At 40.7% G+C, this 72,089-nt stretch overlaps 2 protein-coding genes across 2 annotated transcripts; both read right to left on the bottom strand.

Annotated features, from left to right (window-relative positions):
- Positions 1 to 14,707: 14,707 nt before the first annotated feature.
- LOC136679108 (phosphatidylinositol 4-phosphate 5-kinase type-1 gamma-like) lies at positions 14,708 to 62,731 on the bottom strand. Its single transcript, XM_066657410.1, has 17 exons — positions 62,536 to 62,731; positions 37,579 to 37,610; positions 36,637 to 36,729; positions 35,848 to 35,978; positions 35,535 to 35,652; positions 31,967 to 32,119; positions 30,500 to 30,799; positions 30,198 to 30,400; positions 29,899 to 29,982; positions 29,300 to 29,348; positions 27,518 to 27,602; positions 26,982 to 27,143; positions 26,607 to 26,739; positions 26,458 to 26,493; positions 26,194 to 26,346; positions 25,143 to 25,458; positions 14,708 to 17,523 (listed from the first exon to the last, which is right to left on the bottom strand). Exons 1-17 carry the CDS (start codon positions 62,618 to 62,620, stop codon positions 17,521 to 17,523), a joined length of 2,136 nt encoding a protein of 711 aa, XP_066513507.1. The 5' UTR covers positions 62,621 to 62,731; the 3' UTR covers positions 14,708 to 17,520.
- A 3,152-nt stretch (positions 62,732 to 65,883) lies between these two features.
- On the bottom strand, positions 65,884 to 71,888 carry LOC136678360 (phospholipid hydroperoxide glutathione peroxidase-like). The gene is made up of 7 exons (XM_066656395.1): positions 71,761 to 71,888; positions 69,650 to 69,744; positions 69,048 to 69,192; positions 67,565 to 67,716; positions 66,654 to 66,678; positions 66,511 to 66,570; positions 65,884 to 66,224 (listed from the first exon to the last, which is right to left on the bottom strand). The coding sequence occupies exons 1-7, from the start codon at positions 71,824 to 71,826 to the stop codon at positions 66,192 to 66,194; spliced, it is 576 nt and encodes a 191-aa protein (XP_066512492.1). The 5' UTR covers positions 71,827 to 71,888; the 3' UTR covers positions 65,884 to 66,191.
- Positions 71,889 to 72,089: the final 201 nt, after the last annotated feature.

Genomic DNA, 72,089 nt, shown 5'->3' with positions numbered 1-72,089 from the left:
ATTAGTGGTTGATTACATCACTAAATGTCAGATTTGTAACACTCAGAATGTAGCAAAAGCATTTAAACTAGCTCCAGGAAGGTTTCCATTGCCAGATTCTCATGGACATGAGATTCAAATGGATTACACAGATATGATTGACCCCATTAGGAGATATAGATATCTCCTGGTAGTTGTAGATAGATTCTCGGGGTGGGTAGAGGCACTCCCCACTCTGAGGGAAGATGCAAAATCAGTCTGTAAGTTTCTGATTAATTGTTGGATTCCGAACCATGGGTTTCCTAGAAATTTTTTTTTTCAGATAACGGGAGTCATTTCACGAGAACAACACTGCAGTGGGTGGAGCAGTCGTTGGGGCTGCGCCATAGCTATGGTTGTGTGTATCATCCTGCCTCACAAGGTCAGGTGGAGAGGATGAATCAAACTTTGAAAACCAAATTAGCAAAAATCAAACTGGCCACGGGCATGAATTGGTTTGAGGCCCTTCCAATTGCTTTAATTAGTGTCTGTAGTTCAGTAAATAGAACTATAGGATTTACTCCTTTTGAGTTAGTGAGAGGCATGCCATTTCCGGGCCACAACAATGCGCTTGCGTCCACACAGAAACCACGTCAAGCAGAGTACCGACAGCTATATGAAGAACTAAAAGCTGTTTGTAAAGATTTCTCTATACAGGTGCAGGAAAGGAGAGAAGGAGAAGAAACAGAGGAGAAGGATCCAGAAGTGACAGTCTCACCCTGGGTCCTCCTGAAGGTCATCAAGCGGAAGTGGTACGAACCTCGCTGGACAGGACCCTACCAGGTCACAGAGAGAACCAGTTGTGCAGTCCGGCTGAAGGGTAAAGGCTTATAGTGGTACCACCTCACACAGTGCAGAGCCGCACCGACACCTAACATCAAACATTCACTGAAGGAAAACCACCTCAGAACCTCAGAAGAGGCTGATCAAGCAGCCTCAACCAACATAGGGGCAGAATAATCCCCTGAGGCAGGGGCACGACAAGGAAAGTCTATCCTTGCCCCCAGCGCAGATCCTTACCAACGGATGAAGAATACACTTTAACACATACACATATAGGGCTCATTGTAATCTCTTAGTCCAGAGGGTGAGTGGTAGGACAGAGGTGTCCACTCCCAACAGGAGTGGTGTAATTGCCCGCTACCACCACAATCTGCCATCACGCTCTACCTAAGTCACTCGCCAAGCCGGGGGTGACCTAGGCAGACCAATCTAATATTAATTGCTTACCATTTATATAAATGTATTGACCTGTCAGTTGGACAGGTCAAAAGGGGGAATTGTTGGAAAAAACAATTTTATTACTTTGTATTAGTGGACAAATATCCTTAAATGATTAGTTAAAATTAAGCATTTACAATTGTGTGAAATCTTGTATCTTATATGTACTCATATGAATGATTAACCAGTATTTAACCATGTATTGAAACAGTTTAGAATCTGCACACTAACTGGCATGTTGACTCAGTATTAGCACCTTTCTAAATTCTTAGACCTCTAACATTGAACAGATCTGCACTTAGGCTCACATAAATTACAACTGTTAGCCAAAAGGGGGAGTTGAACTGTAGGGCATCTCAGTGACCTTAAGTCCATTAGTGACTCCTCTGAATCTTGGTGACAGAAAAGGAGTGTGGGAAACAAAACCTACAGTGTCAGAAGGGCATGATGAGTGTTTTGGGGTCACAGGTGCATGGGAAACCTGCACGCGAGAAACATGAGTACTAACATGTCTAATTATGCATATTAATATATGTTAATCAGCCAGAAACGCCTTGCCAGCAGGGTATACGTCATATCAGGTATAAAACTGTGGAGTCAGATGCGAAGAGTCAGAACTTTGCGTGGAAAGGGCACTTTGCATTTCTTATGTGTTAGTTCTCCTGGATCCAGTATTGTAATAAATACTTTGATTTGCTTTGAACTTCACTCGACTGGTCTTTGTAATGCTTCCGGAACGAGCACCCCTCCCTGAGGAGGAAGGTTCTATTTTGGAACTTTTTGATATTTTCTAAATTTTAATTACTTTGGGAACGGTCCAAAAAGAACATTTATATATTCACGCTACCTAAGGTGTAGGCTAGGTGGGCCTGGAGATCAGTAACTACTTCTCGAGTTGCTGTAGACAAAATCTCCTGTACTAAGGATAGAGGCACCAGATAAATAGGAATTCTCCCCATGGCTAGGCTATCCACAGAGGAGCTGATTTCTTGTAGCATATCAGACAATAGCATATTCACAAGCTGGATGTGGGCAAGGTCAAGTTGCACTACTAAAAGCATAGAGTTAACCGTCTGGAGCGTTTTGTTCAAAGGGACACTGAGCATTGAGTACTACGACGGTGCCACGTAGGGTTTGCCCAATTGTTTGCAGGTGTTGCTGCTGCTTGTTTAATTGGGGTTTAATGTTTGGAATTTCAGCCTGCAATTCTCCTACTTGACGTTTGACAGTGGCTACATTGACGGCGGACGTTCCGAGACTCAGTAGCGATCCCACAGTTGCAGCTGCCATTAGCAATTCGCCTATGAAATGTTTAGACAGTTTGTTAAAACCACTTAGTTCTGATTGCATTACGGTAAACTTTTGTAGCTGGTGGAGCATATGAGTTACGTCAGCTTCGGCATGGCTGATAGCTTCCTCAGTCCATCTAATTCCGGCCAGTTTGCAAGTTGGTTATCGGTAGGTTTTTACTACATGCTTTGGCGGGATTCAACCGTACGAATACTCTCTGGGTTTGGAGGCGACAATTAGTCATTAGCAGTCCTGGCTGGTCTTTCAGTATTATTCCGGAGTCAGGACCCGGTTCAATCACTTCAGGGAGCACGGCGGTTCCTATGGAGCCGACAATCAGGAGAATGAGCAGCGGGGCCATCCTACCGGGAGAGATGCTCATGGTTAGATTTAGGGTATTTACGGCGAGTCGTTTTAGACGAGTTATAAAATTTTTCACTATACCCCCCTTTTGATAAAAGTTTTTCTAGGATAAACACTCTACAATAATTGACGATGAGGACTAGGATCTTGCACCCTGAGTGTCCTCTGTCTGGTTAGAAGTTTGTTGCCTGCTGAAGAGTGAGAGGAAAAGGGGAAAAAGGGATAGAAGAACTAAGGTGTGAGTAGAAGGCTGTAGTTGATTGTTAACCAACACCCTTCTTGCCTTTGGTTCTATTGTTTATGACCTAACACAAGCGTTAGTATTCCCTACAAGTCCCATGGGGGTTGTGTGTGGTCTGATTTGGTTGCGGTGGACCCACTTGAGCTCAGTACTGCCCCGAACTTTGTTTATCTTGATCCTGTAAACAACGGGGGACAGTTTCTCTGTGATCTTATAGGGACCGGACCATCGGGGTAGGAACTTGCGGGCCAGATTCCCCCGTTTTTTGCGACCTTCCAACAGGTTGGACAAAGATGTAGTACCATACCTTGTCCCCTATTTGGAGTTCGTCGTGGGATGCCTTGTGATCATAGTACGCTTTGCGACCTTCTGCACTTTTTTCCAGTTTCTGCTGGGGAAAGGCGAAAGTGGCTTTGATGTGTTTCTGCAGATCCTCCATATACTGATGAGTGGTGTAGGCTACTGCTATGCTAGCTTCACCTGGCTGATATAACAGATGTAGGGGCAGAGTTATTTGTCTCCATGTCATCAACTCAAAGGGTGAGACCCCGACCGCATCATGTGGGGTCGCACGTATGGCCATCAGTACAAGGGGTAACTTGACATCCCAGTCTCACTGGTTTGCTGCTACATACTTTTTCAGTATGCTAACAACAGTTCGGTTGGCTCGCTCTACCTGACCTGAGCTTTGAGGATGGTAGCTAATGTCAAGGCTGGCTTTTACTCCTAAGAGTTGCCAGAGCTGCTGCATGACCTCAGCTGTGAAATGTGTCCCTCTGTCAGAGTCGACACGGCTGGGTAGGCCAAACCGTGAGAAGACATGGTTCATCAGTAAGTATGCAGTGGTTAGCACTGTGTCATTTGGTGCGGGGAGGCATTCTACCCATTTAGTGAATGCACACGTGACTGTGAGGAAGTACTTGTTACCTCTTACTGTTCGAGTGAGTGGTCCAACCCAGTCTATCTGGAGGTTTGACCAAGGGAAGGATAACCCTTTCTTTTGCAAGGGGGCTCTATGAAGAGGATTTGAGGTTTGAAATTGGCAACATACCAGACAGCCTTTAATGTAATCGGCCACATCTTTTACCATGTGGGGCCAATATGCCACCTGCCGGAGCGCATGGTGTGTTGCTTTGACCCCTTTGTGTCCCGCAGATGGGGAGTTATGGGCATGCATCAGCATGACCCCCTTGTGGCACTGAGGAACCACGAACGCAGGTGAAGTGTGCGAGTCAGTGGCATGAACAAGCAAGCCTTTGATGACTTGGAGGGACGCTCCGGCGCCATATAGGTCTTTAAAGCCTGGTATGGTGTCAAGATCTTGGGCTGAGATGGGACATGTAGCTGGGTCAGAGACATGGCTAAGCATTTTAGAAATAGATGGGTCCCGAGCTTGGATAGTAAGTCTGCGTCAGAAAAAGCAGGGTTAATAGAGACAGTGGTAGTTTTAGCATTGTCAGGAGACGCCGTCGCTACAGTTTGAGACCATGTAATAGCTAGGACTTCGATGTCGGGCGGGTTTGGATAAAGGGAGGGATCGGGTGTTCATGATGTGCCTTCGTGGGCCCCTTGTTTGGCTAAGCTATCTGCCTGGTCATTGAATTCTTTGTCATCTCCTGGAACTCGGGAGTGACCCCTCACTTTCTTCCAGTAGATCTGCAGGTCATGTGTGTCTACCAAGTGTTCACACGCCGCGAAAAGCTCTTTGTGTTTGACTGGCTTTTTGTTTGATGTGGTGTAGTTGTTGGTTTTCCACAGTTTCAAGAGGCATGTGAAGCTTAGGCGCGCATAGTTGGAGTCTGTGCAGATCACCAACGTTTTTACGCTTTTCTGGACCTCAGACTGAATTGTGATGAGAATTCCTGCTTTTTCAGCATATTGGGAGGACTGAGCACCCAATTTGAACATTAGGGGTTCGTGAGGCCACCCGTTTATTCCGACAATACCCACCCCTGCTATTAATCAAAGCTTTGGAGAGCCATTAGCCAGGAGGCTACTCGAGCGTTAGTTACTACACCCTCTCGAATTCGTTGGCTGTTCAGGAAAGTGACTGGCTGATGATGAGTTTCAACAATCACCTTCTGACCACCTAGGTAGTTGGAGAAATGTTTGACTGCCCACACTGTTGCTAGTAGTGCTTTTTCGCAGTCACTGTATTTGTGTTCAGCAGCCAGCATAGTTTTACTAGCGTAGGCTATGACACGTTTGTCTCTGTCATGTAATTGATACAGACCGGAGCTGAGACAGTGTCAGAGAACCCTACTTCTAGGTAGAATTCTTTGCTACTGTCAGGGTAGGCAAGGCATGGGGCTGTGCACAGTTTCCATTTCAGTGCCTGCAGTGCTTGTTCCTGGGCTTCGTCCCAGGTGAATTTAGTATCCTTTTTTAGTAGGTCATAAAGTGGACGAGCTAGATCCCCATAGTTTTCTATGAACTGGCGTGAGTAGTTGCATACTCCTGAGAAACTACGGAGTTCCTTAAGATTGGTGGGTGCTGCGAGGTCTGTTACCCCTTGCACTCGACTCACTTGTGGTTCAACACCACCAGTGCTTACGAGCAGACCGACGTAATTCACATTTGTTCTGCACCACTGACATTTGGAGAGTGATATTTTCGCACCTGCTGTTGTGAGCTGGTCAAGAACATGATCAATCTCGTCAATGTGTGCCTGTAGGGAGTGGTTACGCATAAGTATGTCATCCACATATATGAGGGTGCCGCGCTCGCGGGCATCAGGGCATGCTTTGTTCAAGAAAATGTTGAACTCCGCTGGAGAGTTGGCATACCCAAAGGGGCACCGAGTGAATGTGTACTGTCGGTTTGCGAAGGTGAAAGCTAGCTTGTGTTGGTCTTGTGCTTGCACCGGGATGGTCCAGAAGCCAGAGGCTACATCGATGGTGGAAAAGTATTTAGCGTTTCGGACTGAGGGAAGTTCTTGCTCTAATTGTGTCATCGGCCACCGAGACAAGGGAACCTGTTGATTTAGTTTCCGATAGTCGATGGTCAGGCGCCATTTACCATTGGGTTTTATGACGGGCCATAATGGTGCCGAGTACGTGCTGTTGCAGGGTCGAATTATGCCCTTTTCCAGCAAGTCATCAATGATTTCTTGTACCGGTTCATAGGATGCCAATGGAATTTTATATTGGCGGACATATGTGGGTGGTGCTCCTGGACGAGTGGGAATGCGCACTGAATGAATGTCAGTGAGACCACAGTCTGTTGAATCTTTGGCAAAAGATTTTTGGTATTTAAGAAGCACTTCACAGAGTTTCTTGCGTTCTTCTTCGCTTTGGAGGGCATCTGCCTCCTTTAGAACTTGTTCGACTTGAATCCTAAATTCAGAGTCAGATAGTTCTTTTAGGTGGATCTTGCTCGTGTTTCCACCAAAGGTGTGGCTTCGAGGGTGAGCCCTATTTCAAAGAACTGAGGTGACGGTTGGAAAAGCGCATGCGCGTGGCTTAAGTGTTGGCCAGGTCGCATGACCAAGCGGATGGGTACATTTGCGGTGTTCGCAGGTACCACAAGTGAACCTTGGTTAGTAACCTGACATACCTCGGGAATAGTTTGTCTAGGTTGCTGGGATCTGAGGACCAGGTTTCTGTTGAAACATCAGTCAAGGACCACAGCACACTATTGACGTGGACATCAAGGTGCACCAATAAGTCACTTCCAATGTAAGCGTCATGTGGCAAGTTAGGGACGACTAAGAAATAATGGGTGAGTACCCTTTTGTTCCACTGGATGGTTAGAGCGTAAATTCCATCAGTGGGTGACATTACTTTTGATGTCGGGTCGAGAGGAAAGCGGTAAGGACTGCTCACCAAAGGAATATTTGGTTGAGTGAGGCGCAGGGTCTCAGAGTGTTTGGCTTATGGCAGACTTGTCAGTCCACAGAGCCAGAACTACATTGTCAACATGATGGTCCTGCATTGTGAGACCATTCACAATGGGAAGGCCAGGAGTGTCTGTTGTGGAAGGCTTAGTGAAAGTGCACAGAAATGTGCTCCGTTGTTCTAACGTGGCATTAGGGGGCCAGGAAGAGACTGCAGTCTCTGGTGTGGCCACCATGGGCTCGGTTTCCTCTTCCTCAAAGTGAGGGATCTGACTTGGTGGATCTCCTATTGATTCAGGCCAGATTTCAAGGCGGCAACACTGAGCTTCCTGGTGGTGTAGGGTGTAGGGCCTCATGTACTAGCCTTCTGTCCACAATGGTGGACAAATAGAATTTGCATGCAACCCCTTTCTCAGTTAAGTGTCCCATGAATTGTTGGATGGGTGTGTCGCCTTCAATGACCGAAGGGTCGTTTGGCGTTAAACCTTCCTTACCGTCTAACTGAACAACCAAGACAGCACTGGAGGGTGTTTGTGAGTCACCCCCCTGTATCATTTGGTCCTCAGCGCTTGCTTGGGTCACGAGGAGATTGCACGGTACACTAGAAGACGGAGCTTCACTTGTCACCTCTCCTACATAACTCTCTAACATTTCTGGGGTGTTAGAGGATGGCTCTGGGTAGACCGCACAGAGGTGATAGAAAGAACGTCAGGTTTTTTCTTTTTCTCTTTGCAAATCATTGCAAGCATTTGGCGGATGTCCTCTAACTCCTTAGAGCTAAATTCCTTGCCTTTAAACTTGTCTTTGGCATGATTTTCTTTATTTTGATACCAGTATTTTTCTTTCTTTTCTTTATTAGAATCAGAAAGCTGGTTCTGAGCTGTTCGCTAATATCCCTTATGGGAATGTGCTGGTTTTCCACGGCCCGCACCGCGGTTTTCTGCAGGGTAGTAGTCACGACCATACCCAGCCCTGTCCCGAGGGCTCCGGAAATCTTTGCCACGATTTCTGTCTGGCCTGCGAGGAGGGTAGCGTTTGTGGTGGTGTGAGGGTGGAGGAAATTTCGGGGCCCTCACTGGCCCACGGAGTGGGGTAAGAGTCCCGTGCGGATCTTTGAGGATCGGCCTGGGTGGCACCCTCCAAATCTAATTGTGGGGAGTTGGAGTCAACATTAAAGACTTGGGGTGTTTGGGACTGTCTGTTGGGATTTTGTTGTGTTTTTAGGAAACCTCAGAGTGCTAAATCACGCAGCTGTCTGCTAGACAGGGTGCGAGGGCAAGCTGAGACTCCCAGCTGATGACTAGTGTGGGGATGGAGGTTTTGGATAAATAGTGATTTAAAATTTAACTCTTCCTCCATTCCGGAGTCATTTCTAGGTCTGAAATACGCCTGTCTGAGTCGGTTATAATACTGCTGAGGGGAATCCTGGTGTTGCTGTTTTACATAGTCTGTGACAGGTAATTGGAGAATTCTTCCTCCAATGCTTGGCAAAGCACATCATGTCGCGCTTTCACATAGTCTGGCTGACATTCAATGAAGTTACTGACGTCTCGGTTGGAGGTCAGTTTAATCACATATAGTTTGTCATCTACTGTGATTCCAGGGAACCGTTGGAGGTAGAAATCAATATCTTTCAGATAAGAAAAGATATCATTAGAACCATCTAGTTTGGGAAAAAAAAAGCAGGTTATATTATGCGCGATTTTGTCCAGGTCCTTGTATGAGGGACCGGGAGAGTGTAGAGGTTGAGGGGGCCAGGCACTGGGTTGCAGTGCTCTGGGTCTAGCAGGGCGTTGTAAGGGACGGCTGACAGAAGACACGGGGGAAGGCGAAATACCTGTTGATACCAGAGGAGGTGCTGCAGCAGCTCTAAAGGTTATGGTCCCTGAGTCTGGTTCCTGATCCTCACTATCTTCCTGCTGGTTTTGTCTTTCTGTAGCGGCACTAGGTGGCACATCAGGAGTGACCTGGGGCAGTGTGTTCCCTTCAGCCATTTCACTTTGAAGTTGACTTAATTCTGCCTCCACCTTTGCCCGCTGTCGTCGTGATACATCAAGTTCACGTTCGCTGGCCCTGAGCTGTACTACAGCGAAGATGGCTATTTGACCTAATGCCTCAGTTAGGGACTTGCCCTTGAGTATGTCTGTTAAGTGGTTCTCTATCCACTTGGCCACCATGTGGTCACGACTGACCTGTGAGGCTTTCTGCACCGTTTCTGCGAGTCCAGGCATCACATCACTGGTGAGGCTGGTCAGAACAGAGAATGCCTCATCCCACAAGCTATCTACATATACTTCCTGTGTCTAACTGCGAGGTGTACCTTAATTCTATTTAATTAGGATTAGTTCCGTTAATCCTTTTTAAATTAAACTGAACTAAATTCACCTGTACCGAGTGCTCTAAGAGTAACTGCTAGTCTGTATGGTGTTTGAGTTCACTTGTGAATCTCTAAAGGAAGCTTGTTAGTGGTAGAGTGTGGAGGGAAAGTTGCTATACGCAAGTGAGCGGGAAAGAAAAGAAAATATTTTTTTTTCAATAATTAAAGAATTATAAAAAAATTGAATTAAAGAATAAAAATTGAATTAAAGAATTAAAAAAAAAAATCAAATTAAAATTATTAAACTATATATAAATTTCAAATTAAGGAATTATGAAAGCAAAAGAATTTTCCAAATTAAGGAGTTATTAAAAATAACAAAAATTAAAAGACTTTCCCTTTTAACTGTGTTTACGAGCTGGTATCAAGTTAAAGTGCCAATCTTTTTACTGCACACTGTTTACTATAGCTGTATCAGCTTACTGTATTTCCAAGCCTTTAATCGTAGTTATTCAGACATGCAGAGCTTAGAGACAACCACTAGAACTGTAATACCAGATCTTGTTAGTGGGAACTGGTCAAACAATTTCAATTGTGATAGCAAGTTTCTCCACTAGAGGGTACTGAAAGTAAATCTGAATGGCAACAGCAAGCTTCAGTATTAGAGTTTAACTTAATTGTAATACCAGACCGGGGCACCAGAGGGTGACAAGTAAGTTTATAATGCAATAGCAGCAATGAACACCAGTCGGCGCTGGTGGGAATTCTAATAAACACAGCACGAGCAGACACAATGTAACACAAATGGGAATTTCCTTTTCCAAATGGGTCGTTCCTTTCCTGAATTCGCGTTCAGTTCGCCAGGAAGAGCTGAGCAGAGCAGACTGCTCTCTACACAAGCCGTATTTTCGGCTGTGTACTTAATTAACCTCCAATCGCATCGTTATTCGTTATTAACGCTGGTAGCGACCCAGTTTTAAAACGAGCGGAGGAATTCGGTTCGGTGGTCATTCGCACCGGAATCCGCAGCCGAGGGTCGAACCGTGGCAATGACCCACCACAGAATACGCACAATGGGGGTGCAGAGGCCTTAGTTTTATACATGCAAAATGGCGCAGAGCTGCGCACTTCAAAAACAACCAAGTTTATTTTTTTCAACGGTATATACCACAGAACAGATTTTCAACAGTAACACACACAACAAGAAATTGCCCACATCAAGCTTTGAATCTCAATCGTTATTCAGCAACATAAACAGCGGAAAGCATTTCTATAAACCCAAGCTGAGGTTATTTATCAGTGTTTATTTGTTCATTAGAGAGGCTTTCTCCTGCCCCACGTTGGGCGCCAAAAATGTAATGTTACTGGTATATGTAGCGGCTTGACCTTATTCAAACTCGTTCTGATTAATAATGGTTTGACTAATGATAATAATTATTATTATTAGGATTGACTTAAATGGCAAAACCTTAACAATTAGAGAGTGAATACTGTCACCGCTACGTGAGTTCTTCAGGATTTTCAGATTCTTAATGAACAAACTCCACACACTGTTATTTCATATAATGGAAATATTTTATTAAGAGAAAAGAGAATATTTAATTAACATAGCATAATCTCAAAATCTCATGGCATCAATGCAGGTGAAATCGATTTGAATTTAAAGATAGGCTAGGCGATAAGGCTTGTGACTAATGTGTTGCTAAATGAGATTTAATTAATGTATAAATTTATGAAGAGACTTAATTAGGCATCAGCTTCTGAAAATGAGTAATTTATGCTTGCTTACTCTTGTTGCCGTTATAACCAAGCCGATGGGTCCAGCAGATTCAGTCTCCGTTCTCCGGGTCTTGGCTTCCTGTCCTCCCCGTGTCACTGAAGGTAGGCTTGTTAGGGAGGGTATTCCTTCCAGGATAAGTCAGCCACTCTTGGCCTTAGACAGTGTGACGTCAGTCGGGGATTCCCTTCACAGAGAACTGCTGGCCTGGCTGGATTGTCCCCGGAGTGAGGGGGGGGGGGCGTCGAAGAGTAGCTTGCTGTTTCCTCAAATCCACAGAAGTCAGAGTATAACGCTAACATATCAGCTATCAACTAATCTCAGGGGTGGTATCTTATTCTGGCCAAAATAAGTTTCACCTGCTTTGATCAGTCGTAAAATTAAAACTTTGATTGGGCAACAAACGTGAACATAAATAAACAAAGAAATGATTACTGAAAATTTCTTGACGTTAGTCTGTATTTTCTGTATCGCACTGCTAACTAGCACAAGGCATCCCTTGGGCGTTGAGTGAGGTCCTCTATAATGTTTGTTGAAGAGTCTTGTCGGCGTAACGAAGTAGAAGAGCGTCGCACGAAGAGAAGAGTGAAGAGAGAGCGACGTGAAGAGCGTAAGAGAATGTGAAGCGAAAGAAAGCGAAGAGAGAGAGAGCTTAGAGCTGGGCAACCCCTTTTCATATGTGGTGCAGTCACGCCCATTTGGGAGGTCTCCTTTCTTTGATTGGATCCTGGGTCTGAGGCTCACGTGACTTGTTTCACGTTTCAGAGAGGGAAGAGAGTCACGTATACTGGACAACATAGAAAACTGAATAAAGTAAAAAATACTTATACATACTTGTGGTATAGCACAATGAGTGTCCTGGATTATTTTTATCAAATATCTATGTGTATATATATCTTGGGTATTTTACGATTACATCCATTACAATATTATGCTAGATGTTAGAAACTAATTCGTTTTCCTAATCAGAGACAGAAATTATCCTTCATGATTGAATCAGTAATACACATCACTTCATTAGTTAGTAGACATTCACTTGAGAATAAGAGGGTGACATTAATACATATTTGCATAAAGCATGTTCATAAACACCCGATGTGTTCGTTATCCATTTAGAAGGCGGCAGGGCAAAACGTGATTTCACAAACGTCCACTTGGGGGTGCTGTTGATCCATGCTATTTGTTTGGTTTGGATCAGGGTTGCAGGAGTTCAGAGGATTCTAGGGGGGGGGGGGGGTGCAGAGTCTTTTAGCACACACGCATTCTGTGGAATGTGGGGTTCTGTTCCTTATTCAGAGTGGAGAGTCTTTTCATTCAGAACTTTTCATTTCTTTGTTTGATCCATACTCCACTACACAGAGGTCCTCCCGCAGTGACTTGACATTGGCCTCAGAGTCACAGAGGCACTCACACAGTGAATTGATATTGCCCGTCGAAACAATAAGGTCCTTCTGCAGTGACTGGATACTGGCATTAGAGATATGAAGATCGTCCTGCAGAGACTTTTGCTTCAGAGAGACATAGTCCTCCTTCAGTGACTGGACGTTGCCATTAGAGGCGCACAGTTCCTGCTGTAGTGACTGAATATTGACCTTGGATGTCTGGAGGTTCTCTCGCAGTGACTGTATCTCAGCCTTGGAGACTCCAAGTTCATACTGTAGGGATTGGACAATGGCCTCAGAGATATGAAGGTCCTCCTGCAGTGACTGGATGTTGCCGTTTGAGACAATGAGGTCTTTCTGCAGTTACTCAACATTGGCCTTAGAGACATGCAGGTCTGTCTGCAGAGACTGAAATTTGGCTTCAGATAGGCATAAGTCCTCCTTCAGTGACTGGACGTTGCCACTAGAGGCGCAGAGATCCTGTTGTAGTGACTGAATATTGACCTTGGATGTCTGGGGGTCCTCTCGAAGTGACTGTATCTCAGCCTTGGAGACTCCAAGTTCTTCCTGTAGGGATTGAACAATAGCCTCAGAGATATGAAGGTCCTCCTGCAGTGACTGGATTTTGCCGTTTGAGACAATGAAGTCCTTCTGCATTGACTCTTTAATGGCTTTAGTGGTATGCAGGTCTGCCTGCAAAAACTGAACTTTTCCTTCTGAAAAATCAATTATAATCAATTATAATCAAATATAAATGGTGTTATTCTTTACGAATGCACTATTTTAGTACAGAAACCATTATTTTATGAACTACACTGTGCACTATATAGTGTGGAGGGAGATATTTCAGCCTTAGCCTTTGAAAAAAATGGCAAACAGCATTGCAGAGTTATCCATAAAAGTCATTATTAAAATTAATTAGCAAATAGGTACATAATAAGGCTGAACAATTAAATGAGATAACAGTTTACAACCCTCCTCCAACGAAAACATATTGTTTAGTCTTATTACCATGTCTGTATGATGATGTATATATTCTAGAAGACATGTCATAAGAAAAATATGCATTCAAGCAGTCTGTGTTTATTATGTCACAAAGCTAAGGAACCAATCCCAAGTGTGCAGGGGAGGGGCAAGTAGAGATAGAGGCAGGGACTAATATTTATAGACCCCCACATACCAAATTAACTCAAATGTGCAGAGCTATATTTAAGCCATTATTGGACTCTTACTCGCAAATAATTTTTAAATTTGTTATTTCGATTAATAAAGTTGACGTTTTAGAGTTTCTTTAATCAATGGACGGGGGGTGATTTTACGTAAATGTAAAAATAACATTATATAACATTAGGTGTGTATGAGCGCACTGGGTGCCACGCCCAAACAAACAATACATATATAACAAACGCCCTCTCGCGCTCCTTTAAACAGAATATGGCGAAGAATGTATTCTGAAAAATAAAGTATGTTTCATTACTGACACACGGCTCTGGTCATATTTCACTTTACCTTCTGACTCTTGACTCTCTGTCCGCTCCATGGTTTATTCGCGCTAGTTCTGGTAGCTAGGGACAAGTATTATTCGAATATACTGACCGTGGAAACTGGAGAGCCAATCAGCGCCGACCTGATGCATAGTCAAGATGTTACGTCACCTGCGTAGAGTGATTTTATGTAGAGTACATTATCGTTATTGACGAGAAGAAAAAAGTTATTGAAGAGAGTTAAAAATCCTTGCTAAAATAATAAATAAATAAATAAAAGCCTGGTACTAAGTTCTCCTCTTTTGAATCCTCCTATTTCTGTAAGCTTCATGGTATTTAAAAATGTCTTCCTCAATTTCTGCTACAACAATAAGACATAAACACTACAGAGGACTCTAAGCTACGTTTAATTTCAGCATTCTTTCTGAAGACTGCTGGTAATGAGTAATTTGGTCCCCTTTCTTGCAATAAAAGCTTATATTCATCTAGATTTTGATTTTGATGATTGTTTTGCATTCATACAAATAATGTGCTCAGCTAGGCTCCTGGTGTTGGATTAGTTCTGTATCACATTCTATTCCAACTCATTCCACATTTGAGTCCACGGTCCTGATACCCTCCTCAGCCCAAAGCTGGGGATTTCACACTTCTCTAGCTCACACTCAGCCTAGGCAAAGTGATCATATTCTGATGTGAAGCTACTCCAGAGTGTTTATTTGGTTTGGTTACTACAGTATGTCAAAATGATGCATGAAAATAAAACAAATCACTTTCTCCAAGAGTAATTTTATTTTGTCTTAATTTTTTTTTTACACCATTACCATCTACTTATCTGTACAAACACAGGGGCCATCAATGTATCCCTTTAAAGAGATGGACACAGATGGTTACAGATAAATATTTCAGCAATGTCTTTCTTGGTACTGAATACATGCAATGTCTTTCAGGATAGAAGACAGCTGAAAATAAAGTCTAATGTAAAGCACATTTTCCTTAACAAATAACAAGATACATGTCCCCACACACACTCATAACACAGTCCCACACACACCCATACACTGACACACACCCACACACACACACTTTGATCACTGAGGATTTTTTTCACTGTATACACAAACAATACAGCTTTGCACCAGACATTTGATACAGTAAAAGCACCTGACAAACTCAGAGGGAAAAGAGGACAGGAATGATCCTCTTTGCCCTCAATCAATCGTACTGTTTTCACATGCAGTCGAAAATAAAAACCTTATTGTTTTAAACATATACTACACTATACCCTTTAAAACATATGTACATTATAGCTACAACACAAACTGTTTATTGAAGTGGAATTCCACAGTTTTATTTTCTTCAAAACATCTGCATAATGTAGTCGTTGAGATATAGACAGTCATTCAGAGTGATTTGATGTAAATTATATATATATTGTACCTAAAAGGGGGACTAGGTATTTCTGCAAATATAGCCATTTTATTTACATGTTAAGATGCAAAGAACCTTGTAACTCACTCACTCTTTCATGTTTAGCAAAGTGCTTTACAAGGGGCACTATACAGTGCTTTACAGCAGTGAAACGATGCATCCCTATTTGACAAAGTCTTATCCAAGAACCATGACTAAACAATGTTTTAAACATATTCCTAACCATTTAATGTAATCATTTTGTGAGGCAGATTCTGGTGGCACTAAACTCTTCATTCTGGTTCCCTACTGGCGTGTCTCATCCAACCACTCTGAATGAATATACATCTTAACCATTTAATCATGCAGAAATTCTGATAAACCTGTAACGTTATTCCATAAAAATACTTGGAAAAAAATAAATGTTGCTTTATCATGACCACATAGGGAAATTTACCATTAGATTTGATTTATCCAAATAAGGCAATCACATACTGTATTATGATGCTATGGACTTTACTGCTACTCCAAATTCAACATCAAAAAGGAATGGACACATATTTGCATTGAGTAACTGGTAATCTCCATTACAAATTTGAATGGCACAGTAGAACACGACATTAGATTCATCCGACATGAACACAAACACAAAACAAACCATATAAAAGACTCCATATTTCCATCCAACAATAATAATAAATGGTAATAAATAAGAAATTTTACATCTTTGCTTTCAACGGAATGTAACAGAACTTTAAAAATATAACAGGATTTGGTTTAACAGTTTTTTAACAAAAAAAAATAAACGAGCGGTTGTAGATAGAGTTATCTGTAGACAGGAATACATTTTAATAACCCTGACCACAGCATTGTTTATTTATACACACAGACACACAGCATAGATAGTTTCATGGCAGTAAGACCATGACTGTCTGAACTGAACTCCAAAGAAAAAGAGTGTAGGATGTCTCTTTACGAATGATTTAACTTAAGTGTCATCTCTATAAGAACACAAACCATTCAACAGGATTCAGTGTACAATATGACTGACTTAAATATGTGGTAAAACATATAAATATTAAAATTGAAAACAAAGTAGAAGACAAGAATGACACACATGGAACAACTTGACCTAAATAATACATAAAGAAAGAAACATTAAAAGAGGACACACCCCTTACTCACTATGTACATTACAGTAGTGTGTTGGAGTATTGATTGTTTTGTGACACAGTACTTGCACCAGTGCCCTTTGTTGATATCTGATATGCTGTAAATGAAATATTGAACCCTGAAAGGTCATTAGAGTCAAGCCTTCTGGCTCTGGCTGGGAGTCGGAGAAAGTAGCCGAGTCACAACCACTGATATGTCAAATAACACTAAAGTGAAATAGCAGTTTGAGACTCTTAGAGCACAGTAATATCATGGAACAATATGCACAACCCAGTGGTAAGGGGTTCAGATTTATCATTGCTGTCATAACAAAACCTCATATCTACCACAATGGGGACTTTTCTAGAGGAGGTATATACTTTCTTAACCTTTATTTGATGGTAATGTGATGAGATTTAGAGATTTTTTGGGGGGCCATTTCCATTGGTCCATTCCATTTTTGATGAAAAGTGCCATGTGCTAATTTTTTTAAATGATAAAAAAGAAATTTTAAAAATGGAGGTTTGGATCTGACAGTAACGTACACTGACAAACAGAATAATACAGTCGACAGTTTGTGGTGAAGCATGAATCTGCAGCGTGATTAACAACAGCACATAAAAAGTCGCTAGCTTTAGACGAGATGAAGGAGCCAGATGTGACTGAGAAAATGGTCCCTTGGAATGATTGAAGCGCAGTCGCAGTGTGTTCAGGATATTTTGCACCATGCATTCTTTAAAGTCACACATGCATGCCCCGGAAATCCTTCAACGGTGACAGTTCTCGCCTGTTTGAGCTTGAGTTTGAACACACAGACAAGGGCAGTTTGGAAAAGATGGACAATGACCTGGCAGGGTTTTTTTTTATTTTTCTGGAAAATTCCATAGTCTCTTTTTCCATGATGCTCATTGGAGCAGGGTCCCTGCAGAGGGGGGGTCTCATGGACCGGCAAGGGCGCTTGATGCACCTCATGAAACATGAAGCACCTCAGGACTAACAGCAACTCCTCAACATCTCTCACACTGCATAGAGTTTACTGAGGAGAGACAAACAGAGAGAAAAAGAAAGAGAGAGGTTAATAAACACTGGCATAGGCTTGAAAAAACAAGATACACACCTGCTCTACGGCATATTATTATATATACAGCATTACAACTTAAGTTCTGACACACACAACTAAGTGCAACTAAGGATCACTAAATAAAAACATTATTAACTGCGCTAGTAGCTCTCATCACAGTTTGATATCAGTTCTCTGATGAGATTTCTTCATTTTCATTCCCCATTCACACCTTAGATTTCATACAAAAACACACACACACATGCAATATGACATAACATTGTGCCTCTGGCCTGAACGCTTGAACAAGAGCATGTCATGCCTTGTGACTACACTTTGTTGCCCTACAGTGCCCTCTCCTCCCCGGTGCCCAAAGTGACCTTGCCCACCAGTCATTCTCACCACCAGCTACTGCCCGCTGCTTCTGCTAATGTAACATATCCAATGAGAGGGCAGTGTGCCAGCAGCCACAGAGAGTAATCAGAGCTGTTAGCTTGCCTGTGGCCTTCATGGCTACAGTGTGTACTTTTACACTATAATAATAATAATTTGCATAGCACCTGTCTAATACCCAAGGGATCACACTTAGGAGTGCAGACGTACTGAGAGCAGAGGTAGGTTTTTAGTTGAGTTTTAAAAAAGGAAATAAAAGAGCAGAGACAGAGGCTTTGTGGTAAAGTGTTCCAGAGTTTGGGTCAGAAAGGCTAATGCCAGACCATGCAGTGACTTGTGTGTGAGCAGGACTTTAAACTGAATACACAGCAGGATGGGTCTTCAATCGCCTTATGAGGCGCTTATGGTGCTTATGAGGAACTGAGGTGATATGAGCTGATTTCTTTTAGAATAAGAGAGAACTCTAACTCTAACTGAGTTCTGAACACACTGAAGGAAGCGTATGGTTAAGAGGGAGTTGCAGTGGTCTAAATAAAATGAGATGAACGCATGAACCAATATTTCAGTACGTTCAGGGCACTAATATGAGGCTGGACGGAAAAGAGAAGTACACCTAGACTGAGAATCACTAGGCTTCATAAGATCCTTAGATGTATGAGGGACTACATGTGTTCACTTTAGAAATTTCACTTCTCACAAGTGAAAAAGTTTATCACTTGTAATTCTTTAAACATTCAGATATAGTGATGCGTGATATATCGGCAATCGACATATTGTTTACCCATATGTGGATTTTTTTTAGTTACTGGTAAGATATTGGAATTTTAGCTGATATTACGACCGATAACTTGCCGCCTTTTTGTGCTCGGGATATTCACTGGCGCCTGTAAATACACAACTGTGTCTGCTGTGAGGACGTGCAGTTTCTGGGAAAACTAATTTAAAGTATCAGCGACGCTCAATAACGCACACAGCAGGTGAAATGACAGAAAGATACTCTCAATCACCACAGCATAGAAGCCCTTCTCATAATAAACACTTGAAAATAGATATAGATTCATTCCGCGTCAGAATTTATTACTGGAATGCGATGCTAAACCATTTCAAACACCCGGTCTCTCACTTTATATCGCTCTCTCCCTCGCTCTCAAACACAAACCCGGGGCTGCACTAATTAGCTTCCTTCTAGAAACCATTCATGTGGAAAAAGCAGTAATCTTTTATAAAATTATAAATGAACTAAAAGTAATGAACTTAAAAGATAAAATTTAAAAGTATAGAAATGTGCAAATACTGAAGAAAAGGATTGTCTCTGACAAAAATAATTAGTTTTTAACTCAGTGTGACTCTGCTTTAATTACAGTCACACAGCTCCGGGGCCTGGAGGTTGTGGGTTCAAGTCCCACTCCGGGTGACTGTCTGTGAGGACTGTGGTGTGTTCTCCCTGTGTCTGCGTGGGTTACCTCCGGGTGGCTCTGGTTTCCTCCCACAGTCCAAAAACACACGTTGGTAGGTGGATTGGTGACTCAAAAGTGTCCGTAGGTGTGAGTGAATGTATGAGTGAGTGTGTGTGTTGCCCTGTGAAGGAGTGGCGCCCCCTCCAGGGTGTATTCCTGCCTTGCGCCCAATGATTCCAGGTAGGCTCTGGACCCACCGTGACCCTGAACTGGATAAGGGTTACAGATAATGAATGAATGAATAATTATTGGTTATAATATCAACCTAAAAAACTGTTAATACTGTTAACTGTTAATAGCTGCTTTTAAAGTCCAGCAAACATCCACTGATTTTAGATTCACTTTTAAATGTCTTTAAAAGGTCTCTCCATGTTCAAAGAGGAGCAGAAATAACCAAGTCAATACCTAAGTTAACTTAAAAACAACTCCAGATTTCGAAGAGTTAAAGAATGATGAATGTAATTATAAATGATAAATGAACATATATAAAAGACTGAGTGAATAAACACAGAAAACCCGCTCGGGAATTCATAGTCCACAGTTGCGGCATCTCACAGGGTTGTCAGGAGGGTGGAGTGGGCAGAGTTTGCTTTTCGAAACCTACATTTACTGTCTCAGGCTGAGACTCAGTGTCATACTACAGAGCAGAGGAGAAAACACCCAGCTCTGCTCCTCTCTAGGCTGCTGTCTCAACATCAACACAACAGCAGGGGGCGCCAGAGAGACGCACAGACAGACACCAAATAGCACTGACAGCATGAGAGAGAGAAAGCATGAGGTGATTTTAATGAACATTTATTCTGTAACCCTTACTGTATGTGTTTAGGTAGTACTTGAATTCACTGTTCCTTGGCTTGGATCAGAGGCAAGAATCATTTTACCCATCGTGTCCTGCAAGAACTTCCCTACATTCCCGCCTGAAGTATACTTTCATTACATTGTAAAAATAGTCATATTACATTCAGTAAATCCGCTAAAGGGTTCAGCTAACAATTGTGGTGAATTAGGGGACTGCAAGAATGCTCTGGATAGTCTCTTTTGTTTTTGGACATTCATTCATTGTCTGTAACCCTTATCCAGTTCAGGGACACGGTGAGTCCAGAGCCTACCTGGAATCACGGGGTGTAAGGCGAGATCACACCCTGGAGGGGGCGCCAGTCCTTCACAAGGCAACACACACTCAAACACACTCACACCTTTTTTGAGTCACCAATCCACCTACCAACCTGTGTTTTTGGACCGTGGGAGGAAACCGAAGCACTCGGAGGAAACCCACGCAGACACAAGGAGAACACACCACACTCCTCACAGACAGTCATCCGGAGGAAACCCACGCAGACACAGAGAGAACACACCACACTCCTCACAGACAGTCACCCGGAGGAAACCCACGCAGACACAGAGAGAACACACCACACTCCTCACAGACAGTCACCCGGAGGAAACCCACGCAGACACGGGGAGAACACACCACACTCCTCACAAACAGTCACCCGGAGGAAACCCACGCAGACACAGGGAGAACACACCAAACTCGTCTCAGACGGTCACTTGGAGCAGGGCTTAAACCCACAAACCCAGCACCCTGGAGTGACAGCGCCACCATGCCTCCATTTTTTTGGACACTACAACAAAATGGCAGACTCTAACGCACAAAAGGGGTTAAACTATGGTACACAAACTGGTGCTAGCTCATCCTCATTAACCTTCTATCATCAATGACTACACAAAGGGGACTGAGCTCTATCTACTGTGGCTGCATCTACACCAAACACCTTTTTTGTTAAAGCCCCAGGGAACATAAATCCAGTATTTTTTTCCTAGTTAATTGCTAATTAAATAGATTCTGGGTTGAAAATATGAACAGAAGTTCATCAAATAATTACATGTAAATTTATTATTATTATTGTTATTTATTCATTTGTACTCTTCCATACTTTCTCTCTATTTCGATGTAAAATGAATGATGCCAACATAAGGTTTATGTTGCTTATTCCTCCCTGAGATCTTTGATTCAAACTACAGATTCTTACTTGAATAATCTTAATTATTATCAGCCAAAATAACCAGAGACTAACAAGGCAAATTGGACAAGGGGTTGTGTGTCAAATAATCGCCTTCCAAACGGTAGGCCACAATCCTGTTTCTGAGGAGTATTTTATCATATTTCTATCTGTGATCAACGCTGCTGGATGTATAAAACGGTACTGTGGTATCAGAAACACTTGTAACATTTTACACTATGTTCCCCGGGGCTTCAAGGTTCTGTTCACTTACAGAGATGTCATAGTTTGAGCTGAGTTTGCGTCGATGAGAAACAGGGGAGTACACCCAGTATCTCCCTTCAGCGTACTGTCAGCACACACACATCGACACAGCAGGTGGTTGGGAAAAAGAAGAGAGGGAGTGTCAGTGGAAAAGAAAAGGCGTGGGTTATTTCAACAAAAAAGACTGAACAAAGAGGAAAGAAGAGCGGGAGAGAGACATTAATAGATTGTGAAGTTGAAAGATACAGACTAAAACTTTGATAAAAGGACAGGAAGACAAAATGGATTCCCAAGGGACGATGAAAAATAAAAGAACCAGATGTTTCCCAAACGCAAGAAGATGAAAAACAAGAGGAGAGAAGTGCTGAAATAATGTATTAACTCAATAAAAAGAGGAGATTAACCTGCTGAGAGCTAAATAAGGGTTAGTTGTGAGCCTGAACAACAGGGCGTGTGCACACACACACACACACACAAACACACACAGATCTTTTGCTCTATCATTCTTACAATCAAAGTTAGCCTGGAAAGCTTTAGTGATGTTGTGGTCTGGCTCCTGGGGCGATCAGCCCATTATTATGAGAACACCAGCAGTTTCTTTTTTGTTTTGATTTGGAAATATTTGTACTTTTTGTCTATTTTCTTTTTCACAAAAACTAGCAACAAGCTCTGTGTAGATAAAACATTAAAATATAAAAAAGAAAAAGTTAAAATAAACTTCTAAGTCGTAAGGGCACCTCAAGGACAAAGACAAAATACAGGAACGATGTAAGTTCTGAGCCATTTTAAGGAAAAGTGCATGAAAAATTAAAGCCACACTAAGTAGTATTTTCAAAAGAGAAAAAAGCTCCCTGTTCACATTCTAAATTTCTGAATTGCCATTTCCAACCCTCCTCCAAAAGTTACACAGTGCAGTGTCTGCAGTGCTGCCCCCTGGAGCTTATTACAGCTCAGTGAAGCATGACAATGATTTTGAAGATGTAATTTTAAAGTAAAAATACTACCTAGCGTTCCTTTAAGGGGTGTACAGCTTGTTGAGAAGGTGGCACCTTTTATGAACACTTACTGTGGCTTTCGTTGACTACCACAGCAGCAGTCTCCACAGTTTCTTGAGGCACAAGTGAAAACTAATCAGAGTGGACCATTGTGTTCAGAGATGTCTGACCCAAAAGAGGGAGTCATTAGCTTATTTATGTATTCTCTCTCTCTCTCTCTCTCTCTCTCGTTTGTTTTCTTGGTGCTTATTCCACTCCCCCCTCCCAATCCCAGGCTGTAGAAGAGAGTCTGCACATTCTGTTTTCGGTTTGTCATTAACACAAAAAAATGACAGGGATTTGCAGATAAAGGCAAGACCAGCCCCATCCACGCTGTGTCATCTTATACATGCCTCTGTCAAATTTAAATGATGATATTTCTGTTTCTACATGGTCTACTGACATTAAACAAAAGCGTCATGGTGTACAAAGCTCAGACTTTCCACGTGCTCCATGTGACACTGCAAGTCTAAGCTCACTGCGATGGCGATGCTGAAGCAATCAATTCCATAGCCCTAATGTTTTATCTCTGACTACTTTGTAAATTAGGTGCATGTCATTAACAAAATCAGAACAGAGATCATTTAGTTGTGTTAGTTTTAAAGGCAACACAGCAGCAAAATCCTGTTTATTTGTAAACGACAGAAGTTGTAAATGATTTCTTTTCTGACACTTCAAAGAGCACTAACATCATGACTGCATCAGACAAAAAAATACGACAAAATGTATGTAAATAGATCTGCTGATGTCTGCCACTGGCTGTATGAGTGTGTGCACTAAAAAAGAGTAAAAATACTTGAAGCTAAAAGGATAAAAGCCAAAAAAGATTATCTATAAATAAGTAAAAATATTCAGGAATAGGCTGAGTAATATTCTAAGGGAAGCGCTACAGGCTCCGAGATAATTACTCTCCTGAGGGAGGACTAGCTTTAGCTTTACTGCCTTGATTGAAGATATTTACACATATACTTTTGCAGAACCGAGGTGTGATAAACAAATCGGAAGAGTGTGCCAACACAATTACAGGAGCAAAACACTGTAAACAGCAAAAGCACAGCAAATCACCACCCAACACATGTCCTGCTTTTTCTTATAGACACAGAGACAGAGAGAGGCAGAGTAAGAGAGGAAAGAGACCACAACAGAAGTAGAGTAGTAGAATAGAAATGGAAAATGAGAGCAAGAGAAACAGAGGGATGAAAAGAGGGACAGAGAAGAAAGGGAAAGGAACGAGAAACAGTGAGAGAGGAACCGAGATAGACGAAGAAGAAAAAGAAATAGACAAAATAGGCAATAGGCAAGAGACAAAAGAGAAAAGAATGAGAAAAATGAGACACTAAGAGGAAAAAATGAAAACAACTGTAAGTAAGGGAGAAGGCACAGACAGAAAGGCAGAGAGAGAGAGAGAGAGACATGAGGAGGGAGAGGCAGAGAACAATGAATATAACAAAGAAACAGAAAGAATGAGAGAGGTAGTGAAAAGAGGAAGAGAGATAAGTGAAAAGAGGGAGAGCTAATCCCTGCAGCATCACAGTACTGTGTGAAATGAGTGTTAGAAGCATGCTCTGTACTCCTCTGTCAAATCACACAATCCATTTCATAATCTCTGATAGTGTTGCACGAATATTGGCAGAAAAAACGTTTTTTAATATTATGCTGGTAAAGAAATACTTGCAATACTTTTGATTCTGAACACTGTTGATTTCGTATTCTGCTGAAGGCAAATCAGAACTGCACATGCTCATTTGAATCGGATGGGAATCAAATAAGTTTAATTCTGTAATACATCTGTTTTGTTTTGTTTTTTACTCCTAAATATGATTCTCATTATAAAAATCTTGCATTCTGTGTGATTTGAGTCCCTACAAGCTGCTCCTACGCAGAAGGGCAGCCCTATAGAGGGGGAGATGGACAGAAACAGAGAACTAGAACAGGCTCGGCATTGATTCACTCAGCTCAAGTTGTGAATCAGGAAAGAGTCACATACACTCTCTTTTGGTTTTTGTTTATATTGGAAATACATGCATTCATGCGAACACACGGCTTTACCTTTACAGTTCCACAACATCATCCACCAGACTCCCTCTCTGTGGAGCATGCAATGCAGCATTAATCTCTGTCTTCACAAAGCCTCACTGCTAAACTGTTGTGTTGTGTGTGTGTAAGATTATGACCACCTCCATGTTTTGATGCTCACTGTGTATTCTCTCAGCTCCACTGACCAAACAGGAGCACTTTGTAGTGTTGCAATTACAGGCTATTCCATGTGTTTCTTGGCTGTTGGCTGGATGTTTATTGTTTGTGGACTATTCTCCATCCAGCAGTGACACGGAGGGCTTTCAAAACTCTAGTAGCACTGCTGTGTCTGATCCACTCATACCTGCACAACAGACACTAACACACCACCACCATGTCATGTTTTTTCAGATTTTAACTCGACTTACAAAGTAGATATCGTTGATAGGCACCACCTCCTCCTTCAAAGAGCCCTGGCTGTGGGACTGTGAGAGATGTCTCCCTGGCTCTGTATGGCCCCCACTGGGTCTGGTACTGGAGGGTGCAGGGGCGGGGGCTTCAGCATCTGGAGCTTCTGGTTTGGGGACCACTGCTGCCACCTGGGCCTCTGTTTCCACAGAAACCTTCTCCAGTGGGACAGTTGTCAGTGGCGATGCAGACTGTTGGACAGATGCTGTGTGTGTAGGGGGTGGAGTTTCTGGTACGATGTCATCCAGTATCTCGGTCTCACGGATTTCAGCCTCGCTGCAATAAACATTCAGATACAGACCACCAATGTAGCACAAATGTATTGTTTTCTACTCTTTTACCTAGGGCAAAGAATACGACGGAGGCATCAAGATCGCTTCTAGCTTGTTCTCCTTGTCTCATTTTTTACAGATGCTCAGAAAACATCACCAAAGCCTCTGCAGAACTGAATTACAGCAACATGAGGTATCTAGTATGCAAATTAAGGAAATGAAAGGGTACATATCTCCCAGGCCAGTGCGTTACAAGCAGGTGAGATGATTTTACCAAGATAATTCAGGCAGATGGCAGATCAAGCTTTGGGCAGTGGAGTCTGCAGCAAAGCCCTCAGGAACATATGTTTGCATCTCAATCCCACCTACTGAAGCCTGATCCTAATGTCCCACTGCAGACATTGCTTAATTTCAATGGCTTAAGAAACACCTATTTTTAATGTTACACTGATATCTAGGGAGAAAGGACCAGTACGGACAACCATTTTGAGGCCATAAATCCTCAAAGCAATATTCAAACACTTCATTTAAAGCTTTCTTAATTTAAAGAGTAGTATTACTGCAGCAACAATACTGGGGACAAATATTAAGACTTGATTTTAGGAGACATTTTATATGTGTCTTGACACTTTTGGCTATGTAAGTGTATAAGGGTTATTTGAAAATAAATGCAATGGAACATATGTTATATTTGGCTAGTGGAACTGAGAGAAGGGGCAGTGAATTATGGGAGACTTACCTGCTTTGTGTAAGAAGTGGGCTAATGGAGAATGCAGGGTCTTTCTTGCCATCTATCACACTTTCTCTCTCCACCTCCTCTTCCTCTCTCCCTCTCTTCACTTCCACCTGGACTGTGATAGTCTGCTGGTCCTCTTCGTGGATATCAACAACCCTGAACGACCATCAAACACACACACAGACACACATATTTTAGACCAGTCCTAGAAACTACAAATGGACAATTTCATCCAGAACTCCAGTAAAACTCCAGAAATCCACTTACCTCCCGTCACTGTCTTTCAGACTTGAGGTTTGCCTCCTGAGAGGTCAGAGAGAACACAATGCAAGAGTGAGGGAAACGTGTTCTTCTTGCAAGTGCTAACAAATCAGCTGCAGAGCTTTTGGAAGGAAAATGCATGCGTGTGTGAATACCTGTATCTGGGATGCTCTGTGGTGTCAGAAGGAGATCTCTCAGGGATGGATATGGATGTGTTGGATGAAAGTGTGGTGGCAATGGAGGCAGTAGTGGCCTCCTCGAATGAGGGAGGGGTGCAGGGCTGAAGGCCTGAGATGGAGGACAGTGAGAGAGAGTAAAACACCAGTCTAATCAAGGCTCAATGATTTGTGTTAAATAACTCATTGTGTTTAATTGGAGCACTGTCACAATATTGATATGAATTATTATACTCTACAAACTCTATATTTGTTTTTGTTTTTACTTGAGGCTGAGACACTGACCATAGTGTAATAGTGGGTTTCATAATTCTGTCTCTAACATACATTTGTGTGGCTGAAAAACGCACTGACCCTCATTCTCCAGCACAGGGAAGCTGCGAGCTCCTCTCAGGTCATAGATGTTCTGGTCTCTCTCTGAGGGCAGCTGGCTTGCTGACCACGCTGCCCCAGGCCCGGTGTGTTTAGCCACAGTCAGGGCTACGCGACCTTTCTTTGAGGGGGAGGACTTCAGAGCTGAAAAGAGAAAGAATCAAGGTCAGAGGAACAACAGCTCCAAACTGGTAACAAATTATATCCAGTCATTTTCCAGTTTGTCTTGAATTTACAGAATATGTTTATGATTACTGTCCCTTTAAGATGAATATAAGTTTTAGTAAGTAATATTCTTGGTTCTGATTGGTTGCCTCGTGTTCATATAACGTGTGTGTGTGTGTGGATTGAGTGTTGAATGGAATGGTGTTCTGAGCAGTGTTGATTGTAGAGTGTCCTTGGATATCAATAAATTCTTGTCCAAATAAAAGCAGTCCTGGCAGAAATGTGAAATTTTAGGTTGCACAAAGTCCTTAGAGATGTCAGATCAAGAGATTGCAGTGTTTTCTGGTTCTTACAGGAGCTTTTCTTGAACACTGTGGCGCTCATGAACTTGAAGAATCTGTCGGCGTAGAAGTTTGGCCTGTGCACTGATACTGTGTCCTAGAAAAGAGAAGATGAGAAAGGAGGACAAGAAAAGAGGAACGAGATAAAAGATGAGTCTCAGTGGCACAGATTCGAGTCATGTTCATAATATTTTCAGTATTCTGGCATTATTCTCAGAAATATTCTCTCTGGTTTATGGAACTGTGTTAGTAACCATGTCTCATCCTGTTCAATTTGTTTAAATGACATTTCAGATTTTACTGATCATAATCAGTCTGAAGTTACAGTGCAATGGAAAGAAGGCCTCACTCTGCCTCTAATAAGGCCTCACAGTGATTAAATCTCCAGGCCTTCAGGCTTCGAAGGAAACCAGAGCCAGTAGATCTGTATCTGAAGTCCACTCATGCTCCTGATCATCCGCTGCAGTGCGGCATTACACACACAATCCCTCTTCTTAAACTCATTCATACATACATGAGAGCAGAGTGGGATTACTCTGCAGGGCACAGTGCCATACAGATGGTGCCCTGCTTTTAGTAATTCACCCTGTGACAGGAGACTGACAGGAAGTGGTCAATGAGTCCAACCCAGTGACATCTAGTGTACAGTAACTACTGTACTGTAAAGGATTACAGCTACAAATCTGAATAACAACTGTTATACTGTTTTGTAGCCACAGTTTGGTGCCTGATCTTTGCGTTATTGTAATTTTTTTTTTAAACTTGAGTGATAGCAATGTTTGTCAGCTTTAGCTGAAAACTGGAGCACAATTACATTATGTAACATTATTGATTATCATATAATATATAGACATTTCCACATTTTCCTAAATATTACCCACTGCATTTACGTGCGTGTTTATTTACTTAAACATACACCTGTGATTTATCCACTTTCTTTGTTCTGGTCTCTGGTTTGCTCTGGTGTCTCTATTCTGGGATCGTTATGGTGCTTTGTTTGAACAATGGTTTTACGTAATTTTTTAGAATATTTAAACATTGTTATGTTCAAGTTACAAAGTCTGAATAATTTTAATAACACATTTTTTGTTGATTGTTCATTGCTCTTTAAAGAGTTGAAATTGCACACTTACACCGTTATATAATCATTATATCAGTGGCATGAAATGTCAATCGCAATTGCAATCATTTTTGGAACAGTATATCAACCACAAAAATGATTATCGTGACAGGACTTTCACAGATTATGTAAGAGTACCTCTTATGTATGTAGCATCCGGTCAGGATTTTTTATCTGCTATCTGCTGACTGGTTAACGGATACATAACGAAGGGTACCAGTTCATTTTGAGCTCAATTTAAATGAATCTGCAGCAGAAAAACACTAACTGCTTTTTTTACACTAACCTGCTGTTAGAAATGCTGTTTTTGGTCCACTGTCTAAATACAGACATAAAATACGTATCAACTCATGTTTGTGGCCCCACACCGCTACAGAACCATGTATTCAAATGTAGCAGATTTAGTTGTGCATGGCGAATGCCAAGCAGTTCAGTGCCCAAAATGGTGACCCCCTGATGCTAGGCCTGATACAGTACTATAAAGCTTAAAACTGCTTTAAGTGCAATACCTCGGACAGTGCTGGATTCCTACACAGTACATAAAAATTCACCGAAGCATGTGGTTGTTCAAAATGTTCTGGAATTAGAGCCATCAGGGCATTTAACAGTGTATAGCAGTGTGTGGCATTGCGGATGTTTTGGCCTCAAAATGGGCTTTTTCTTTTCACACTTACGCCATCGTGAACCAGTGCCTTCCATGTGTGCTCCAGCTTCTTAATGAGTCTGAAAGAAAAACAGACACAAGTGCACTGAGCTCACTGAGCCACACAGAAATGCAGAGTCAGGATGGGGTGGTGTGATTTCTCACTTGAAGCTTTCTTTCACAGATTATGTAAGAGTGCCTCTTACACATGACATAACTCCAAACACCACAGGGCAGCTTACCAACGCCAAACCCACTCAGGCTAGATTAGGTCATATACGCACAAGGGAAAACCTGCAGCCTGGATAGAATTATATACACACACTGGTGTCATGGATTTCAGGGCTATCTAGATGATAGCTGAGACTAATTATGAGCTATGATATGTTTTATTATACAATATCAAATACAGTTTTATTTAGTATCATTGGCGGTCTAGATTAATTAGGGATTGTACTGTATTTTAACCACATATTTACAGGCTTTATATTTACATACAAAAATGCCATGTACTTGTTCAATTAATTCCAAATGTATATAATTCATACTTTCATAGGATTAATCTAAAATGTCAACACGCCTTTGTTATCATGAATATTCTGACAGATTAGTAAATGAGGGGTACTCTACCTGTAGGACTGTAGGATGTCTATGATACCGATAAAGAGCAAAAGTCTCTCTCCTTTCCCACTGACAGCTGGGATTCCCCCCATTCTAGCGAGACAGAGAGGGAGAGAGAGAGAGAGAGAGAGAGAGAGAGAGAGAGAGAGAGAGAGAGGAAGGGGTGAGCCCCGGCCCAAAAGGATTAGATATACACCCTTAAATACGCATTAATATGGGACATATTAATGGGTGTGTATGCTTTATTCTTCTCCCTTTTCAAATACACTTACACATGAGAGTGTGTGTCTGTGTAGGAGCGCACTCACGTGTCCTCAGTGTCAATGGAGTCTCCACAAGCCGCTCCTCCCTGGATGGACTCCATGGCTGTAGAGTAAAGTGCTCTCTGAGCGGGGGGCTTCTTCTCATCACTACTCTGACAGCCCTCCGTGTGCTGTTCTCGCTCTGCCTGATCCAGGTTATGGACCCCCAGCAACAAGCTGTAGTCCATGATCTTAAAGCTTTCCAATACCTATTTAGACACAAGACACACACAAAAAAGTCATTTAAAGGCCCCTGACAACATGCTATATACTTTGGGTATCGGACAGTAACACACGAGCACACTAACCAGGCAATCTCTCTGCAGCGTCTTGACCAGGGCGTTGTAAGTGTCCGTGTCGAGCAGCAGTCCGTCAGGCACGTCCTGCAGGAAGTCCAGGTCTTTAAAGGTGGGCTTGGTCTTCTCACGCTCTTTCTTAGATGCCCGGCGCTTGTAGGTGGAGCCCTTCAGGTCAAATTTCAGGTGCATGCGGACAACACGAGGCAGAATATTATTCATTACCAGAATCCGAATATTCTTCCCTCCCGACTGGATACAGTACAGACCGAAGAACTTGGGCAGCAATGTCCGAGGATTCTGATTCAGGTTCTGAGAGAAAAGAACAGAAGACATATTACTTAGACAATTAATGTAGAATGCAGAACTTCTTAACAATAAACAAATTTGAGGACACATTTAGATAAAAAACAATAATGAAAAAAAAAGAAATATAAATAACATAAAATACATGGAATGCATTATAAATTCTGCTTTAAATATTCACAATCCTCAACAAGAGACAGTCATCATTCCACTTGGAAATAAAGCTGAGGTGAGCTTCTTTGAATATTCTATGCCACATTAAATAGTGCAGCAGCTACATTCAGGCCTAGGTACTTAGACTCTCGAAGGGAACTGCTACTTGGCAAAAATGTATCACGTCCCTATTTAGCATTTGTCTTTTTCTTCTCCCTCTCTCTCTCTCTCTCCTGTGTTGATACACACATCACACACTCTGTGGCCTTGTTAACATTTCTGGTTTAGGAGGCACCGTGTAATCATGGCCACATTGACATTTATCATAATGAAATGCTGGAAAACTTCCAGAATGGAAGTGTCTGGTGAATGCTAAAGTAGACTCTTAACTCTGATTCATTTACACCACCACCCACTCCACGGTGTTCACTTCACAACACTCTACACCCACTTAATTAGACCCTGTCTGGCCACTGTCTGATGAGCCCTGACCAGAAGACAAACAGCTGACTGTGGCCCAGTTAAAGGGCTTATAACACTGGCATTACTGTACAGCATGTTCTAATGCCCTGCGGCTCACACACATTAAATGATGGATTGTTCATGCTGCACCATTTTAATGTATGTGAAATATGGAAAGTAAATTCCTCGCATAAGAAACACTCAAGATGAACACTCTTTAACAGTCGGAAAGTGTATTTTCAGTCTGGTCATGTGAGTTTGATGCCACTAATACTCTGATTATATAAAGTATATTACTGACTACTGTTGATGTACGTTTTACAATGGCTGCATGGATGTAAACAATGGGAACACAAAGGTACATTTTTAATAAGCCAAAAATATTAAAGACAACATGCTATATTACATAACAATATGTCCTAACTAAAATCATGATAATCCCATTTGATATACCCACTATTACAGTTTGAAAAGACTGGTTGTAAGCGAAGTGTTATGATATTATATAGCCACCTTAATTTCACTATGTAACATGACGTTCAATAACACTGCATTTACCATGTAGTATCCAGGGAGCAGTTTCTGCAGAAACTCCGCTTCTTTGTGCTGGACGGTTTTGATGATGAACTCGTCATCTCTCGTGACATAGAAGATGGAACCACTCGCCCCAGGGTTTGAAAGCTCTATCAGGGGCTCATTACACAAAGAGTACTGCAGAGAGGAATACACACAGATTATGTCTTATTATTTTCCCTTCATGGCTTTGCTCATCATTATATCCTTCATTCTCCCAAATTAAACTCAACCTTGTGCTCAACCTTACAACAGGTTAAAATACAGACATAAGGCTTCTATTGGCTACAGTTTGAGAGGCTAAGGCCCCTTGAGTCCCTTTGGGGTTTGCTCCTCCTCCTGCAGCTAACTTTCCCAGTTAACTGCACCAAGGCTCCACCAACAGATTGATAACAATTATATACAGCTCTGAACATTACAGCTATAAATCTGTCCAGTGGAATAAAATGAGGAACAGGGTTCCTGATGGTTTCAGAGTTTAACACTGAAAGTATTTGTGTGGTAAATCCCCATCTGGCCCAGGTGCAGTGTGTGTAGGATTATAGCACAGGCGTGTGCTTACAGCCTAAGCACAGACCACACAGTCCCCTATCATAACAAACCCTTAAGTTAATCAAAACATTTCTAGAACAGTTCCATCCCCCCCTTACAGTGCTTTATCCCTATTTATATCTTACAGCTTCTAAAGTCATTACTATAGATCCATCCATTAAGAACACTTTCACTTCCATCAGCATGGCTCTGCGCTGTAAAAGCAATGGAAAAATCTGGCTATAAAGGCCTTGATCACTATTTATGGAGAACAGAATTGATTCTGAAGCAGTATTTATAAAACAATATCCCTGAGTGTTTGAATTCGATCCCTATTGTTGCATAATTGCCCTTCTTTGGCCCTCCCTTTCTCCCAAACACTCGTACTGCAAGCCAAATTGGGCTTTTGTTAATAATATAACAGAACCAGGCATCACCTGCAAGTGTGTTGAACTGTCTAGTGCAGTTTTAGAAAAACCATTAGCTGACTTCATAGTGGTTTACTAAATAATAAGCCAGTGGCACAGGGGGAAAAGTGTTTCACCAGTGTACCACCATATGCATCGCTGCACAGTATTACATTATGCTTTTGTACACTTGATTTGACCTTGCGACTAATTACTCAAGACATCCCTCCATATTTCATCTTCAGTTAACCTCAATTTACCTCTGTCAGTGCTGTAATTCATCTATATATGTATATATGTATATATATATATATATATATATATATATATAAATAATGCTTGTTAATTATTGAACCCTGAACACTCAAAGAACCCTTTGCATGGTTCTGAAATGGTCCTCTGCACAGTGAAAGTGTTCTTTAGATTGATGAAGAATGTGCTAGATTGTTCTATTTAGCACGTTTTAAAAGGGTTCTGTATGGCACCAAAAATGGTTCTTCTGCTGCTTGACATTGTAACAATAGAAGAACCTTTGTTGGTGCAAAATAGAACCCTTTAGAACATTTCCATGAAGTCTGTCACAGTGCAAGGGACCTTTTAATCATGCAAAGTTGCAAAGAGCTCTTTAAGTGTTCATGGTTCCATATAGAACCATTTTCTTTACTAAAGAACCCTTAAAGAAGCATTGCTTTTAAGAGTATATTTAAGAATTAAGAGTAACTTTTAAGAATATATATATATATATACTCTTAAACCACACACACACTCCACTGTAAAGATGGACTGTAATAATTATTAGCTTACATTAATGCTCGTTTTTAATAAGCTATTTTTATCAGATTATATACCTCTGGTGCTGCTGTTCTGGCAGTGGGGATTTCAGTTAAATTGATCTGGGATTTTAAATCTCTGGCCAAGATGAACTTTAGCCTAGAAAATCTAGATAATGAGACTAAAGTCTTTGTATTGTGGTCAGTGCATTTTATTTTTTAATTTTAAAGAAGCTGCAAGTCTGTTAAATGTTGGCACAGATGTTTAAGTAAAGAGGTTTTAAGTTCTCACTTTGTGCTTTCACTAGTCATTGCTCGCTAGCAGCTCAACAAAGAGAGTTAAGCTGATATGATTTATAAGAGAAAATGTTTTTACTTCATAATGTTTCTTAAATGTATTGAGTTCTATTTTTTCTGCTAGCAAAAAAGATAATAATATGAGGAGGAAATATACAAAGTCTTACTCCCTCACTAGGGCTGTAGAGCAATACCCGTACTACAGCAAAACAGAATGAGAATGTACTGAGAATGAGTTTTATATCAGGACTTAACTGAATTTCATCAGCCTACATTAACTAAAAAAGTTAAAAGATAATATCCCATGAAAGCAGACAGGAGCTTGTGGCTGTGACAGAATGTTTTCAACCAGTTATATTTTTCTCCCCACAGCAGAGCTGCCAGTTCTGTCTCTGACCCACTGTCATCTGTACTTACTCTCAAAAGTTAATAAACATTAAAATAATGCACATACACACATGCAAATAAAGGTCTGGCCTTAGTCTTGAATTTTTAAATGATGCATTCCTAACACACACAGACACATACTGAGGCTGACTCATTCTCTGAGTTTCTCTACACACGATACACCTTTTGCCAAATGAGCGACTCAGGCACCCTCTCTATGCCCAGATGGTGGGGCATAGAGAGGGTGGCCATCTTCCATCATTTCTTACACACACACACCAATCTGCTGTGCCTAAAGCAAATAGATTAGATTCCTTCAGAGTGCTAGTTTGGTATTCATTGGACACACCGTGTTATCAATGTGAAGTACAATGCCCCCTAGGGTGGCACAGTGGCACAACAGGTAGTGTCGCTGTCACACAGTTCCTGGAACCTGGGATTGTGGGTTTGAGCCCCACTCCGAGTGACTATCTGTGAGGAGTGTGGTGTGTTCTCTCTGTGTCTGCGTGGGTTTCCTCCGGGTGACTGTCTGTGAGGAGTTGGTGTGTTCTCCCCGTGTCTGCGTGGGTTTCCTCCGGGTGCTCCGGTTTCCTCCCACGGTGCAAAAACACATGTTGGTAGGAGGATAGGCGACTCAGAAGTGTCCATAGTGTGAGTGAATGTGTGAGTTGGTGTCACCCTGGTGAACAATGAACAATGCCCCCTGTGGATAATCTTGCTAAATGTGAATTAGCTACTGTGTGATTTCATTTATTCATTCAATGTCTGGAACCGCTTATCCTTATGGGTCTGGAGCCTACCTGGAATCACTGGGTGCAAGGCGGGAACACACACTGGAGGGGGCGCCAGTGCTTCAACGGGTGACACACACTCACACATTCACTCACACACTCACATCTAGGGACACTTTTGATTTGCCAATCCACCTACCAACGTGTGTTTTGGACTGTGGGAGAAAACCCATGCAGACATGGGGAGAACACACCAAACTCCTCATGGACAGTCACCTGGAGCGGGACTTGAACCCACAACCTTTAGGTCCCTGGAGCTGTGTAACTGCGACACTACCTGCTGCGCCACCTTGCCGCCCTGTGCGATTCCATAATGTCTTAAATTTCATAAACTTTATCAAACCACTGTGATGATATATTTATATCTCACCAGATAGTCATCAGGTCTGATTCCAAAGAGTTCTCTGAAGTAGCGGAAAGCCACAGGGGCATAGGTCTTAAATCTGAAGTCTGGGTAGTGGTGCGCTGGAGTCAGATTACTGCCCTCGCTGAGAGAGTGAAAGAGAGAGAGAGCGAGAGAGAGAGAGAGAGAGAGAATGAGTGTATTAGCAATTTAAAATTGGCTGTTCCAGGGGATCACATAAAAACATAGGTAACATTTCACTGGTTACATTTGAAACAACAGCACTCCTGCTCCTAAGTGCCTAACTAACACACACCCACACTCGCCCAAGAGCACACACCTCGGAAAGAAAATGCTCTCCACCACATAGAAGTCCTGCATGAGTACATCTCTCTCAGGCTTGGAGCTCAGGTTGCCCACTGTGTAGCCGATGCCCAGCTGGATGGCACCTTTCAGTGCAGAGGAGGTTGTCTAGGGGTCAAACACAAACAGATGAGTCAAACGTGTGTTGTCTTTAAACACGGCAACAAATTCAGCGACTGTGTTTCACATCAAATACTTGCATTGTGCACTGGACTCTGTTTGTAATGGAACGTCTAAAAAAACATGCACCATTAGTTTATTGTTAATAAATGGATACAAGTTACAACCAATGAAAACCTAATTGTGGGACTGTTTGCCCTGTGGTGAATAAATGCTTCCAAAACCAATAACGTTTTTCCAAAGCTCATTTTTCTCATGAATGATTCTAGCCACAAGGTAATATGTTAACCCCAACCACAAATGTTAATCACACTACTCTAAGTTGTACTGATACTTCCATCATTTTTATTTCTGGGCAAAAATACAATGTTCAGTTTGAGATGCTGCTACTCTATAAACCTCCAGACACTAGATGGTGAAGTACATAATGCACAGTATCAGAAGATAGAGCCACAGTACTGAGGCACAGCACAACATCAGTGCTTCCACTGTCTGCCACATTAATGATAAAGACACATGAAAGCATGCTTTTCTGGAAGTGGTTAAAAAAGAGAGGGGGGACGGGACGGGAAGGGAAAAGAGGGCTAAATATAGAGACATTAGGCCTTATGGGTACCATTCTTTGTGCATGTGTGGGAGGCTGTACCTTTTTGTAGGTGGTCTCCCCTGATGCATCCACTCTCCTGTGGCCGATTTTCTTCTCAGGCCCAAAACCTGGGTGACAGGATGAGGATGGCATCTAGAGAAACAGAAAGAGGGAAAGAGCGAATGAAAGAGACATTTTTCAGATTCCATTTTGCAAAAAGTAAAAAAAAAAAAGTAGAAATATGTAAACGGGAGACAATTATGTATATGTAAATATTAATGAGGTTATTGTGCATATATATATACACACACACACAGGAGGTCCTCGGGTTACGTCAGTCCCGAGTTACAATGTTTTGTGGTTACAACACATCTCCCATTTACTGTATAAAGCCTTGTTTCGACTTAAGTGGTTTTGCGTCGTAAACGTCGTAACGTGAATTTTGTGTTTGGTGCGGCGCGGCGGAAGAATACACGGTTACGCGGCTCGGGACCGAGGAGGATAGGTGTTAGGATAGGATCCTAAGTCCTTACAGTATGTTATTTACGTACAGTATGTACGTATGTTCCGACTTACACCGAAAATCAGTTTACGATGCAACATAGGAACGGATCAAGGTCGTAAGTCGAGGACCCCCTGTGTATATATGCATATATATGTATATATATATATATATATATATATATATGTATATATATATATATATATATATATATATATATATATATATGTATATCTATATATATATATATATATATATATATATATATATATATATATATATATATATATATATATATGTGTATATGTATATATATATATATATATATATATATATATATGTGTGTGTGTGTGTGTGTGTGTGTGTGTGTGTGTGTGTGTCATGCATATAGGAAGTTTTTTATAGGAATATTTACACTGTCACTGACAGGTCATTGAGCTTAGAGTGAAAAACTCTGTACTATAGGTAAAACCAATAAAGATATATTCTCATTAACTCACCTCGGTTATGTAAGCCTTCTTAGCTGCAGTGTCTGAACAAAACAAAGAAAAAACAAACCATTAATTCTGAGGCCACATGTTATAAAACTCATTTTTACACTTAATGTATACCGTTTAACTCTTACACAATTACAGTTTTCCTCTGAAACGATGACTGTAATTCTGCATCAGGAGAACACAATAGACCTAAATGATTAAAATTAAAAACATTCTTAAATAATCCCATGGTTTATTGTACGTCTGGTATTTTGTAACCACACCACCTCCACACAACTGAAGTCACTCCCCTATATTTTTGAGCAAATTCCTCTACCTCAGAGCCACAGTACTTCACTGTGCTGTATTATGGGCAGCTGCATGAAGTCATTACGTAAACAAGTCAGAACATCACCATTATCACGGTATTGATTTTTTTTATCATTTAAAAAAATAATGACGATATTATCGCGAACGATATGATATGGCACACCCCTAGTGTGTGTGACTGAAAGACACATCAAGGACACTGACACTTTTATTACGACATGTCCTCCTAATATTTTAAACACAAACAGAAACACAAACTGCAGTCAATTAAGAAAAATATTTTTTAAATGGAGATACAAAGATTAATTTTCATATTCACTGGAATGCAATATTTAACTGTGACATGTTCAACATTTTAATGCACAAGAAAACATATCTTCTTGGATTGAAGAAATGCTTATTCTGTAAAAACGTTTGTGTGTGTGTGTGTGAGAGAGAGAGAGAGAGAGTGTATTTTCAGCCTCAGTCCTCTCATGGATGAACATGTGCTTGAAAAAAGAGACTGACAGACAAAAAGAGAAGCTAAATCACATCTGCTTCAGCTGCCTGCCTGAGAAAGAGAGATTTGGAATATGCTGAGCAAACCAGAACCCCCCCCCCCCACACACACACACACACAAACACACTTAAACCTGCCCAGACACAGAAATAGTCCTCCAAACCAAATATAACTTCTCGAAAAAATCTAGATGGCTACAAACTGTCTACATTATCACATCAAATCGAGCTGCACAACACATCATTAGTAAATCAATATTGTGACAATGGCCCATAAAATTCAGATTTTAAAATGCAATATGCATTTAGAGAGGCCTCTAAGATCCTACCTGTTTTTACAGTATCTTGAAAGTTCCAGATTCAATTCTATGGGTGTCTTGATTAATACCAGCTAAAATACGCATATTATCAACCAAATCGAAATTATTCTCCTCAAAATAATGCAAGGTCAAACACAGGTTGCACTATTCTTAAGGTTAGACGATATGGTCAATATTTATATCACGATATGTTTCTTAATTTCGGTCAATAAAATATAATTCTGATATCGATGTGAACAATATAAAAGCCACAGAAAAACTGCCAAGGAAAAACAAGAAACATGACATCACCATCAAACATAAACCTCTTGGCTTTGTCAATATTAATTTTAATATCATTTTAAAAAATATTCAACTCACAACAGTGCCCTGTAATGAAATGTAAGATGATGTAAATAATGTGTCAGAAATATTGAAAATGTGTTTAAAAATCATATCGCCGATATTGAAACATTTTATATTGCGATATATATTGATATTGATTTATTGTCCAGGCCTAACTATTCTTCTAAAGATTTAAAGGCATCAAAATCAAAATTGGTCAACCTTCACTCCACATCTATGGATTTATGATCTGGTTTTAATTGAGTACAATATTATGCAAGGCTCTGAGTGGCATCCTCAGAATCTTTGATTCAACCAGTGTGTGTCAGATACATTAATTCTCCTCACATACAGTTAAAAACCATGACTAATGAGTAGCGGGAGATCAGACTCTGTCAGGAAGAACAGATGGAGGCGAGGGAAAACGTGGAGAACATGAAAAGCATTTGATACTACAATAAAAAAGCAGCTCAGTTTAGTGAGAGCAGTCCAAAGGCCTGGGCACGTAGCGCGAGGCTAACACGTTCTCTTTAAACTACACATATCCAAAGAATAATCGACTGGAAGGGAGGGTTTGTTATTAAGCCTGGAGCTCGTGTTATCAACCCTGCCAAGATGATAAGCTGCGGGCACACTGCTAAAGGCCTAGTCTACATCGTTCTTTTTTATCTGGATCCTTTACAGACTTACTGCAGAAAACCCAGTGGAAAGACTGGCTGTGTTACACCGTCCAAAATTTAAATATCAATAAAACTTAAGAAATATCAAGAAAACTTAATTATTATTATTAGTCTAACTCAAGCCTGGCCATTTTGAACAATAACCATGACCCTGAACTGTATAACCGCTTACAATGAATGAAAGAATACAATCATCAGAGAAGTTAATGCACAATTATTTTCCAAAGTCACTGAAAAGGACAGCATAAAGGGTGACAGCTATGCACATGGAAGCAATGCTAATAAATATGCTTACGTTCTTAGACTACAGTTTTATTATATTCACCTAGCACTGCTCTATTCTCTCAGGAATAATGTATCGGCTAAATAGGTGTATATCTGAAACTACGGATACTGGAAGCCAGTGCTAGCATTTCTCCTGCGGTGTAGCTCTCAGTGTGTGAAGTGGGAGAAGAGGGTTGCATTGACAATCCAACACAATGGGCAGCACTTTGAACACATTTTATAAGTGGTCAGAAGCTTGTAAATAACTCATGAAAGAATAAAGTTACTTTAAAACCATTGTTTTTCTTGTGAAATTCCCAATAAGCCTGATGTGTCACATGAGCCTCTTCCCATTGAAAAATCAAAAGTTGAATCCAAAATGGCCGCCATGGTCACCACCATCTTGAAAAGCCCCCCCCCCCCCCTCCCTTCCATATACTAATGTGCCACAAACAGGAAGTTAATATCACCAACCATTCCTGTTTTATTAAGGTGTATCCATATAAATGCCCCACCCTGTAGTAGCCTTACTTTATTTATTCATGTCCGATCTACTTAAAATATATAATTTAACATACAGCTTATAAGAGATCATTGCAAAAAATGTTACATTATGGGTCATTTTAATTAATACTCACCATATCAAGATTTCAGATATAATTTATCTTAATCATCTATAGTTTCTATAGTAGTGCATCCTTATCTAAATCATCAGCCTCATCCATGGCTCTTGAATCTTCTTTGGTTTACTGTAGCATCGATAAACTAAATGTGCCACGTGTAAAAGCCCATTGTCCTCTTTTGTTCTTTTTTTCTTGTGTGAACTGTGTCCAGGGAATACACACCACTCAGAGCTCTGAGACGTTCTAGTTAAGAGTCTACTCATAGAAATCCCACAGGGACTTATGAGTCTAGTTTATGACTCAGAGTGTGCTACAGTGAAGTGTTATTAAGGGTCAAAGTCTACAGACAGAGCAAAATACTTCTTGGCATAAATAAAATATATGAATATCCCACCACACCAGGGCTCCTTCCCAGAGGAACATACTTTTTATGATATCACAGACTGTATAAAGAAACCAACAACTCAGTGACCTCAGGGCTAGTTAGTAAGGCACAACTGAGAAATCGTTTGTCATTAAACTCAACCCCCAGTTTACTGTTACTGTTAAAGAAGAAAACGGCCAAGAAACATTAGCTTGTACGCTAATGTACGCTAAGGTGCAGTAACGCAAAAACACATATAAAGAGAACTGATGAAATAAACAGAAAGTAAACATTTTTAGCACAGTTAAACTAAAATGGTGTTTGGCTGTTTTTGCTTTATAAATATATGGTGGACTAAATAACGGGTTATAAGGGTTTTTAGCTTCTTAAAATTAACTGGTATCAGTTGTAAAAATTTGAAAGAGAGAAAGGCCTAAATTGGTGATGGCTGCTTTTAGGTCAACCCTCAGCATCACAGTCAGCAAAAGCCCCCTGTGTAGAGATTTAAAAATGACCCCACTTACACAGGCACACACACAACTATGGACACAGACACACGTGCCGTGGATGCCTGCATGCTGTGGCTAGCCTACTTCTTTTAAAAACGGGTTAACGGTCCACTGCGAAGTCTATTGCAGGACATTTGTGGTTATTTTGGGAATATTCTTCAGAGACTTCTGCTGCTCTAGATTTGAGGCATGACTCACTTTCAAAAAGCAAATGGCAAAAAATCTAGGCTAAGTGAGTCCAAATGTAGGCAGTTTATTAGTGTTAGCATTAACATTTATGACTGCTCGAGGCATTAGAGAAAGAATTAAAAAATATTTCAGAACTTTCACTGGCAGTAATGTTGGTGACTGTTGAAAACAATGGCTGCGATGACTGAACAAAGCTTTGCTTTTCAGTCGATGCTGGCTTTGACAGGTGAAGCTTTTTTTCAAAGGCGAGACAAAGGAGTGTGTCCCTGTCACGCAATAATGAGTTATCCTATAACAACACAGCTGTCAAGCATTGAAATTCTGCCCTTTCGTGGAAAATAATTCATGTACTCCATTTTTGCACCTCTCTCTCCCTCTCTCTAATAAAATCAGCTGCCCACATACAGGCTAAACAACTCATGCCCAGTTAGATTTGTGTTTTGTTTTTTTTACCTCTACAGTGTAATTCATATTTACAGCACTGTACTGAAATCAATGAGGCAGGGAGGTTTTACATGGTGCAATTTCTGCAGTGCTGGGCCCAGAGTAACAATGATATAGGCTCTGTTCTCCATAATAGCTAATAATAACAGTGAATCATCACAATGATTTTAAAGATAATGTTAAGTTACAAATATTACATAGTATTCCTTTAATTACAAAAATATTGATTTATTTATTGTCTGTAATTGCTTATCTGGTTTAGGGTCGCAGTGGGTCTAGAGTCCAGAATCAATGGGCGCAAGGTGGGAACACACCCTGGAGTAGTCGCCAGTCCTTCGCAGGGTGACACACACTCGCACATTCACTAATGCAAACTTTTATAAACATTTTATACTCGTTTGGCTACTAAAGCCACCCACTGATGCAAGGAAGACTGGACCTTCCTTAATGTGTGTTGTACTGTATCTTTTACTCCAGATTCTCTGAAGCGTGATGAAATTATGAGCTGTACAGTTTCAAATACCTCATATTTCTGCAACTACTTATTGCACTTAAAGTCTTTTATTTGCTGGTGCATTGTTTGGTAAAAAGTCTCAACCAATTTCCTGCGCTAGGCCTTTTTCATATGCTGCTTTTATATACAAGCATGATTATATCATGTGTTCAAAGATAATTCGAGTCCCTTCCAGCTTATTCCAGACATTTCAGAATGTGTGTACATTTTCCAAAACCAGTGAAGCTGAAAAGGTAAAACTGATTTTGTAGAAAATAATTGCTTTATGTGTTTACTTACTTCTTCACTGCGCCATCATTTTGAAACTGGGTTTGTATCTGCAGTCACACTATCAACATTGCCATCTATTAACACCATGATGAGGGCAGTACCACAGCACTGAGTGGAAAGGTTTAAAAAAGAGATATACTGACGTATGAGAGTAAATCAGTAAGCTCTTTTTTGGCCGACTGGCTTTGGCCATGAATGTTTTAGAAACAAGGTCGGAGTATTAATACGCAGCAACTGTCATGTCTGAGTCAACAGGCATTACTTATTGAATTATAAAACAAAGTGGGACACTTTTATATCAGTTTATCTAAATAAGATAATAGAAATGTACAGTTTGAGTTCTCCTTCAAACGTTTAAAGCTGTCCAAAGTGGTTATGTTAGCAGCAGTTTGAAAGAAAGTTGTGCTGTCTTCACTAGCTTTCATACTTCTGGCTTGGTATCATCATGTGACCTGGGAACTCCTGAGCTCCTGAGTAACGATGATAAAATGGAGGGAGAAAAAAGCAATAAATGAATAAAGAATTTTTGATCAGTTTTCATTGTAGTGCTTTGTTATATTTGCTAAAATCACACAGACGCTATTCTTACTGTATTTTTACTTTTGTTGAGAACTCCCGAGGAGAAGGGTCATGACAGAACCAATGATCAATTATGGGGTTGTGATTAAGGCCTGGGAGGAACTTGGGAAAGCCTGATCCTAGATTAGCTCTCTGAGCGTGAAGTGACCTGAGGTGAAAACTAACCCAGCTCTGTTCATATAATAAACACAATTCACACATTTCTAAAATAATACTCATATATTTAGAGGATCACTGCCATCCAACTCCCCCAAAACAACAGAAAAAAAGAGATTAATAACGGCTCCTAGTGCCACCGTTCTGTATAAGAAGCAACATCTCACAATTGGCAACAAACAAAGTGATTATGTTGGAATCCTCCAGAAGCTCTGATTGGTTGCACAACCTCATATTGTCTCTTTTCTACCTTAGCAACAGATGGAGAATCCTAATATAGCTCGCCATGACTTTATTCATTAGAAATAAAGCAACAGCGCTTCTTGTAGATCAGGCACAAACTGTCTGCTCACATTAGGGTCAGAGCAAAACGCCCTCTGGTTTGCAGACCGCCTCCCTGCTAAACACAGAAAGGATGTAAACAGAACTCAGCCAGAGACGCCCTGACCTCAACCAACCCAACCTGAGATTTACATTAGAATCCAATGCACTGAGCTGATCGGCCAAGCAGGAAGAGTACAGACAATGATGTTCTGTCTGAAAGCAGCTTAAAGGTCATACAACATGCCATCTGTTAACTTGTGTGACAATATTTTTGTGCAAAGGGCTGTAATAGGCAAATTAACCATCTACCTAACTACAATTTTTACTGTGCACCACGACTATCCTGACCGAGTGTGAGAAGGAAGGGCGCCACACCCTGGAGGGGGCACCAGTCCATTACAGGGCGAAACACACTCACACATTCACTCACACACTCATACCTATGGACACTTTTGAGTCGCCAATCCACCTACCAATGTGCGTGGGTGGAAAGAAGAGCACTCTGAGGAAACCCATACAGACACAGGGAGAACACACCAAACTCTTCACAATAGTCACCCGGAGCGGTGCTCAAACCCACAACCCCAGAACCCTGGAGATGTTTCACAGTGACACTACCTGCAGCACAACCTTGTGGACCAGGTATTGAAACTCATAAATATAATTCATTTTAGTGAATCACTGATTGCGCCCATGCTGTGCAGATCCAGTTCATGTTGTAATTCACAGTGAAGAAGCAGGGCCATTGCTGAAAATCTGGAGGCTAATACGTGACTTTGTACCCGGGGCCTCCACCCACCATTTTCTTTTATATGCAGGAACAGATCCCAATTTAATACTCAAGTAATATAGACTTTAAATTACCCTAACCCTAGCAGAAATATGTAACCTTCAAATGAGAAAATGAGGCCATTACTACCAGCAGACAGACCTTCATCAAAAATCACTGAGAAATTTACACTACAACGACCAACAGCTCATTGGAACAAGAGCAGACCTGTATTTCACAGTTTTGCTGCATTGCTTTTTTAAAAATTACTTGAAAATGACAACTGAGCATAAAATGTAAATGTAATTACAGTATTATAAATTAATATATTCATTATAAATAATTATTATTTCAACTGATGAAAAATGTCCAAAAATCTTACTGATTTACAATAAATTATAGGAATGTTACCATCTTTGTTATACATGATACATTTCATTCTCACATTCACAATATTCTTCTTTAGAATGGTTTTGCATCAAACAAACCATTACAACAAACTTCAGATAAACAAAATAATAATAAAAAAATACTTACACAAGAACTGTCAAGAATGATCTAGAAAGTTCACATAATGTCAGATTCCATAAGCCCCTTCAGAAATAAATCCTAACAGAGTTATATATCCATTTAGAGAAGTATGAGTCAACCAGCTATCCAGCACAAACCACACATCAAAATGTTAAAAAGAAAGCAATACACACCTCAGAGGACATACAGAACTCCCTGACTGACGTGGGGCTTTGCGAACCTCTTTTCTATTTGCGACCAGATCAGGACACACAGGGTAAACCTCAATAGGATTGAGGAACGGGACGCTAATCTGATGCCACCGGCCTATTCACACGATCGCTGCGCTGAGGTTCCAGCCAATCAGAAGCTGAGATTAGGCTTGAAGCTACGCCCCCACCTGGCCTAGCCAGGACCAGAGAGACAACATGCCAAGGACAGGGGCAGAGGAGAAATGCTGCACCGGGCCAAAAGCTACTTATCCATTTCAGTCTCAAGGACTGACAACCCTGGCATTTTTACCTCTGGCAAAAAAAAGAGAGATAAACACATTTCTTTTAACAAAAACAATTTTTCAGTGACAAAACTGACATAATCCATCAACTCAACTCCAACCTGGTGCATTTAGATGGTGATTGATGTTTGATTTTGCATTAATCAATCATCAGTCTGTCCCAAGCTATTCAAACCATATAGAAATGACACATACTGCCTCTTCCAGAGCTGGGCAATATGACAAGAAGCTGACAATATTAAGTCTGAAATAACTGTTTTTATTTAATGTGGACACCTTTTTATCCAATATTTTCTTCCAAAATTAGAGATATGATTATGGAGTTAGTTCACTTCGCTGCAGTAACTGCCTCAACACTTTTGGGAAGGCTTTCCACTAGATGTTAAATTAGCAAAGTCACATGTTGGTAAGGTCCAGCTACATCTAATGGTGACCTTAAGCTCATGTGCATCAGCTCCAAAGCATTCCGTTTTGCTTCCTGCCTTTTTATGGAAATTAAACATGTTTTACATGTGTATATGTTTGTACACAGCTGAATATAAAATTCTTAATCATACGAAGTGTCAACAAATTTTGGACATATAACATATATATGATCTATTGGACACCAATGTGAAAAGGCATCTTGCTGTTATTTCAGTGAATATTATATCACCACAGAAAAGAAGGTCTTTCTAACGGAAGCAGAATGAGACTGTCTGTGTCTCCTGTGTCTCTGTCCTGCTCTTGTTGGTGTAATCCTCAATGTCAAAGACGCTGGAGGCCTGGCTTCTACTGCGCAATGGCAGGATTAGGGTCAGGCCAAAACAACAACACACAGGTACAGCAGAGCCTCACTCACACTCCATCACCTTGATCAGAACACACAACCCAACCAGCCACAACTAACACACTATTAGCCCACATGCTGCTCTTCAGCAGTGATATAGCAGTAGGACTGACGTTAAGGGTGGGTGAAAACAAATATTCCAGTACATATGGGTGGACAATATAGCAAAAAGCTTTTACATTTGGTGTTTGAATCTTTAAAAAATCTAAAGTTAAACTAGCAGGGAGCCCCCAGTATGCACTGCAGCTCCCTTGTTCACAGTTTTGGGTTTATTTGGGAGTGTTATCTTGTGTTTAGGGGTTTTTCATGATGGGGAGGGAATTTTCGGTGTGTTATGGGTTTTTCTTTGTGTATATGTGGTATATGACTATTAACGTGGGCAGAGCAGTATCCACCCTCAGTGAGACTGTGGTGGTAGATAACTTCCCACTGTCATACAGTTAGCCCAAGCACTTCTTGTTCACTTTCTGCACTGGCCATGGATCTCCATTTTTCTTTATTTCTTTAAATATTAACATTGCTATATTTTGTGGATTAATATGTGTCTCTCATTTATAGAATCCTGTTGTTATATAACATAAATAACAATCCAGGGCCATTCCTAGCTGGCAAGTGAATAGATTTTCCTATAAAGACATTTCAACTGTACCCTGATAAATTTTTACAGGGTCTTTTCTATTTTTTAGCATTTTGTTCAGCTTAACAGAAGTGCAGATATCCACACTAAACTCAGAAAAGTATACTGTAATGTCATGGTAGTGATAATAACAGAAGCACAACATTGCTCACTTCTAGCTGGTAAAAAGACACACTTAATTAGCCTCCTGTAACAGATGTGACATTAGCATAATATGGTTAGCTGTCTTTCTTACATACTCTTAAACTGTAAAATTACTGTAAAGAAAAAAAATAATAGCTGTTACATTTTTCAGCCTAAAAATCCCTGAAATCAAGTGGTGAGGACAATAATTATAGGTGTTCAAATTGTCCACAGTGACAAACATAACTGTCAAAATACCAGTAATGCTAAATGGTGCTAGCGTTAGCCTCTGGGATAAATAGTCCTGTTCTTGTCTTTAATAATGGAGCAGGGTAAGTGCGGTGGGTAGAATTTTAAGGAAGGTTACACGTGAGTGCAATTACATTTATGACAAAAACAAACCACCACCACCGTGCCCCCACACACCCACACCCACACACTCAAACAGGCTCATGAAAAAAAAGCTCTGTCTGATGTATTTAGCACAGTGGCACAGGCTGTTCAAATAAAGTTCAGCCCACTCTAGCCTCATTTTGTAAATCCTCATACAGCATCTAGTCTAAAGTGTTCCGATAGCTGAAGTCTTGCTGCAGCAAATGTAGACAAACTAGCATTTAATGGCCTTAAGTTCAGAAAAAAAATATTGATGAGTAGGGGCTACAAATCTTTGTCCATGCAGTGTATTTAAGCCTATTCAGCCACCAGCAGATTAATTTACTTGTCTGAGCTGAAAGAACAGCCAATAAAAATGGAGCTTATTTACATGATAAGAGTGTAAAGAGATAGCAATAACCTGTTAAATTGTAAGGGGTAGGAGAGGTGGTAAAATGAGCATGTAAAAAGGAATGACCTACGGGGAAATAAAATAAAAATAATAGATGAGGATTTCACCTCTAAATATTTTTCAATATTAAAGGAAGCATTTAACAGTGTGTTCAAAAATGGAAATTCAGAAGCTGAGGTCCAAGTATACTGCAGTACATTTGATCAAACATAATGAAATGCAATACTGAATTAATATAATGAAAGTGTTCTTATCAGACCAGATGTTAAAATACATTCCACCTGAGTAGTTAAGCATAGGCCAAATTGAATTCAACTCACGTGTCTTCACTCCCAGATTAAAGACAAGCTCCCTGTTCTAAACTGTGTACATTTTCAGTCACAAGTCAGATGTCCTGTCTCGACCCAGCAGATAAAACATTTAATCACAGCATCCTCGGGTTACGGCGTGAAATCAAACTGGGCTGAACGGAGCGACTCTAAGAGTAAACAAAATGGAAAGCCGCCAACATGAAACCAATATCATTCCAACCTACTGAACACTTGTTATCACAGCTTCATCAACACACATGAAACTGTCAAATATTCCTATCAGTTACATTCTGTGATGAAGCACCCAGAGCGCTGGTGCGAGAGCAATATAAAGCCAGAGCCTGTGAATCAGATTATTCTTCTCCACCATTTCTAAAACTTCTACCCTCAGTTGACACGTCATTGCTGTCTGTGAAGAGAATATAATTAGAGGATTTGACAAAGCTATGACTGCATTATGACACAAGGCCTGAAACAGCACATGTGGATAATTGGCAGGCTCAACAACACAAGAAATGCAGCTGCCCATTTGGAAGAACTGAAATACAATTTAACATGATCTGATGTAGTCAAAACAGCCATGGTGCTTAGAGCCCAGTGTTGGATTTGCATACATACGCTAAATATGAACTTCAGTATCATGCATATGTAACATACCTTAAATATGTTTAAAGTAATGAGAAAATTGTGTACTTTTTTTCTATTGTATGCAAATTCTTCCCTTATTTCCAGCATTTCCCCAGCTATCCACGTGCCATGAAGGAGTTGGTAGCAACGTGTCACTCCTCGGAAGCTAGTCACTGCTGCTACCACAATGTCACAGGACATTTCAATATGCTTGGAGGAGAACATTAACAGTCAATTCTGTTACTTTAGCCAACATATGACTTTTCATTGCTTCAAGCATGACTGCTAAGGACGGTAATGCGCTGCAGCATGACAGGATACTGTTAGGACACGCTTGTAGCATCGAGGGTGGAGTGTGGAAGAGACAAAGAGGATCAGTTATATCTCACTGGGTTTGAATATGTGTGCATTAAAACAGGATAAGGGCCAGATTTTAGCAGCTCAAGTGCTACGACGGGAGCCAAAACTGATTGAGCTTCAGGGCAGGTTGACTTTTACACATCCAGTGTTTACATTTCCAAACCTACAACGATATCCACGTGCAACACAAACAGGCACAGAAAGGGTGGGTGATAAATTCAATCAATCACAGTATCCTGCACTATGCGTAAGAATATGAAATAATATATTTATAATAAAAATATTATCGTTTAAGAATTGTATTTAGAACTACACCAATGAAAAAATGTTTTTTTTGTGAAAAAAGTGTGAATTATTTATGATAACTGTCACAACAAATATATAACCTCTGGAAATAAATACATATTTTGGTATTTGTGTGGGCATATATAAAAAGATAAATACAGGGGTTGGACAATGAAAGTGAAACACCTGGTTTTAGACCACAGTAATTTATTAGTATGGTGTAGGGCCTCCTTTTGCAGCCAATACAGCGTCAGTTCATCTTGGGAATGACATACATAAGTCCTGCACAGTGGTCAGAGGGATTTTAAGCCATTCTTCTTGCAGGATAGTGGCCAGGTCTCTACGTGATGCTGGTGGAGGAAAACGTTTCCTGACTCGCTCCTCCAAAAACACCCCAAAGTGGCTCATTAATATTTAGATCTGGTGACTGTGCAGGCCATGGGAGATGTTCAACTTCACTTTCATGTTCATCAAACCAATCTTTCACCAGTCCTGCTGTGTGTATTGGTGCATTGTCGTCCTGATACACGGCACCGCCTTCAGGACACAATGTTTGAACCATTGGATGCACATGGTCCTCCAGAATGCTTCGGTAGTCCTTGGCAATGACGCGCCCATCTAGCACAAGTATTGGGCCAAGGGAATGCCATGATATGGCAGCCCAAACCATCACTGATCCACCCCCATGCTTCACCCTGGGCATGCAACAGTCTGGGTGGTACGCTTCTTTGGGGCATCTCCACACTGTAACTCTCCCCGATGTGGGGAAAACAGTAAAGGTTGACTCATCAGAGAACAATACATGTTTCACACTGTCCACAGCCCAAGATTTGCGCTCCTTGCACCAGTGAAACCGACGTTTGGCGTTGGCATGACTGACCAAAGGTTTGGCTATAGCAGCCCGGCCGTGTATATTGACCCTGTGGAGCTACTGACGGACAGTTCTGGTGGAAACAGGAGAGTCGAGGTGCACATTTAATTCTGCCATTATTTGAGCAGCCGTGGTTTTATGTTTTTTGGATACAATCCGGGTCAGCACCCGAACATCCCTTTCAGACAGCTTCCTCTTGCATCCACAGTTAATCCTGTTGGATGTGTTTCGTTCTTCTTGGTGGTATGCTGACGTTACCCTGGATACCGTTGCTCTTGATACATCACAAAGTCTTGGTCACAGATGTGGCAGCAAGACGTGCACCAACAATTTCTCCTCTTTTGAACTCTGGTGTGTCACCCGTAATGTTGTGTGCATTGCAATATTTTGAGCAAAACTGTGCTCTTACCCTCTGCTAATTGAACCTTCACACTCTGCTCTTACTGGTGCAACGTGCAATTAATGAAGATTGGTCACCAGGCTGGTCCAATTTAGCCATGAAACCTCCCACACTAAAACGACAGGTGTTTCAGTTTTATTGTCCAACCCCTGTATATAAACGCACTTCTATGCCATTATATAAAAACTTCTGCTGCATATAGCCCATGTGGTCTGATCTTACATTTGTGTGTGTACGTGTGTGAAGTGTGGGAGGTCTGAGACTGGTGAGAAATTCATCAGGCCTGTGTGTGTGGTTGAGAGGAGCTTCAGCACCTCAAATAAAACATAGCTCTGAAGCCAACTCAGCAGAGTATTTCACACCGAGTGTTACAAAGGCCAGTTTGTTTGATCGCACTGTTGACAGACCACAAAAGCTAACTAGTCCAACTTAATGTCTAGTGCCTAAACAGTGATAGAAGCATATCCTTCACACCACAAACATCTTTATAAATATCTCCTTGTATTTTATTTAAATAGCAGCAGAATGTGAAACCAACTTCTAAAACTGCACTTTGAATCACCCAACAAAAGCGTACCTGATCTAACTAATGTTTAGTCTAAGGCAGGGGTGGGCAATCTTATCCGCAAAGGGCCGGTGTGGCTGCTGGTTTTTGTTCCAACCAACCAGGAGGTCACATGATCATTTGTTTTACTCAAGCCAACTAATTAAAGGAGTGAAATCAGGTGTGCTTGAGCCTGAATAGACTTAAATCCAGCAGCCACACCGGCCCTTTGCGGATAAGATTGCCCACCCCTGGTCTAAGGCCTTCCAAAATAATAGGTCACATGTGCACATACACATAAATACATGCTTATAGGAAATCCTACAAACACACGTAGATTTTAAAATGAATGACAAAAAATAATAAGCTAAAATTCAGCTGCAGCTGAATCCAAAAATTATCACGTCTGTCTGGAACTCTGTTCTAATGATGGTCTTGACTGGACATAAAGAGAGACACTGGGTTTCCTACCATTTAAAAGGACATTTTTAATGCGACTGGCCTGGAATAAATATTTAAAGATGCTTCTGATTCTGAAGTAAACAGACTTTTTTTTTTCTGTGAAAATCCAGCAAAGCAGAATTTCTCCGCAGCCATTTTTAGCATCAGTCAAGGGAACTGAAAGGGGCATTAGTAACCACAGCACAGAAATGCTCCAGCTGTGGGGTACAAAATAAATAAATAAATAAATATACAAAAATAAATAATTGTTCCTGGTCTGCAAATGTTTTTCTGTGTTGATCAGATCAACTATCCCTGCTCCGCTCGTAAATTAATTTGACTGTTCCAGTTTGCACAAAATGTACAAGGAGCACACGACTTTGTCAAAACATGTAAATGATTTATACGCATGCACTTCAGTTTTGTTTAGAGTCATAACATAATTTTGAGGTTCCAGTATTAAAAGGCTATATCTCTGAGAGAGAGAGAGAGAGAGAGTGTGTGTGTGTGTGTGTGTGTGTGTGTGTGTGAGAGAGAGAGAGAGAGAATGATACAGAATATTAAGAGCGTAAAGAGAAATAAGAGAAACAGAAAAAATTATGTAGAAAGGGCTAGAGAAAGGGGTGGAGTGTAAAATGACAAAAAATGTACAGAGAAAGATGCCTATATTGTTAAAATATTACAGAAATTGTGCAGGTGAGAGAAAGCGGGCTTGGTTCTTCAGTTCTCTTTCCTCCTGGTTGTGGTGAGTGTGGGACACTAGGGCAATGGCCTTGAAGCCTGATTCTTCATCAGAGCTCTGTTTACTGCTCCACTGTGAATTAATAGTCATCTGAAAAATAGGTGTGGGTTATTGATAATTGAAAAACAAAGGCAGAGATGGAGATGGAGAGGGGAAGAGAGAGAGAGAGAGAGAGAGAGAGAGAGAGAGACAAAGAGAGAGACAAAGAGAGAGAGACACACACAGATGATGAATTCTTTCTTTGCTCAGAGACACTGCACAGTGTTTGTGCTAACTTTAAGTTAACCTTGTTTTTTTTCAGCAGGTAAACACAGAATTCTCTCTCCACATCACATTACCATCCAGTTACTCACATTTAATTTCTCATCCCAAACATTTGGTTTATGATCATTTCACATACAAATATCTTAAAACAAAAAGGACACAGTTTGCCAGTTCAACCTGGTTCACCAGCTCGATTTTAGGCCCGTTTTAATTCATCCATCAGTACACGCCTCTCACTTCAATACACACAGGTACTAAATGATACATCATGGTCATCACTAGAGATTAATGATTGGGGGGGGGGCAGGTTTTAACCAGTGGGGGGTCTAGGGGTAATGGCGTCATAGCAGCAAATATCTTTGACAAGATCAAATACGCACATACTGAGAATATAGACTGGTACAATCAATGTACAATTGTTCTATAGTTGTACTTCTGTTGGATGTCAGAAGTGAAATTTTCAAATAATTTCTCAACTATTTTTAGTATATGTTACAAAACATTTTTAAATCAATTTATTTTTTTTATATATATTTTTTTAAGAGCCAGTTAAAACTCATTCAACTGTTTTATTTTTAAACTGTCAAAATCATCTAATCGAACTGTGTTTGGAGGAACTGCTGCTTTTATAAATAAATAAATAAATTCTAATAACCATCTATCTGTGGAAAAACAAAACTGCATTGTGAACTCTATTAACTCTATTATACAGGCACCTGTAAAGTATATAGTCATAACGTCAGGAATGAACATCAATTCTGTCTGCCCTAAATACTGCGGTGTTTAATGTATGAACATTTTAAAAGGCCTTTTCAGCAGGCTTACCTTACCTTCGTCAATAATAAGTTTCTCTGCTAGCATAATGCTATGTCAACAAATGCATGAGTGGCTTTCAGTCTGGTTTATTAAGATTGTAACAGGTATTCAATTAACGTTTTTTCTTTATTTTTGTCTTGAAATGACACTTGCCATCTGGAAACTCACTACACCTTCTCCCCAATACAGACCATAGCCAATGGTGTCCAAGGAGCAACAGCTCCCCCAGGTCCTAGTGTGGCCAAGTTTCAATACATTGTTAAAATGGACAGAGAGAAAAAATGAAAGAATAGTGAGTGCATATGAAAGTGTCAAAGAAATAAATACAGTGGAATTTGAGTTCCTAACTTGTGTTTATTGATAGTCAGAAAACATGTTATTTCTTACTAATTCAAGGAATAAGGTTTAAAAGACCGTTGATCACATTTACAAGAATAACGGTACCTCTAAATTTGAGTTTAGCTTATTGCTAGGCTATTGTCATGAATAATGTTGGTTATTTAGCTAGATACTGTCATAACAGTCAGTCATAACAGTGTTTTACCGCGGCGTTGTTCAGCTGTTGTCCACCAGTGACGTCACGGTTGCGTTCAAGAATTTCCGTAGCGAGCTCGGGTTTTTCTGTCAATTTAATAAAATTGTCAGTTTTAAAGCAAATTAAGCTGCTATTTTCATTTTAATTCATACTTATATCTGTCAGTAACTAAAATAATAAGTGCTAATAAATAAGTGCTTAGCCTTTAAATGTAGGCAGTGACTTTCCATTCACTGGCAAAAGAACTGAACTGAACTAGCTCTTAGTGTTAGAGTCAGTTAACAAACTCAGACACTGTTTGTTAAAGTGAGTGGACAGCACCATAACATCAGAAAGTACTTGGTACTTCAGGTTACCATAGTGTCCTCCAAGGTCAGATAAGGTGGAGGAATTATTACACATCAGTGATTACCCACAAACACATGACAGCTGTGTACCACCACCCAAACACTGTTCAAAATAAAGACCATACATACACAAATGCAACCTACAAAAACGTCTCCCTAAGGTTCATGGTCTTATGAGAAATGCAAATAGAAAAGTTACAGTTCCAAGCTGAAACCACCTCTTATGTTTATAACAAGCAATTCCTGTTTCGTTCCAGGTTTGTCTTCTCCTGAGAACACTGAAGTGCTCTCACATCTCTGTTGCTTTGCAGCCATGGAGTGCAATCAAGGACTGGAGAACAGTCAAGTATCTACCAGACCATCCTACACATAGCCTAGATATCAAGTGAACAACAAAATCCAAGTCTATCTGAATTCATGTATCAACACATGTTGTCGCTGTCCAATGATAAACATGTATCTCCATTTCTGCCCTTCATTTGAATACAGCAAGAGTCCTTCACATTGTGTGCAATTTGCATGATGAATGGACCAATGGCAGTGCTATAAAATGACTTTTATACAATATTCTTACATTTCTTCCACTGTAAGTTTATAACGTTTCATCCTTCTCCTGTTAAGTTACTATTTTTGGAAGTACATGTTTTTCAGTGGACAGTGACGATATTAATTATTAGTGTTTATTAATGCCAGTTAGTTTTCATTAGTGTCAGGCTCAGCCAAGCTGACCCTTACAGTGTCCAGTGGAGACAGCATGTGGATGTTTATTATGATGCTCCGAGATGGAGACTCCTCAGCACATGTTTATGCAAAGACTTATGTAACGTCAAGGCACCGGCTACCAGGGCCTGCAGGGGCGAGGAGAGCCCAGACTCCATCCAGCTGTTCAACAATCAACTCAGTCTCAGATAAGGAGATTACGAAACCTCAAATACAGCCCAGTTTTTCAAAGAGAAGTGATTTCAAGGAGTACAGCAGACGAGATTATGACTCTTTAAGAAATTATTCAGAGCTTCATAAATCCTTACATTTTACAAAGATTGCATTAAATTTAGGAAGCAGTCCCAGAGCTTTTTAAAAAAAAAATATTCTGAATAATCATATGTAAGCAATAATCTCTAAAATACTCTAAAACTGGGCGGCACAGTGGCGCAGCAGGTAGTGGACCTGGAGGTTGTGGGTTCAATTCCCACTTCAGGTGACTGTCTGTGAGGAGTGTGGTGTGTTCTCCCCGTGTCTGTGTGGGTTTCCTCCGGGTGCTCTGGTTTCCTCTCACAGTCCAAAAACACACTTTGGTAGGTGGATTGGTGAATCGTAGGTGTAAATGTGTGTGTGTGTGTTGCCCTGTGAAGGACTGGCGCCCCCTCCAGGGTGTATTCCCGCCTTGCACCCAATGATTCCAGGTCGGCTCTGGACCCACCGCGACCCTGAACTGGATAAGAGCTTACAAATAATGAATGAATGAATGAATACTGGGCGGCACGGTCACGGTGTAAATCATAGGTGTAAATGTGTGTGTGTGTGTTGCCCTGTGAAGGACTGGCGTCCCCTCCAGGGTGTATTCCCGCCTTGCGCCCGATGATTCCAGGTAGGCTCTGGACCCCCCGCGACCCTAAATTGGATAAGCGGTTACAGATAATGGATGGATGGATGAATGAATACTCTAAAACTGAACTTCAGTTCGGACATGTAACTGCTTATTTTGATTACTAATACTGCTTTTAGCTAATCTTATACACAGCTTATTTGATAGCTGTGTGCCACACATTCAAACAGAAAACACAAGAACATGTTTAATGTTTATTAGAATATAATAAATAACAAAATTTCAAAACATTAGAGGCAGTGTTATTTTACAATGCTATTTACAAAGCTACATGTTAGCTACATTAGCTCCGCAGCTCCAGTCTAAAATAAAAAGCAAGCCTCCAACAGAATGTCTTTCCTTTTGAATATGTGAGGAAGAGGAAATTAGGTTTTTGCTCAATATTTAGAGACTTCCCTCAGAGAAAAGAGAGGAGAGGAGAGAGAGAGAGAGAGAGAGATAGAGAGAGAGAGAGAGAGAGAGAGAGAGCTAGCCGCTGTTGTGTTGCTGAGTGTGTGGGTGTAATCAAATTGTAAATGTGCTACTACTTGATGTATGTTCAGATTATGCTGCTTACTGGAGTGTTTAGAGGACACAGAGGGCTGCTCATTTTTCTCTAGAAGATGAAAGTTCACTTCATAAACCACAACCTAAAAGTCACAATATTATATTATTAGCTTCTCTTCCTCTGATCTTAGCTAACGACTGAATATTATCCCATTCAATTTACAAATGTAAATTTATTTCTGATATAATCTGATTATGATATCATTAAAGTGCAGTCCAAAATACATGTCCAAAATTAAAAATGATAATTTATTAATAGTTAATTAATTAACTTTATGTTTTCCACATTGCTGACAAAGATGTTCAGTTTCGTACGTGCAGTTAGCAACTGAGCCTAATATCACCACGCTCAAGCTTTGGCTAACGGGGTACTATATCCCCCATCACTGGAAATATACATTTAGTCAGGTTTGTCCACACTCTCACAATGTGTGAGCACCAAATATATCACATCTGTTTCATTTTACTGGCCGTGTTTCAGTAATGAATTGCTTTCCACTCGGTTCCATTCATATTTAACGAGCCTCCATCCACTTTACCTATCATTAAAAGCCTCTTAACCCACCAGCACAGTTGGAAAAATTGCACGCTCACACCTAGGATACAACTTCTCCCTTGCAGCGTGTAAAAGCCCTCCCCTTTGCAGTTCTGATTCCAATACAAAGAACACTACAGAATAAAATGTGCGTTTCAACAGATAAATACAATATAAACTTCAGCTTTCTAACTTTAAGATGGCGGCTCACACGTAACAGTAACAATAAATAAACTACTTTACAACTCTAGAGTGTGAATCAAGTGTGCACTTCAGTCTTGTCGTTCCAGAAAGCTAAAAAGAGCATACTTCAGATACCAAACAAGCTTTAGTTGACTGGTGACATTTAGGATTAAATATATGTGAATTTTTAGTGAATTCTAATTTAAAGCTGCAGGAGCCTGCTGTGTACATTTGCTGATGTGATGAAACACTGAGAGGAAACATATTAACAACACAGCGAAGGCTGCTGAGGGGCTGCAGGCGTTCCATGTGCTGCAGAATGAAGACTGAACACAGTAAAAACACTCTGATCTGCTCTGAGGCACATACTGATTCACCGCAGTGCTGCAACTACCATCACTCTGCTGAGAGAGAGAGAGAGAGAGAGAGAGAGAGAGAGAGAGAGAGAGTCCTATACCAATAATTATATGAACACATGCAAGTATGCAATTGTGTGTAATGTCCTTATTCAAATACATGTAACAGAAAGTCAAATGGATTGGGACAAGGACATTTGGCTGAAATGTCATCAATGAATTTTCCAAGTCCAACTGCATTTTATCACTCAGCGAACCAGGACTGTGGCAACCTTCAAGAATGAACACTCCCTCGGTCTCTTGCACGCTCACACAGCAGGGCTCCACTGTGGTCGAGACCCCACATGATGTAACAGCCTCATTCCACGACAGTCCTCACACTTACGTAACCTGCAGGACAGAAACTGGAGACGGCTTCTTTACACTTGCGGAGTTGAGCTTCTTCAGAGTCAAATTTCCAGTGGGCTTTTAACGAGCGTCTCCAAGCTTCATAAACCACACCCTAATCTTCCGTTACAACACACCATTAACCCCACGCTATAACTTCCTTTGCTTTCAATATCAAAGGGAACACACAGAGACACACACTTTGATAAGAGAGTCCCTGCAGGAAAACCCCTGCAGCAGGGACCACGCTTCAGTTTTTAAAGTCTGACGAAGCCAAGTCGTTTGTCTTCTGTGATACACTATGGAAATGAGCCTGGCATGGGTTTTCTCTCCAAAAGCCCAGCAGGGTTAAGTGGAAAAAGATATTTCATTTAGATATAGCTACTAACCACTTAACAGTTCCGCATAATCCAGCTGAAACTTACAGTCCCTGCGGAGAACAGAGGGGTGGATGAACGGTCACGAGCATTTTCACTGCTGAAGAGGTGAAGATCTTCTTGTTTTCTATTGGACAAGACTGGGGAAGTTGTTAGACCACTGCAACACGTTCAATGATTAATAAAACATCAGTAAGTGATTTCTATATTTATATGAGATCATGGCTTTTGATGGTGTATTTTAAAGAGCAGATACATCAGCACAACTAGTGCTGGGCGAAATGAGCGCAAATCCATATAGAGATTTATTGTACAATTTACCACGATTATTTTTGATATGTGTATTTTTGACCCTCATAGATTAGTGACATGGCTGGAACTGTAAATATGCTACAGTATTAAAGCTGGGATGTTTTTTCTAATGTTACCGGGAGCTTTTTCCTCTCTCGTTTTCTGAGCACTGTTTGTATTTGGTGTGTGACAACACAGTTTTACGTTTTCAGAACAGTTATAAATCTTACAAGATACCCATGGAAGGCCTATTAAATGTGTATCGTGATGTATGTCAGTGACAACATATGGTAATTCCTAGTAACTGCCATATACCTGTCCCTGTGGGCACAACATCTGTGCCTCAGTGGGTCCTGCCCATGTGCCAAGCACTGGACCTATAATAAGGTGGTTGTATTCCAAATTGTACGTGTTCTACCATAATACACTATGTGGCTGAACTAGCTGTTTTCTTTCCACCTGGACTTCACACCTCAACTCAATGACCTTGTGTATACCTGGAAAAGGTCTGGAGTCATGTGTGTGTGTGTGTGTGTGTGTGTGTGTGTGTGTGTGTGTGTGTGCGGCTGCCAAGATCTAAGCAGGTATGAACACACTGGTGTAGCAGTCAGGCAGAAGGAGGAAACCAGGCCAAAACACACACAAACATACACACACAAGCTTGTTTCTGCGAAATGTGGGGACATTACATAGAGTTCCATTCATTTTAAATAAACTTTTAACCATTTAAACCATTAACATCTCTGTTAATGTTAGTACTACCAGTTTACCCTACCCCTGATCTTAGCTCAAATTTAAAAGTGGTCTTCATATAAAATTGTAAGGATATTCATTGTGGCCCCTACTAGTAAGACATGTCCTCACAATATGTGTGTTTAAACAGGTTTGGGTCCCCACAATGTGATATATTCCTGGTGCACGCACACACAGGGTTCACATTACCTTCAGCCATGAAAAGAGGCCACATTACTTACTAAACCAACTCCAAACAACACCCCATTATTGCAGCAAAACTCATAACACATTATTTTGACTAGTGATTCTGGGTGATTAAGGGTGGTTAGTAAAGCTCAATACAAACAGAGAGGACTCTCGGGAGGTTATGTTTTTCCAGGCTGTGTTAACATTTGTCAGAATAGTCAATGAGAACCTTTAGTATCGATCAATACACTACAGCACACAGCAAACACAGAGCAGCGCACCCCACTTCCCACAATAACCACACAATAAATTCTCTCCAAACACCACAGTGAGGATACCAGGGAGGACGTGAGCCCGCTTTGCTTCAGTAACAGCTCTGCAACGTTCTGTAAACCTTGTCCAAGCTTGCAGCAATGTTTACACAACGTGGACAGATCAGTTCATTGTACTGCAGGTAACTAACTACACCCTCATTTTCTGTCATCGACTCTTTTTACAAAAGACTAGAGCACATACCCAACAGGCCACATTTAAAAATGACATCCCTGGGGAGAAGCTTATATCACGCAGCTCTGATCTAGGCGTTATTACAGTCACTCCCTTTTCTGTAAGAAGTGTGACTAACAGGATGAGGGATGCGGTGTTCTGAATTTAGCGCTGAACCTAAGGTCTCTGTTACCAAGGGCACACTGTCCAGTATAGAGAAGTGACTTTGACTCAGTTCAAGGACATAGTTTCAAAGACGTTTTCTTTTTACAGTGGCAGCGCTAGGAACCAAGAGTCACAAATCAAATATAGGCTAATTATAGGAGCAGTTAACGTACACAAGCCTTTTGAGTTTGTCTAAGTAATTTGAATCAAGAAAGAAGGCTGTATGTTCCTTGGTGACATTGTTATTTTGTTATTGAAAAGATTAAATATTAAGCCAAAATAAAGGTAAAAGTGAAGCACTATTGCTATTATGACATAACTGGACAGCCCAATACTTTTGGAGGAGAATACCAACCAAGTACCGTGTTCCTCTATGTTATCTATAAGATGCCCAAGTGAAAAAAGAGAGGGAGGACAACTATGCTCCCAATGATGCCACCATAGATGGATGAGGACATCTTGTTTGCATTTTAAGGGCATCAGGATTCAGGTGGAACTCCTCTTAAGTTCTTTGCCCAGGATTGTTTTGCCATCAAGCTTTATCTCAAAGTATCAGAGTCATTTCTAGCATTGTGGCAACACCAATTCCTGTATATACACATGTATATATCTCACTCATGGAGAGACACATCCTGCTGCTACACACGAGGCCTCATTACAAGCAGGCTTGCTTTACAGACCAGGTATAATCAGCCATTCCCAGCAGGACACTGAAATCTACCCCTGCAGAGTCTGCTGCAAAACCACAGCATGGCACAAGCCCCAGGGATGCACAGGACCTGAGAGAGACCACCCTCACCCGTTTAAGGCACACAGCCCCAGGGGAATACTGCAGGAAGAAGCTCGCAGCTGTCAACATAGCACTTCGCTGCAGCTCTGTAACTGCACGGCTTATCTAACAGTGAATATACCCAGTGTTTTCACTCTTTCTGCCAAGGACACCCTGTAACACAAGTGTCCTTCAGCCCACACTGACCAAGTCCTACTGGCTTCTACAAAAAACAGTGGGATATTTTTAGACTGGGTTAAAGTCTACAACAGACATAGAAATAAACGGAATGCTAGGTTTAGGTACAAAAGAAAAACAGAAAAGCCCATTTACTATTACCCTTGTTAGATTATAAACAGGCTCTACTTGGCTGACATATGTAAATGACCTCTGTTCTGATTGGCAGTCTAGAATTGTACCTGGCTCACACATAAAACAGTTCATGCTAAAACACTCATAACAACTTTAACATAGGAAGGAAGGGCTAAGATGCTGTTGATTGAATAGATATGAAGGAATAGAACTAAGTAGGTCTATATATTTTATATTTCTGCCTTTATGAAATATTATATTTACAAGATGAAAACACTGGATTTACTGAAACAAGCATCAATAAAAATGCCATAATATAATAAAATTTGCAGTGCTAACTGGTTATAAATTGTAACTATACTGTGACCACATGATGCTAAATAATTTGGGCTAAAGTCTTTTTAATTTCTCTCATACACTTGTGTAAATATATAGAATATTAGCATAAATTATGCAATATCTCTAAATGAATAAACAAATGTTTAACGCATATCTTCTGCTATATATTTAATGTCTCTGAGCACAGAAAACAAACCCAAATTCATTATTTCCTGCATGCTTTACTGTTTCTGATCAACCTGACATTATAGTGACACCTTTAGTTTGGATGTATCAAAGATGTATCAAACATGGCTGCCCACATGAGAGACCCATTCAAAGGAGTATAAATATACCACTCCACAATTGGGAGAATTAGTAAAAATAATAAACAGTCACTGTCCTTGAAAGTGTTTACGTAATACAAAAACAAGTTCCTTTAAGAAAAGCGATGGAAATTCTGTTTTTTTCTACTGTAATTCGCTATTTCAGCATCATTAATGCCTCCTGAGCGTCAAAAATACGTTTCTACATAGTTTTCGCGCCTTTAGAATTCACACAACACGAAGGCAAACCCTATTTATCGTGACACAATGAGAAACGGTCAAAAATAATCGTTCCTCGGGACAGACCTTCCATGCTGTATCCCACTCCGACCACCGTGTCCGTCTCCTGCGAGGAGCCCGCGGCTGAACTCGAGCTCTCCCCGGCCTCCATCGTCCGCGCTCACGGTGAAGAAGCAGCCGGGAGCCAGGAGCTGGTCATTGGCGTAGAGATAGATGTGTGTCCGTATATTATTAAACTCTACATATTTGCTTCTCCGAGCTCTTTCACTGTCCACTGACAGTCCCTCTATCTCTGCCTCTGATGCTGAAGAGCAGTAAACGAATCAGATCACTGAATGACCGATTCTTTTCAAATGAATCTTTTCTGCAAGTGTTGAACCGATTCTGACTTGAACCGAACAGAAAAATCTGCGCCAGGGTAGCCTTACCTTTTGGTCTCAGGAGGCCAAAGTGCAAGTGGTGGATCCACGGCCAGAATCCTTTACAGCGGTGGGTATAAATATGACGTCTTTGAAATAAGTATGGTTGTCCTGTGTGTGAACCGATGAATCATTTTTCAAAAATCGGTTCACCAAAGTGAATCCGTTCACCCTCTCTAAAGCCATAGAGCCCTGCGACCACGTCATGCACCCCGGCGGGCAGGTTGTTGGCGTCAGAACAGGACTAGCTTTCATATGACGTCAAGACCTTATGAAAACATGTGAGAACAATCCGAATTTTATATAATTTGCCACACTTGAACGAGTCTTTTGGGATCCAGGTTGATGCTACACATGAAATGTTAAAGTGAAAGGCTGTGGCTTAACTGAATTTTGTACAAAGAATACAGTGAATGTAAGGCCAAAGCCTTAATGAGTCTCATCTCCCTTCATAGTGTACTATGTAGGACATGAGCAAACAGTTCCTACCAAACCTCATAAAAAAGTAAAAGAAGGCCAGGCAAGATGCTGGACTCTCTCTGCTGTGCACTTTATAAAGGAGCAGTCAGGCATCCGGGATCCAACTTAATGAATACGTTTCTACCAGACTATAACCCATGGAAGCAAATCTGTCTCATCTGATTTTGAAATATTACCACTTTTGAATTTGTAGCACTGAATTTTTCTTGCACTGAAATTATGAATCTGAATATAATTGGGGTGGCACGGTGGTGCAGCAGGTTAGTGTCACACAGCTCCAGGGGCCTGGAGGTTGTGGGTTCAATTCCCGCTCCGGGTGACTGTCTGTGAGGAGTGTGGTGTGTTCTCCCTGTGTCCGCGTGGGTTTCCTCCCACAGTCCAAAAACACACGTTGGTAGGTAAATTGGCGACTCAAAAGTGTCCGTAGGTGTGAATGTGTACCTTTCTGTCTGTATTGCCCTGTGAAGGACTGGCGCCCCCTCCAGGGTGTATTCCCACCTTGCGCCCAATGATTCCAGGTAGGCTCTGGACCCACCGTGACCCTGAACTGCATAAGAGTTACAGATAATGAATGAATGAATGAAAATAATTGCTCTTGAATAGAACTCATGAAATTTTAAGAACATGTTCACGGTTATTATTCAATTTTAATAAATTCAGATTAAAAAATGAAAGCTAAAAAACATTCAAAAAATATATTTCGAAGTTTCTCAAATTCAGTAGACGAAATTCAGATCCCAAAATACGAGTCATAAAAAAATTCAGAGTCACATCCGGGACACCAAGAATGGGCAATCGATTCATTTGGATTTTCTCTTTCACCTTAAATGCTGCACTAGTTTCATTCTGTCGCCGCTAGATGACGAAATACGAACACAACTTCCACACCGTGGAGAAACTACACGTTTAGCTTCCTTCCGCGGATATTATTTCTTTATTTTCAAAGTATCTCAGGAATCTGAAAGGTTCACTAAAGACACAATAACAGACTATTGATATCCTCAAGATGTAATGGCCCTGTGAATATAGCGTGTGATGAATATGTGGAAACATGAACTGTGGGGTATATGTCCTATGGCATTTTTATTTTTTAATTGTCAGATTATCAAGAATCTGAAACTGATATTACAGAAGGTGTAGTACAAATATAATATCCCAAAGTTCAGAGTTTAATTCATAAAGTCGGTGTGTATATTAACAATGTCTGGTTATTTCTAATATTATTATAAATATTTATATTGGAGATTGTGTTTGTAGATTATTTATTTGTTGTGACAGTGCTTCTTGGCCATACATTTAATACCATTGAAAAGCCTGTTAATTTACCTTTTCAATGGTGCCATATTTGTAAGGAACATGCGTTTGTGGGAGGAGCAGTGGAGCTGAGTGTGTGAGATGCACTCATGAAAAATTTGCCAAATCCTCTCCGCCAAAGACAATTACACTGTACAACCTATGTTTATAAGTAATTTCTTCAGTTTTATTTGTATAAGCTCAATTTCTCAGTGCTGTTCAAATGAAAGTTAAATGTACATATGTTTAAAAAGACAAAGGCTTTCACACACACAGTCACACATTCACTCACACCTACGGACACTTGAGTCGCCAATCCACACTCCTCACAGACAGTCACCCGGAGGAAACCCACGCAGACACAGGGAGAACACACCACACTCCTCACAGACAGTCACCCGGAGCGGGAATCGAAACCACAACCTCCAGGTCCCTGGAGCTGTGTAACTCGTATTTTGGCGTCTGAATTTCGTCCACCGAATTTGAGCAACTTCGAAATATATTGTTTGAATTTTTTTGAGCTAAAATTTATCTGAATTTATTAACCTTTAATAATAACAGTGAAAACGTTTTCTTGAAAATGTATGAGTTCTGTTCAAAATTCATAATTTTAGTGCAAAAAAAATTCAGTGCTACAAATTCAAAGGTGGTAATATTTCAAAGTCTGATGAGACAGATCTGCTTCGATATAAGCCTCTTACTGTAAAATACTGTAGCGCATTTAGAAATGTAGTTCAGTAGTGCCCTCTAGCGAGAGAATCTAAAACTGAAGGCAGCAGGCTCTATAGTCAAAAATCTGTAGACAACTGGGGGGGGGGGTATTCCACAAAGCAGTTAACTAGATGACTTAAACTTGGGTTTAAATTAAGTTATCTGACTGACTAAGAAATCCTGCTTTGTGGAACACCCCCCTGCTTGCCTAACACTGTCACCTACCCTTGTTTGTCACTCCTTTGCTGGAATAGCTACTTGTACCGTTGTGGAAGAATCTGCAGTTGTGAGATGGCAGCCACATTAGTGAGGTCAGGTACCAATGCTGAAAAATGAGTTCTGGAACACGAACACCATTTCAACTGAACCCAAACCTATTGGATAGAGATCCATTCCAGATAACACACTTCCACCGCTCCATATCCCCACTGCTTCAACTGTCTAAAAAAAGCTCAGCTCAAATATCAGAGAAAAAAAAATAATCCCACACAACAAAGTGCAAATTTCACTAGTATTTTTATTACTGTTATTGCTAAAAAGTGAACATTTAAGTGCATGACACTGGTCGACAGAACTTATGTAGGGCTGGAGATAGTAAGCCTGCACTCTGCTGGGACGTCTGGGTATTGCTGGGTCTTTCCCGAAGGGAGGTTTGCACGCCAAGGTTTCATCAGGCCAGTCCTACCTGCGGTCAGGTTTGAGGAAAGGCCGTCATTAATATGGGAGGAGACCTGCAAGAACCCAGTGGGCACCAGAAGTGCAGGGGGGTGAAGAAGACCATTGAACAGTAGGGACAGATGGAGGGTCAGTGTAGACTAGTTACATGTATTTTGGCAGATCCTTTTCAACGACCTGTGTATGATAAACAAATTACCTGATTACATTTACAAAAACACACACACACACACACACACACACACAAAACACCATCTAGAGAAGTCCATTTTAAATGTCCATTTTTATAAACACCACTGAAATAAAAACGTGCTGAATAGATTTCTTCGGAACAGTATTTCTCTTTGTAAATAATACAGAAGGTTTATGGATGCCTGTTCTGTTGTTTTAAGCCCAATACCATTTTAGAACCTTTATTTTTAAGGTTGCACTGGTAAATATCTTTCCTGCTCATGTAACTTACACTGGGATCATCCATTGGTCCGTATCGCTTCACAACCTGGCCCTCTCTGTCGATGAGGAACTAGAGATGAACAGAAATAAACAACTCATTCTAAACAATTCAAGTTTGACACTTAATTACTCAGTTCTGTAAAATATATTTACCTTGGTAAAGTTCCATTTGATGTTACTAAAAAAAAAAAGCAAGGAGAAAATTAGTTTCAGAACATTTAGGGGTGATAGTTAAGTACAGTGGAATCTCTACCTGCGAACTTGATCCATTCCGTGACGTGGTTCGTGAGTGGAAAAGTTAGTTTCTTGAGTCAATTTTCCCCATTAAAAATAATGGAAAAGCAATTAAAGCGTTCCAGCCCCCACCCCGAAAGTCACCCTTTTTGCACTGATATATGTTTACAACACTCTCAAATTAGTAAAAAAAATACATGTAGCGTTACTAAAAATAAAAGAGAAATACATTGGTAACAAAAATAAAAAAGAAATAAAGTTGTAAGTGGTTACACATCGCTACCTTGAAGACGTGACGACTGGCTGGAGGAGTAACACAGGCACTGGCTGTATGACGGGAGGTGGGGGGTGGGTGGAATAACGGAGAGTAGGTGGGTGAATGTGGGGAGACGAAGCGTAGATACGGTTTAACTTAGCACAAATTTCGATGTCTGCTATTTACACTAATGTTAAATTGCTAAAGCTACAATTTGCTAATCTTAAAAGCTCACTCAAGTCTGGGCGCTGGGAGACTCGCCTATTGGGGTCAGTGGCCATTTCCAGCCGCCGGCTTGGTGGAGGCTCGGGTTCATTTCTAGAGTCAAGGTTCGTTGGTGGAGGCAAAAAATATTCAAATGCCCGGTTCGTATCATGGAAAGTTCGTTAGTATAGGTTCCACTGTACTGACACAGGAAACAAAAACAAGCTGATAAACGTCATACAACAACAGTGTTGCAGGCAGAGTAGGCATCCTACACGTTTGGAAATATTTTCATGTCATTATATACATTCCTAATAGAACTGTGTGTGTTCTATTTCAAAAATAAATAAATAATCCACACTGAACTCACTTTCCCAGAGTGCCTTTTCCCTTCGGCTGTTCCTTCATCCACTTCCAGAGAGGATGGGCATTATCGCCGTTCACATCAATCTTACTGAAGAGGTCAAACTCCGCGTTGTATCCTTTCGCAAACTCTTTAATCTCCACTTCTGTGCCAGGCTCCTAAAGAGGAGAAAAATACAAGAGTCAATTTTATTTATGCAACAGTGAACCTCTCTGAGAAGCTCACGTGGTGAACATTAGAGATACTGCATTAACGGCTTTGGAATGACTGATACGTGCATTCCAGCGAAACGATTTCAGACATTGTTTGAATTTTTACGGCTTCAATTCACTTTTTACTTTACATTTTGCAACGCAGCTTTGGCGAGTGCTTTTCCTCTAGTGGATGAAAGGCCATGGCCAAAGGAGATTATGATCCATTTACTAACTCCCTTTGACTTCTGACCTTCTTACAGTGTTCAGACAACAGTAAGTGTATTTTGATTTGTTTGTAGTAAACACATACCCCATGGGCCAATCATATGGACATAAGCCTCGCCTTGGAACACAATACAATATCACTGTAGAGTCTCCTCAGAAAACCATTCTAACCCAAGATACGAGTCTCTAAGGAGGAACAGTTCTCTTCTATGCAGCTGTTTGAAAGATTCAATAGCTGTTTGTTGTGCTCTCGTTTATTAAATCCTTTTTACAGTTCTCTAGCTTAGACCTCTTCAGTTTTTTCAACTTGATTCAACAATCCACTGGAATCAATTTGTTCAAATGATGAAGTAAAAGTAGGGTGACCAGTCGTCCTCTTTTACCTGGACATGTCCTCTTTTTTAGACTTTAAAAAATGTCCGGGCGGAATTTCACAAACATCCAGGATTTTGTTTTTCTAGAGCTGACATAGAACTTCGAGAAGTTTCGTTCACAAACTAGTCCCGCCCTCCCCCACTCCGATTGGTTCGCTTGAGTGAGAAGGGGGCGTGGTGAAGTAGCCTAAAATCTTCTGATTGGACGGTCTGACTGTAGAGCTACCGTTATTGGTCGATAACCTTCTCTGTAAACATTTAATTGGTCAGTCTGCACGTCAGTAGTTCTTGTTTACGTCAGGCAAAGCTCATGTACCTACCCTCATCTCGAGCAGCTGTGCCAAAACGTAAATGTAAGTTCGTGGATAAATTAAAAAAGAAAGTCCCATGTTTAATAAAGGCGTAAAGGTCTTAAAATCACACAGAGAAAAAAGTTTAACACTATAATCATATTCTCCATGTTTAAAAAAAACAAACAACAAAACTCACTGATAAGTAACACTTAAAACGGAAGACAATATGCAGATGTCTAACAAAAAGTGCTTTTGTATTTGCCCAATGGCTCTTATTAAGTGTTAATGAACATTAAAAACGTGAATTATTCCTTGATTAAAAGCAGGAACAGAGCACTAACCGAATGAAACACAAACACAAGGTTTACGGTCTACGTTTGATCAAAAATGGGCCCAAACATACCTGCTTTCCAAACTGGTTACAGGGGAAGCCAAGGATGCGTAAACCTTTCTCAGCGTACGTGACGTGCATTTCCGCAAACTGAGTGTAGTTTACAGGGGTTTTCCCTCATTTAGAGGCTACGTTTGTGATGATACACACAAAGCCCCTGAGGATAAAAAGATTAAAAGTCATTAGAGCTGCATGACCGGGTTTGAAAATAGATAAACATTAATGATTACAATCATAAGAAAATAACTGGACGATCAAATCAATCATTTTTCTTATACGCAGACACACACACGTTTTGTTTGTGAGTGTAGTGAATAACATCACTACCAACACACACAGGGGATTAAACATTTCCTGAAGGAACACCACTGTGGAGCAATACAAGTTATGAGCCCAAAACATCTTTATCATATCCCCAGTGTCCTACATGGTTTAAGAGTAATCCACAGAGAGCAACTGGTATAAATAACAGGTTTTGCTGAAATTAATAGGTGCAGAGGGAAGGGATTTCATCTCCTGCACTAAGCTGACATCCTGGAGTTATCTGCACCACTCTGAAGAGATTACTGCTTGAGAACATTTACAAGCAAAGAAAAAAAGCACGGTCTCCTCACCTGTATTTTTCCAAAGACACTTCATTTCCATCAATGTCTATGGCAGAGAACTCATATATAGATTTGGCATTTTTCCAGTCATTGGCCTGGGCACACTGCAGTAAAAGAGAGAGGTGGGGTGTCAAAAAAATCAGGGACAAGACGACACAATGAGTAGACGTGTGAGTGGGAGACAGGGGAGTAAATAAATAAATAAATAACTGAAGTCTGAGCATTTTCACATAATCTGAAATAAATTTAAAAATAAATAAAAATCATCATTCGTTCATTAGTCTGTACCCCGTTATCCAGCTCAAGGTCGCGGTGGGTCCGGAGCCTGCCCGGAATCACTGGGCGCAAGGCAGGAACACACCCTGGAGGGGGCGCCAGTTAAATACAAATATAAATAAATAAAAGCTTTTTTATTCTGTGTATATGCAGCATTAGAGAACCCTTTTGTCCAGCTGTCCAGGGCAAAGAACTAATACCATGATATGAGTAAAGATTAATTAATATGAATTAATTTAGATATAGCTCTGCTTTGGTACAGTTTTATTACACTTTACTACGCGGACTGACGTTACACAGGACATTCATCAACACAAAGTCATTTCAGTCGGTCATGAACAGGACGTTTTCCAATATTTCACATATTTAAAAGATTCCATCTCCTGATAACACACAATCTAAAGCAAAAGCACGGGGATTTAATGCAGTTGTTGTGGGAGATTAAGATCAAGCCTGTATGGTCAAAGCTAAACAGATTGCACAGTAATCCATAGGCTTATCCTGTGAACAAACAAGCAGTTCCTGAATAGTGATGCCATACGACACTATGCATATTTACAGCAAGTACATAATACGTCATAAAAAAACAAAGTGAAATTGCATTGCAATCTGAACCACAGTTAAAAACAACTTACACCATTTAAGATAAACCTGAAAAACCCCAACCGTAAAAGCAGGTGTGGAATATGATGTTTCATCATCGTCATCGTCACAAACTATGGCTTAATAGATTGTTCTAATCATGGGGATCATCAGCACTTCCAGAACACGGAATTAATACATGAATCATAAAATACACAGCTGTAGATCAACTGCAGAAGCAAACGCTGTTTTTTTGTGTAATCACAACACTCACTTAAATGCAAATAGGAAATTCATAAATACCACATAAATACCACAGTGGTTTGACATGCAAATCAATGGACTTACACTCTCTGTCCTACTGCAGGCGTGTTTTTTTTTTTTTTCTTTTTTCAGATCACCACAGAGGTATTGGATGGTGCTTCATCACTCCAGAGAATTCATTGCCTCTGCTCCACAGCCTATTGCTGGAAAGGGCTTCTTAGCTCTCTTGGCACTGTGCGTGGTGATCTCAGTTTCATGTGCTGTGCTCCTGAACATCCGATTTTATTCTACGTGTGTAAGGTGTATGTGCACAAATCCTTATATGCGAAACAGGTGCACCTTAAAATAGAATTATGAAATATAAAATACTGACAAGCTGAGACAGAGGACCCATCCAAAACCGCATACTACTTACTCTACTGTGTATACTACACTAACGAAGGTGTTGTTAAAGTCTGTGCTTTAACAGCCAAAAGGACTTTAAACCATGCGCACTTGCTCCTAGAAAAGCTAGAAAGCCTTTCGCGTTTAATCTCATATTTTTAGCAGTTATAACTCATTCAAAAACTAATTATGATCATGTACTAAGCCTTCATGTTTACAGTTTTACAGCATTACAGTTCCATACATTTATATTAAAGTTGTCATGTCACCTCAGCCAACGTTAGATATCTTCAGGTCTAATTAACACACACTCCCGACTCTTACAAATGTAATAGGGTCTGTTAAAAATATGTATATGTATGTATTAAAAGATATACTTGAATACAAATACTAAGACGTCGTTTGAATTAAGTTACCGTTAATAGTGCCCGCACTGCTCTGCTGACTAAGCTAAGCTAACGCCCATCGGAGTGAATTAACGGGAACACCAGCGGACTTTCCCAAAATAAACACACAGCTCCACACACTCTAAACATGGTTGGACTCGCCTGAAAATCGAAGAAAAAAAAACGACACGTTAAATGAGGCAGTAAATCAGTGGTGTGTTTACTCACCATGGCTCTGGCGATGCTCCTTCCTCCGAGAACACCGAGCAGAAGCGCCTGGCGGACCAACCGCATCTCCCACGGATTACACTCGCTAAGCCCCGCCCCGCTCTGCTTCTACGCCTATCATATCGCACAACACATTTAACCCCCGCCTCCTGTCTTCTTCTTAGCCAATCACATCTTTTTGCAACAATCAGAAAATATTGCTCAAACCGCAACAATCAGAAAATATTGCTCAAACTTGAGAACTGGATCCTTTTCATTCTTTCATACTTTTCATTTAATTAAAACATTTAAAATGTGTTGTATATTATTTATGTTATATATTTTATATC

Source organism: Hoplias malabaricus, chromosome Y, assembly GCF_029633855.1.
Source record: "Hoplias malabaricus isolate fHopMal1 chromosome Y, fHopMal1.hap1, whole genome shotgun sequence".
NCBI classification, from domain to species: Eukaryota; Metazoa; Chordata; class Actinopteri; order Characiformes; family Erythrinidae; genus Hoplias; species Hoplias malabaricus.
Note: the sequence above shows the minus strand (reverse complement) of the source record. Positions and strands in the feature narration are given on the sequence as shown.

Excerpts from the sequence above, each read along its gene's own strand:
- LOC136679108 (XM_066657410.1), bottom strand. The coding sequence starts at position 62,620 with ATGGAGGCCGGGGAGAGCTCGAGTTCAGCCGCGGGCTCCTCGCAGGAG. Across the intron at positions 27,144-27,517 it reads AGTGTTCAAGAAAAGCTCCT|CTCTGAAGTCCTCCCCCTCA; the intron begins GTAAGAACCAGA and ends TTCTCTTTTCAG. Across the intron at positions 25,459-26,193 it reads CCACTTCTTACACAAAGCAG|CGAGGCTGAAATCCGTGAGA; the intron begins GTAAGTCTCCCA and ends TGTTTATTGCAG.